The sequence below is a fragment of the Anastrepha ludens genome, chromosome 4 (genome assembly GCF_028408465.1).
Source record: "Anastrepha ludens isolate Willacy chromosome 4, idAnaLude1.1, whole genome shotgun sequence".
Classification (NCBI taxonomy): Eukaryota; Metazoa; Arthropoda; class Insecta; order Diptera; family Tephritidae; genus Anastrepha; species Anastrepha ludens.
The window spans coordinates 77,460,859-77,521,762 of NC_071500.1; the positions used below are offsets into that span (position 1 = coordinate 77,460,859).

The 60,904-nt window shown below is 37.4% G+C and overlaps 1 protein-coding gene across 1 annotated transcript; it reads left to right on the plus strand.

Annotated features, from left to right (window-relative positions):
- Positions 1-23,100: 23,100 nt before the first annotated feature.
- LOC128861722 (Krueppel-like factor luna) lies at positions 23,101-53,850 on the plus strand. The gene is made up of 3 exons (XM_054100068.1): positions 23,101-23,368; positions 32,380-33,524; positions 52,220-53,850. The coding sequence occupies exons 2-3, from the start codon at positions 32,873-32,875 to the stop codon at positions 53,788-53,790; spliced, it is 2,223 nt and encodes a 740-aa protein (XP_053956043.1). The 5' UTR covers positions 23,101-23,368; positions 32,380-32,872; the 3' UTR covers positions 53,791-53,850.
- The last annotated feature ends 7,054 nt before the right edge of the window (positions 53,851-60,904 follow it).

Sequence of the window (60,904 nt, forward strand, 5' to 3'; positions counted from 1 at the left end):
AATTGCATCCTCATCAAATGAATCACAAGAGCTTAAATATAAATTTACTTAATTTTTTAATGGTTTAGGATCAATGGTAAATCTACTATTAAGCAGCAAGCGTTGCATTTTGATTTTAAATTTGTGCCTTTACTTAGTTTTCAAAACTCTCAAGAGTTAATATATTTCACCTCAGCATTAAAGAGTTATATTACCAAAAAACCTAAAAACCAAATCCACATATCCAGAAAAAATGACTGCCAACTAAAACTCTATGGTAATTAAACAGCATAGCTTTATGTCCGGTAGATCTACTACAAGGTGGCGCAAAATTAATAACTTTATCGGAAGATATAATTATAATTTTTCCCAATGGCGTCGTATGTCGATCGCACGAATATTCGATATTTGTGAACATGACAGCTGCAGTATATGTAGAAACAGGCAAGCAATGGAGCGCGTAAAAGTCAAAAGAAAGATTTCCATCACTCAAAATAATTTTCTTTTCATTTAATTGGGTGATTAGTTTTGAACTTCCATATATAGGGTGGGCCAAATAATACCTACTAATGCTATTACTACTACTACTAGCGGTATGCGCAGTTGCTCCATCTTGTTGAAACCACAAAAATGTTTAATCAATGTTCTGTAAGAAGCTCCTGAAATCGACTCCGGCGTTTCATCCTCATTTACGAAGAAATATGGACCGATAACTCTAGTGGGCATAACACCGCACCAAACATTACATTTAGATGGGTGCAACTGATGTGGGTGTGTTGCCCTTGGATTTTCAGAGCTCCACAATCTACAGTTTTGTTTGTTGACATAACCATTTAAATGGAAATGCGCCTCATCCCGCATCAAAACATTATTTAAAAAATCAATTTGGCTAATTGTATAAAACGAATAGCGTTTTGTAGTCGTTGTTGGTGGTCTTGCGGTAGGGTTCCATAATAAATTTCCAACAATTCAATTATAACCTACAAAAAGAGAAAAATAAATATGTCAAAAAATAAAAAAGTTATTTATGCTTAACATTAGTAGGTCTTATTTGGACCACCCTGTACAATACATCTCGCGGTTTTCTCTGAATTTAATCTGTTCGCCTTAAATAATCAAGATTAAGTAGATGCAGTTTATACTGATTTTTCCAAATTTTTCAAGATTAAATTTTCACTGACTCTTGATGCCCTTACTGGAAAACCAAAATCAACGAAAACTGAAACGCAGTTCCATAGTGCAGGTATTCCTTGTATTAACGCGGTCTTATACAACGCGGTTTCGATATAACGCGATTTGGAAAAATTAGGTTTCAGTACAACGCGAAATTTAGGCTTATATAATGCGAAGGGGAAAATACATAATTATAAAATCTGGTAACACTAATTTGCGTACCACATATTTATAATATGTAATGTATTTTTAATGTAAACCGGGAATTACCCTTTTTTGCCTTAGATAGATAGAATAGATATTAATCTAGCACCTTACGAATTGTTACGAAATTGAAAAGGAGCTTAAAAAAACCACCCACCAAAAACTGATAACAGATTTTGCAATTATGAAACCAGTAGAAGAACCACAAGGTCCCACAACTAGTTTCTTATCCAATAGCGAAAACTATGTTGAAGAAATATCTTCTGATGAAGCTATTGCTCCCCCAAAACGACCACGTGCAAAGATCTTTGAAGACAGTGAAACAGATTAATTACCATATGAAGTTTGAAGAATAACAATAAAGTTTTTAATAAACCTTTAATTTGTTTTAGTTTGTTTTTAAATTTTTTGTTTTGTGTTTTTAAATGTATAAGAAAGTCTGAACTTTAGTATTGAGTTGAAATATATGGGCATCTGTTATTTTGTATGTATTTGATTTAAAAAAAAACCTATTGGAACATAACCCCCAAATTTATATGATAACTATGTTTTAAATAACGCGGAATTACATAACGCGCAATTCTTCTGGAACGTAACTATCGCGTTATACGAGGGATACCTGTATTTAATAAGTATGTAGATATTGCTTTCCGTAGATAACTGTTTAATGTATGTATCTAATTTTTATTTTGTGAATCGGTTGTTTGATTTATATGCTCCGCAAAACAATGCTCCTGCCTGAGATATTTATTGTCAGTAATATTTATATTTATATAGATTTCTGCATTTTCCTTAAATCCAAATAAAGGGTTTTCCAGTAAGAGGTGTTATTCCCGTAAAAGATCAATAGTTTCGTTGCTTGTGTGGCACGTAGCGCCGTCTTCTTGAAAATAAACGTTGTCCAGTTCAATACTATCCAATTCCGGTCATAAAAGTTCGTTAATCATCTCTCGACAGCGCAATCCATTCACGGTAACTGTTGCTCCAGCTTCATTTTCGAAAAAGTAAGGTCCAATGATTCCGCCGGACCATAAACCGCACCAAACAGTCACAAGTTGAGGATAGAGAGGTTTTTCAACAATAACTCTTGGATTTTCTGAGCCCCAGAGCCGACAATTTTGCTCGTTGACGAAGCCACCGAGGTGGAAATGGGCTCATCATTCAAGATGATTTTTCAGTGGAATTACGGATCATTTTCATGCATTTCAACGGCCCAATCAGCAAAGATACGACGTTGTTGATGATCGGCCGGCTTGGGTTCTAGTGTTAACTGGACTTTATAAGCCTTAAGTCCCAAATCTTTATGCAAAATACGGTGTAATGACGGTTGTGGAATGCCTAATTCCAACGAAGGACGAGGAATGGGCAAACCTGGGGTTTCTTCAACACTTTCGGATACAACAGCAATATTTTCGGCTGTTCTTGAGCGACGTACCCGGGTTTAATGCTTCACATCACTAACTTGTCCCAACAGTTCGAACAAGGCAATTTCTGTATTGCGCCATGGTGCTTCACGATGACCCAAAAATGTTCGAGTTTTACGAACCGTCTCTGCCAAATTTTCACAATTTTTGTAGTGAATTTTAATAATTTCAATGCGTTGTTTAAGCGTGTATCGTTCCATTTTTTATTAATGGCGTAGTTTCTACTTGTCAAATATCAAAAAATGACAGCTTCAAAAGTTACATCTACCAAAATAGCGAGCTATTCAAAATAACACCTGTTATTGGAAAACCTTTTAGCAGGGCTGTGGTCCTAAACTTTTTTCATGTTTCATTTTCTTTTCAAATTTCTATTCTGAAATTTATTTCCATCATATAGCTATAATTTAAAAGCTATATCATTTTAATTTTTTTCATTTAAAAGCTATTCATGCTATTCGTGGGAAATAATTTTAAAACTTTTTAAATTTAGTCATTTATTATCAATAGTTCTAGGTATATATATATATATAATTGGCGCGTACACCTTTTTTTTTTTTGGGTGTTTGGCCGAGCTCCTCCTCCTATTTGTGGTGTGGGTCTTGATGTTGTTCCAAAAAAGGAGGGACCTACAGTTTCAAGCCGACTCCGAACGGCAGATATTTTTATGAAGAGCCTTTCCATGGCAGAAATACACTCGGAGGTTTGCCATTTCCTAGTTCTAGGTACGAAAGTATATTTTATACCATAGTCCGAAGCGATATAAAATTGACTTAAATAGACCTAAATAAGTTGCCTAGTTTGTTTTATGTTTTATGTTTATGGCGGCAACCTGGATGAAATCAGAAATAAGGTTAAAAACTATTTTAGATAATATAAAATGCTTTATAACTTTTTATATAGATTTTTACTTACTTTTCATATTTATATTTGTGACATAAAACTCCGTTTGTTATTCTTTTTATCTAAAAGTTATTATTTCTTGTATTTTTGAAAGCATTGTCTCCATTGAATAAATTGAATTTTTTACCTATAGGACATTTTACCTTCTAGGGCGAAAGGACTCTTCTGATGATTCAATAGCCGACAGATCAGTAAGTAGCGATTACATTCGTGTTTGTAAAACTTGCAAACTTTGCAAAAAAATTATCAGCCCGTAAGTTTAAAACAAGTTGCTTAATTTTAAAAAGCAGTATATCGGTGTATAACTGTGGACGCGTATGCTTATATGTACGTAGGTACACAATAAACGCGTGTGCTTGATCGGCAACGAATTGGTTTTCCTTTCTGTATTTTAGTATAGGGTGGGCCATGTAAAATTTGCTTTTTGAATCGGCTATAAAAAAAAAACGAATCAATATTTTTCCAAAGTTTTTTTTTTTTAATTTGAAGATTGAACATTGCCATTTATGAATGAAAAATAATATCGCTCAAATTACTGCCACGACTGGCCATTCGATCAACCCAATCAACCCACATTTTCGATTGTTTGGGCTCCAATTTCATGAATGGCAACTTCGAGTTCGTGTTTTAAAGTATCAATCGTCTCTGGATGGTTCGCATAGCATTTTTCCTTAACGGCTCCCCTCAAAAAATAGTCCAAAGGGCTTAAATCACAGCTCCGAGGCGCCCAATTGATATCGGAATTTCGGCTGATTATTCGGTTTTCGAAAACGATAGCCAAAAGTTCGAGTATAACTTTGGCAGTGTGACAAGTTGCACCGTCCTGTTGAAACCAAGTGTCGTCCATGTCATCCTCTTCAATTTTTGGAAACAACTCGTTGAGCATGTCACGGTAACGCTCGCCATTTACTGTAACCGCGGCTCCTCGCTCATTTTCGAAAAAAAAAATGGCCCGATGATGCCGCCAGACCAAAAACCGCACCAAATAGTGACTCGTTGTGGATGCATTTGCTTCTCTACAGTTACGTGGATTTTCTGAGCCCCAAATCCGACAATTTTGCTTATTGCGTAGCCACCGATGTTAAAAATCAGAAAAGAAGGAGAAGACCTACCACTTTGGAAATAGGTTTTCAATATTTCCCTATTTTATTCAAGCGTATAGCGTCCCATTTCGTAAATGTCAAACCTTTAAGTAAATTATGAACACATTTGGCATGCTATTTGTGTTACCATTCTCAAAAAAATAGGTGGTTCAAAAAGCAAATGCTATATGGCCCACTCTGTATATTAAATTCGCTGAAATATAAACACAAAAGTTACCAGCAGCGGTTCACATAGTGCAATAACATTCCTAACAACTAGCGGGTGTTTTTTTTGAAGTGCATGAGAAATATCGATATCAGTAACTAAATCTTGGCAGCTGAGAATGGCAAACTGTGTTGGCCAGTAAGGTTTGGCAAGTCATCATGAATCGTTTAACGTCAGAACGACGTTTCCGAAATGTGGAAATCTACTTTGAAAAAATAATAAATAAATCTGTGTGCGAAGGTCTTAAAGCACTGGCGGCATCATCGGTCCTCATTTCTTTTGAAAAGAGAAAGTAGCTGTCGTTATGATAAACGGAAGCGCTTTCGAGTCATGTTGACTGAATTTTTGTTTACAAAAATTGTTCAGCTAAACATCGGCGACACTTGGTTTTCAACAAAACGTAGCAACTTGCCGTACAACGCGCTTAATAATCGACCTATTGCCATGTTCAAGCCACCATTGACGTCATACGTCAAAAATTGGACTAATCATATTGAAAGAATAAATACCATGGAATTATCTACCATCGTAATTTCCAGCAAGCACAACGCAATCAGTCCAACGCCGCTCTAACATTTCAGTACCACTTTTATAGAATGATTCATCTTTTGCCTCAAAATATACCTCAGTTTCAGCGATAACCTCTTTATTCGAGCGAAATTTCTTACCGGCGAGCGTTTTTTTAAGTCTGCGAACAACCAGTTGTCGCTGGGAGCCAAATCTGGAGGATAAAGTGCATGTGGGAGCAATTCAAAGTTCAATTCATGTAGTTTTGCCATTGTTTTGATTGACTTGTGACACGATGCGTTGGTTTGTTGAAACAAAACAGTGATAAAACACGGCTCCCCTTTTGTGGATTTTTTTATGGTTTTCTGGTGTTACGACCTCATTTGGACGTCCACTGCTTTGTGCATCATCCGTACCATCGTTTTATTGTTGTTTCAGATGGAGCGGAGTCCCCATAACACTTTTAAAGCCATTGATTCGCTTGAACGGTATTTTTTTATCAATAAGTAGTGTAAAATTAAAACACAAAATTCTTTTTGATCAATTATTTTGGCAGTAACAAAAGTAGCGCCACTTGTAGCACAATAACTCACGAACTAATGAATAGAATATTATGAAATTGTAACAGGTGAATGCAATAAAACTAGTGCCATAAAAACGAGCACAAATTCAAACAGTATCAAAACCTCACGAAAATTAAGAGCACAGCTTTAAACAAATAAAAATACCATATCAAAATACGCGCAATTAACCAAAAGAGGGCATGGCAATAATCTTTTTTTTAATTTGGCTTACGTTGCATTCGGAGCTCATCGTTTGTAAGTATTTTTGGGTTTTTTATAACAGAGATGGCAGATTTTTTTTTTATTTTTGAAAGATTCCGTTATTTAAGAGATGGGCTTCATTCATGATGGATTTGGCTAATTTTCAACACCAACCTAATTTGGACAAAGAGTAATATCTGTAATATTAAGCATACATAAAGGGTGATTTGTGGATCAATATCAAGACGCACCCCACAAATAGGAGAAGGAGCTCGGCGAAACACCAAAGAAGAGGGTACGTGCCAATTATATATATAAAAGGAGGATCAATTTAGATGTATCAAATTTCAATTTGGATTTAGAAAAAAACATTCGACTATTCAACAGATCCATAGAATTACAAAAAAAATCCAATCAGACCTTGAAAACAATCGATACTGTGCCGCAGTATTTTTGGACGTAGCTAAAGCGTTTGACAAAGTGTGGCATGAAGGCTTACTCCACAAAATAAAAAGAATGCTACCTTTTGACTACTATCTCATCATATAAAGCTATCTAACCGACCGAAGCTTCTACATTAAATATGACAATCAATGTTCAGATATTCATCAAATAACTGCTGGAGTTCCGCAAGGAAGCGTTCTTGGCCCTCTACTATATGTTTTATTCACCGCAGATATACCACCTCCTGACGAAACTAATTCTTCAATTGCTACGTTCGCAGACGATACAATACTATTAGCATCAGACAAAAGCTTAATTATCGCTACTGAAAAACTGCAGCGATATACAAACGCAGTTAAGGAATGGTTTGATAACTGGTGCCTAAAAATAAATGAAGACAAAACCGTACAGGTTATATTTACTAACAAAACAAAATTTACCGCAGTTCCAATTAAAATAAATGATAAAGCAATTACAATAGAATCAACTACTAAATATCTGGGAATTCAATTGGACTCCAAACTAAATTGGAGTCACCACATAAAGCAAAAGGTCAAACAAATAAAAGAAAAACTTCGACAACTTCATTGGTTAGTCTGCTCCAAATCCAGACTCACTATACAGAACAAGCTGTTAGTGTACAAAACTATGATTAAACCAATCTGGCTATATGGATTACAAGTGTGGGGAACGGCTAAAAAAACTCATATAGAAAAAATCCAACGACATTCTTCGAATTTTGACCATGTCTGACAGGTACACGAAAAATGATGACATCCACAGGACTTTTAATATAGCAAGAGTAGACGAAGAAATCAAAAAGATAACAACAAGGCACTTTGAAAAAATACACACACACAGTAATGCAGAAATCAACAAACTTCTTGAAAGGGAAAGAAACGGGAAAAGGCGTTTAAAGAGAACCCGACCAAGCGACCTAGTATGATAAATGCTAAAAAACCATAAATATGTAAAAAAAAAAAATAATTAAAAATAATTGTAAAATGTAATCATGTAAAGTGAAACTTGTATTGTATTATTCTATATTATTTAATTGCTATTATTTCGTTTATTTTAATTTTATCTCTTTTTGACACTGGCCATTAAGCGATGTATATAAATCCTGACCAAATTGTTAAACAACATACTTAATGTCAAAGGACAGATGTATAAAATAAATGGGGAATAAAAAAAAAAAAAAATTTCAACGAACAACGAAAGTTCAAATTGGGCAATCTTTATTATTCATTCCATTCATGAAATTTATTTTTTAAAGATAATCCCTCTCAAATGTTGGCTACAACGGCGCCGTAATTTGATCTTCCGTAAGCACTAATTTCGAATGACTCGGTGGAGGACGTCGGTCGGTATCTGCTGAGTATCTTTAGTAATGTTGGCTTCCCATGCCTCAATCGAAGCTGATTTTTCTACAAAGCATTTAGACTTCACTTATCCCCACAAATAAAAGTTCACGATCTTGGTGGCCAATCAAAGGGTGCGAGACGAGAGATAAATTACTCACCGAAACGACGACGCAGTAAATCCATTGTTTTACGGGCTGTATGGCAAGTGGCGCCATCTTGCCGGAATCAAATGTTGTGGAGATCACGGGCTTCAATGTCCTGCATTAAAAAATCGTTTATCAAATACAGCAATTTTGCTTATGGACGTAGCCATTAAGCCAAAAATGGGTATCATCGCTGTACACCATAAGTCGGTCTGAGAGCGCGATGAACACTTCACAAAGGTTGGAAAAACAGAAAAACCTTAAAATTTTTTTTTTCAAAAATACGAGCCTTTGATTTAATATCAAATGACAATTAGTAACTCAAACCGAAAGTATAAATAAATATACATATAAAGGTTATAAAAACTTGATGAAATTTCAGTGCCACTTTTCTTTCGGAGAATCAGAAGAAAACTCTGATAGTTTCTAACGAAAGGTAAAACAGAAAAACATTCGAATCACTGACTCTTCAAACTAGTGAAACTGTCCGAAAGGTGCAATACCAGACAAAAGATGGTGAGCTAAATGCAGTCATGAAAAATACATTCAAAAGAAATTGCGGGAGACAAATGTGCCATTTCATTTTTATTAGATTTCGCCGTAATGCGCCAACGCCGAGTCAATGTTATGCCCCAGCTTAACGCTTACTTTGCGTGCAACACCGCATGGATGTAAATTATATGAGTGTGGAATAACGCTTGTGTTCGCATAAATTTTATTTGTCAATGGTGGAAAACGAGGTAGTGTGGGCGGCGGGAGGTGAAGCTATCCGTTTTGCCACTACCAATTTTTAGCGTTGCAAGTACCAAAATTTAGTTGCAACGACACCTAATAGTATTTGCCACTGAAGCAGCTGGGATGCTGCGCGATAATAAAAATGTCAGCACCGCAAGGTGTTCAGCAGCATATCACACCCTTTTCACTCGAAAATGATGGATGCACTTTGCTACTGAACATGCAAATTCCATTTGGCTCACGTGTGGTAAACGCCCAACTGCTTATTACTTATATATGTATGAAAGTATACGAGTACGGCCATGGATGGCGTTCATACTTTAGTGAGTGCGTTAATATACACGCATACATGCACAAGTGTGTCTGAGAAGATTAAGAATTTACAATTTAAAATATGCTATTGCAATGAACCAGATCAAGTCTTTAACTGCCATCAATATTTTAGAAATATTGAAATACAAAAAGGTGTAAAAACTCAAAATACAAACTGTGTAATGCTCCGGCCCGCTTTAAAGTGATACAATATTGGCGGAAGAGAATAGCAGCAGATTTAAAGGTATTTTTACAAAAAAGTTACAACATTTATTAATAACCGCTTCCATTGACATATTTTTTAACTATATTTGTGTCCGTATTATAACCCCATTTAATTGAAGTACGGATCGCTCACTACGAAAACTTTCATATCAAATAGTATTTTTTTTCAGTGAATAAAAAACGATCCGCTTGGCAAATTATTAAATTTGTATTTGAATATTTTTTTTCTTTCTATTCTTTGGGCAGAATAGGGATTCCAAATTGCATTTACTTAATTTATTTGCTAATATGGAATATGATTTTTATTCTTACAAGTGGAATTAGTTTAATTTTTTCATATTCTCATCGCATCATATGCTAGGTCGGAAATAACTTTTAATAAAGCCAATTGACATCGCCGCGACGTGAGATTATTCGGCCATCAAATTTTTCGAGCAAAAGAGCCATTGTTTCGTTAGCTGTGTGACAAGTGGCACCGTCCTGTTGAAATCACATATCTTCCACATCCATATCTTCCAATTCGGACCATAAAAGGTCGTTATCATCTCACGACCGCGAACACTATTCACAGTAACTGCCTGACTGGCCTCATTTTGGAAAAAATACGCCCGTGATGCCGCCGGCCCATATACCGCACCAAACAGTCACTCTTTGTGGATGCATTGGTTTTTCGGCAATCACTCTTGGATTTTCATTCGCCCAAATGCGGCAATTCTGCTTATTGGCGAATCCACTGAGGTGAAAATGTGCCTCATCACTGAAGATGATTTTCTTCGAAAATTGGTTATTCATTGTTGCTATTTCCTGCCACCATTCTGACCATTGACGACGCTTGAAATGATCAAGAGGTTTTAGTTCTTGAGTCAATTGCACCTTGTAAGCGTGTAAATCCAAGTCTTTATGCATAATGTTCATCAACCACGAGCGTGAGAGGTGCAATTGTTGAGCATGACGACGGGTTGAGGTGGACGGCTCTTCAACTACACTATCGCGAACAGCAGCAATATTTTCTGCAGTACGAGCTGTACGAGCATGCACTGGTGTTTTCACATCTCCTACAGACCCGGTTTGCTCAAACTTTTGCACAATTTTTCCGATTGTACGCACATTTGGACGAAGTGCGCGATATGCATTTTGATTTGAACGCCCGTTTTCATAACAAGCCTGAATAACTTTAACGCGTTGCTCGATTGTGTATCTTTCCATGGTTCAAATTGAGTTAGTCTGAGATGAAAAAATGTCTAATGAAATGCAGAAAAAACTTGACGTTTAGGTGTGGTTTACATTCATCATCGGCCCTTGAAATTTAACCACCCTTTATAAGCCCCTCAATTGTATATGTTGCATACATAATAAGTCAACTATCGGCGTAGAATTATGATGTTCCTTTTAGATATAGTTTTAATGTATTACTTATGTAAATTAAAAAGAGGTTGGTAGTTTTAAATAATCGATGTATTAATTTTTTGTGGCAAACTTTTTGCCCTATACATTTCAACATAGTGCCCCTGATTTAAAAACAAATCTTATTAGACATGTGCAACGCCTGTCTAAGAGAGGGAACTTTCCCAGAAATCCGGAAAAAGCAGCAGCTCGTGCTTATAAACAAGAGAAAAGGCATCCCGAACCTCCCATCAGCATATTGGCTGTTATGCATGCTCGACACAGCAGGAAAGCTCCTTGAAAGATTGATTGATTGATGATTGAAAGCCTCGACTGACCGCAGCCATAGATATCTCCGGAAGACTATCAGCAAGGCAGTACGGCTTTAGATGCGGAAAGTCTACAATAGAGACAATCGAAACGCTTTCAATAGCGTAAGATGGGCGGACATATTGGCCGCCTTAGAGCTAAGGTTCAAAATTCCGGCATACCTACAGCGCATAAAGCGAAATTACTTATGAGACCGCAAACTCGTGTATCAAATTCCCGAGGGTTCTCGTTGTATAGACGCCACATCCGCCACATTGCGGCACATGGTTCAATTCTCGGTCCCCACATGTGGCACATTAGTTATGACGAGATATTCCATATGGAAATGCCCGATAGTATTTTCTAATTGAATACGTAGACGATATCGCAGCAGTCATCACAGCACGAAACCTTGAAGAAGCTCGTAAAAAGCTTAACCAAGTAATGATACAAACACAAACGTGGCTAAATTCACGTGGGTTCAAATTAGCCACAGAGAAAACTGAGGTAATACTTCTAACAAAGAAGCACATCCCGTCAGAAGTTAGCATGCAAACTTGCTCAAATACGCGAACCACAAAAAAGTTAAAAATTACCTAGGCATACGGCTGAAGACTAACCTTCTGGGCCCAAATAAAACACGCAGCAGAGAAACTCGCTAAGATGGCATCCCTACTCAGTAGATTGAAGGCAAACAAAGGGAGACCGCCAACCCGCCTAGAACACAGTAACAGGACCAACTGTTCAAGTAATAAGCGGTTCAATACCGATAGATTTATAGAATAATAAAAGACAGGAACTTCGATGAAGTTAATTTTTATACAACCCAAATGCTTTTGGGGGCACGGGTATTTCCAGAAATACCTGTTCAAAATAAGGAAATGCGAATGCGGAGATGCCACCGATGCCATTCTTCCAATGTATGCGTTGGAAACAAGAATAACCTAGATAACCCTAACATAGACATTTGTACTTAGGAAGATGGAAAACCACTCTGAAGTAATGCGAAACCGGTTGAAGGGTGGGCGACGGTTCCAAACGAGGGGGAGTTTTTTAGTCGCCGGACATACCATAAAACAAACTACAGCAGGTTGCAACCCCAGGGTTTTACCAAAGGCTCTACGGCATTATTGAAAAATCTTTAAAGTGCAATCCACCCTCAGTGAAACAAGGTGTCTTCGAAGTCACTTTCTTATTCAAGCACCCAAGAGATCATATACATTATTTAACAGTACCAGGGTCGGCGATTTACTCTCTTTAGTCATGTTAGTACATACATTAACACCCCGCGCATATATTATATATAAATACATAATTGGCGCGTACTCCCTTTTTGGCTACTTGGCCAAGCTCCTTCCCTTATTTGTGCCGTGCGTTTTGTTGTTGTACCACCAATGGAGGGACCTACAGTTTTAAGCCGACTCCGAACGGCAGATATTTTTTTAATTTTTATGAGAAGCTTTTTCAGGACAGAAATACACTCAGACGTTTGCTATTGCCTGCTGAGGGGCGACCGCTATTAGAAAAAACTTTTTTCTTCATTTTGGTCTTTAACCGAGATTCGAACCTAGGTTCTCTCTGAAATCCGAATGGTAGTACAACAACTCATTTGGCTACGTCGGCCGCCAATGATTGAATATACTTCTCGCAAATTTACGATTGACACAAGGGATGTCAAACGGATATAGAAATTTTTAGTGACGACAAGTATCGAAACAATTTGTTCAAAAAGGCCAAACAATCACTGCAGACCTTTGTTAGAGTGTCTTGAAACATTTTTTTGAAAAATACGTCTTATTTGGAAGAAGTGTACCATGAATCGCTTCAAGCATTTCAATCCGCTGTGACTACCATCCTCAAGATTCATAAAAAAAGCTGGACAGTTTTATTGATAACTTGTCAAAGGGTCTAATGATCAAAGCACAAAATGAATAGATTGCTTAGTAAATGAATATTTGTCGCAATAAAACTCCCTTGGTTGTCTCTATTTCAAAAAAATCTTTTTCTTTAAAATCGAAAGTTTAAATTTATTTCAATTACTTTTAACTCCAATGTAAAGTATTACGACATCATTTCTAATTTAATTGCTGTCCTACTGATATCCTATTACTAAATCGCAAGTTGCTTTGCTACAATCCTGTGTTAACTAATCACTTCAGTGAAATCTCCGTCACCACCTCGCCTTCGCTTTTCTATTCAGCAGTAACAACAATTTTCCGACATGAGTCGAAGTCCTTCAGTGTTCATTGTTCACCCCTTTATCAAGCCACAACTAGTGTCAACTGCTTTATTTTCCCCACTTTATATTTATTTCTGAGGAGGTCATTTTGCATGCGGCACGTGGTGTCATAACAACAAACAATGGAAATCTAAATTCAAAAACTCTGAGAGTCGGGTAATAGTTTGGTCGTTTGGTTGGTCGAGTAATCAATTTGGAATTTGTCATTGTCAGTCGCTTAAATACTGCACATTTATTTATTTAAATTTTCGAACAACACCAGCGTACATATTTGCATACATATAGCAGTGGAAGCAAAAGCAACAAACCGCAAGAACTGCAAATGCCACAGGTCTTTGATGCGATATACCCTCGCCCATAACACTGTCAGATCCATGCTTAGTGGAGCAGCCACTTGCCTAATTTCCAAATACTAAGCATACTACATTTACTCGCTGGAGTCTCGAGTTGCCTAATATCGCTGGTAATTACAGCAATTAGTTGAAAGTGGGGAGCTCAAATGTGTGTGGGAGTATGATAGTATAAGTGTCGGCATTATGCAATAATAGTTGTGCGATGCCTTCAGTAAATGTTGCCATCATTGTTGTAATTGTTTTTATTACAATATTAATGTCCACGGCCATCAGAGGCATGTAGGCAATGGGGTATCGCGCCGTCTTCGTGTTTAGTTGTAAAACTACTTCAATACCTAAATACAAACCTGCATGCCACTCTCCCCAATCTAATCGTTATTAATTTGCGTGCAGTGAACACGAGCTGTATGAAATGTTAGCAACGTCTAACGACCAAGGCACCTCAGCTCCGAATATATTTTCTTATCACCGCCATAGTTTCTACGACGTTCGCCTTCGAAAACTTACGTATGTTTGTCCTTGTATACATCTTCGAATATATGTTCACATATGTATGTGTGTATATACGAGTATGTTAAGGGTAGTCAATTTTTTCGGCACGAAAAACTTTCCTAAACTTGTTTGTTATGCAGAACCCATGTTTATCATTTTCACAGGTAATTTGAAATCACTTGCTTTCTTAAAAAAAGTAAGTCTTAAATATTTCGTTTTTGTTTTTAATGAATCACACAAGTATTAATACGAGTAATTGTCACGAGCCATAGTGTGTTGAAAAAAGGTTTACTCGAAAAACGACAGTACATACTTTTATGACTGCGAATCAGGATTGAGTTGTAGGTAAGGCATCATTCCTATTTGCTCGTTTTATAATACTCCTCTTCTTTATTTGCAAATTCTTAATACAGAATGTAAGCGATCACAGTAATAAATTATTCATTAATTTTAACACAAATGTGATAAATAATTCTTTCTTCTTGTTTACATTTAACAAAACTAAAAAATATTAGATGTAGTATTATGGTAATTGTCTCTGCTTCGGGCTGCTTCAACCAACTGCCCAATAGTCCCTAATCCTGTCCACTCTCTTATGTTACGAAACCAAGACATTTGCTTCCCTCCAATTCCTTGTTTGCCTTCGATTTTACCTTTCACAATCAGTTGCACCAACTCATATTTAGGACCACGCATAATGTGACCAAACGATTGCAACGATTTATCGTTAATAACAGCTCTCTATCCTTTCCTAGTTTCATTAAGACTTCTTTGTTACTAACTTTGCCTGGCCACGATATTTTCATCATCCGCCAATAGCACCACATCTCAAACCCCTCTCATTTATTCATAACGCCTCTCATTTATTATTTATAAGACTTAAATACAAATGGATTTATGGTTCACGTGTTGAGATCTGAGGAAGTTATTTAATCCTTGCAGGTCGTTATAAATTGATAAAACTAAAAAAATCGCGGAGTTTTATTTATAAGGTTTCATTATGAGATTTTTAGCGAGAAAATGTTCCAAGTCATAAGCCACAATGAATTATTGCCATTCAAATGGGATCTTTGGAATCCAAGCTGTTCCGCAAATACAAGTTAATACTAAACATTAGGAAGCCTGTTTTGTAGAATTAAATCTAATCAATTACAATCTTCACCGATTTCTTCTCACACTTGCACAACTTACCAAGAAAAAGAATTTTTAAGGGACTTTCCTGATTTGATTAGGGAGATGCAATTAAGATTCGCTGGTCGATCATAAGAAATAAAGTCTGGGCCAAATACGAGTAAAGCTTTACGAGCTATACGCGGCTCTTTTTCAGTTAGCTTACACAATTCAAAACTCGCTGTACCCATATTTAAAAACTATTTTATTACTCCATATTACCACACCTAGTAAGCTAAATGTGGATACATACTTGTATTTCCAAAACACATAAAAAATATTAAAATATTAATCCTTGCAAGGAAGGGAAATTAAGACCTCAAATTGACTTTAATTTTGACCGGAGGTTATTCAATAGGTTTTTCCGTTCGATAAGAGCTTCGTTGCTAATAGCCTAATTTTTTTCTTTGTTATGTTGGTACATACTTCATTTCAATCTGTCAATTCATTCTTTGTCTAAAAGCAATTTAGTATCGACATGTCACAGTACTTTCACCAATGGGAAAATTCAAGTGTCGTGCAGTGAAGGCATTTGTTGTTTGGAAGATTTCAAAGCAAAGAGAATTTATGAACGAGAATTTTTGAACGTGGTCGTACAATCCTTGAAGATGATCCACGTCAAGGGCGTCCAAAAAAAGCAACAACACCAAAAATCGTAGAAAAAATACAGGATATTGTAACTGTAAATGATTTAGTAAAAGCCCTAGGCATCTCATTGGGCAGTCTAAGCAATGTTTTGACTGAAATATTGGATTTCAGAAAGATGTGTGCAAATATGCTACATTCGAATGCGATTTTTTCAGCGTAATTAGAACGTTTTCGAAAGGATAAAATGGATTTTGTGCTTCTATTCATCACTATCGAGAAAACATGATCCTAAATCATAACAAGAGGCTACAGAGCGGGACTTCCGCTCGAGTTCGTGTCCAGAAATCGGCCACGAAGGTGTGATGAAGGGGTCCGATAGGAATTTTGTTTGTGGATTACTGGCTAACTGGTAAAACAATAAATACTGAATATTATTGAAACCTTTTAGACCAGCCGAAGGAAAAAACTCGTGAAAAAGACCCAGTTTGCGAAAGAAAAATATTATTTAATCAGGTCACAACAGCATCCACCGTATTCACATAGACACTAGCGACTTCCATATGTTTCAAGATTTAAAAAAATGTATGCATGAGAAGCATTTGTCATAAAATGATGAGGTCGAAACAGCTGTGGAAGCATATTTTGCAACCTTTCCAGATTCTCACTTTAGGGATGGAATTCATAAATTAGAATCTGGTTGGAGCAAGTACATTGATGTTCAGGGAGACTATACTTAATAATAAAGTGTATTTTCAACCATAAAATTGTGTATTTCTTATCGAACAACCTAGTATTTGCATGTACCATAGCCAATGATAAATTAAAATTTGTTTATTAACTAAAAAGGTTTCTCCTGGAAAATCTGAGCAATTATACAAACTATGTACAATAGTTAATTATATTAATTATTAATTATTAATATAAACAAGGAATCGACCAATATTCTATTTGTATGGCAGGTATATGTTCCTGAATCGGCGTTGAGAAAGTTGCTTCGCTAGTTCCGAAAATTTATGGCATTTCTATTTTTATATCTGAACTTTTGAGATTGAAAATCCTTGCTTTACACAAAGTAGGAAACGTGGATGCCTCATAAAAGACTTTGCCGCTCGGAGGCGACATGAAATTGTAGGTTCTTCCATTTGTGGAACAACATCAAGACGCAAACCACAAATAGGAGGAGGAGCTCGGCCAAACACCCAAAAAGGGTGTACGCACTTAAATATGTACTAATTGGTTGGTGTAAATACATTTAAAGTAATTCATTGATTTACCGTAATCCCGCTTAATTGGTCAACCTAATCAATTAAAAGAAACATTTTTCTAATAGCGGTCGCTCCTCGGCAGGCAATGGCAAACCTTCGAGTGCATTTCTGCCATGAAAAATCTGCCGTTCGGAGTCGGCTTAAAACTGTAGGTCCCTCCATTTGTGGAACAACATCAAGACGCACACCACAAATAGGAGGAGGAGCTCGGCCAAACACCCAAAAAGGGTGTACGCGCCAACTATATATATACATATATAACCAATTAAAAGAAAATTACTTACGCTTTCTTCCTGCATCACCAGCAAACTTAGGTTTCAGTAGTTTAGCAGAGATGCCAAACACTATTTATCTGAATGCTAAATTGTTGACCAATTACGCGGAGAAGCCAATTAACCGGGTTTAATATTTGTTTTACCTTTACCAATATGTTTTTACCTTCTTTAGGATGTTGTGGAGGTGAAGCCGAGAACGTCCATTATACGTAAAACAATAGGAATCTTTAAACATAGCGTATTTTTATAATAATATAGAAACTAAGCTGTTGAAATATGGGGACGAGGAGCTGTTAGATGCATAAATCAATTCCTATGGAGAATATGGTAGGAAGAATGCATACCTACCGATTGAAATTTAATTGTTCCCTGAGAAGTCAGCGAATTTATTATTGCATATAAAGGTTCTCTCGATCGCACGTGGGTAGCCCTCTATGTTTTGCGCCTTTGCAATACTATGTTACATATGATGAGATAGTAATTCGATATTTCTACCGAAAAATTTGGTATTTTTCAACATAAACTTACATATAACATTTTTATTTATTTGCTTTATTTGTTCTTTTTTCAATGACTTAAAAAATTCAACCCACCCAAAAGCATGTTTATATTTCTTGGAGAACTTAATGAATAAGTGAGTGTTGAATACAGTGGACAGTGATATTTACTATTTCACTTGGGGACGAAGAAAATTAAAGGCGCGCTGCAAAAGTTGCAAAGCCACCACGAAATCAAAGGAAATAATACAATATAATTAGTTTCAATTTAAGGTTCTTAAAAAATAAGTATTTATTTAAGCAAAATGCATTTACATACATATATACTTGGAAGAAGCAACCCCCACTTGTATTTTAAAAATTCATTTTAGCCTACCAACTTACCTACCAATTTTGCTATGAGAGGACGAAAAATGCCAACTCTAACCTGAATCACTGCTAATAGGTCTAATTTTGAAAGCAGCATCAGCACTGACAACAAAATCAGCTTTTAACTCCAGCAGTCTTGCTTTGAACCGAATGAACAAGTGAGCAGTAAAGTCTTCTGGTCCCATTAATTAGCGCAGTAGTATAGACAATGAAAACATTCAATAGCGCCCCTCGGAGGGCTCGAGAGTTAGATTCTGGAAAAGATATATGAATCATTGCACATTAGCAACGGCGAGTATCGAAGACGATGGAAAGATTATAACTTGTTTTGTTTTTTTAATTAATGAGTTCTTCTACATATCTAAGACTTGGTATGTGATTTGTTCATGTGAACTGATAAATTTTGAATTTAAATCAATTGAACATCTTTTAAAAATTCTTTATGTATTCGTTTTTCGGTGGCCTCGTAAAACTCATCTTTTTGATGGAGTTGCTCTTGGCGAAGTTCTTTAGCCGCTAAAAAGCTGCGACGATTTACTCGCTTCTCCCTCATTAAATTCGTTGGCGAATGATTTACAAAATCGATAAATAATTTATTGTATAAAAAAGCTGTGTAGATTGAATAATCTAACTACTTACGCGGAACAATTTTAATTAATTTTGGCCCAAAATGTTTTGAAACAACACCTCAAACATCTTTCAAGTAAATTCTTTCGACATAAATCTTGAAGTTCTGACTCTACACACTTTTAGACTGGATCTGGTGGTGGTGATGTTGTCTGAGTGACACAGCCCAGCCCCATTAGCACAAATGTTGCCACTTTGATGCAGCACTTGTAGAAATGTTGCTTTTTATTAGTCGAACGATCTTGATTTGACTATGAATCTGCTTATGCCACCTATTTTTTTTCTGCAATTTCTTAACCAACGAAAATTCTTCATCATTCTATGTCGTAGAGCACCCAGACTTGAGAACTAACACATATAGTGAAAGACTGTTTCTTTTGATTCTTCTTGATTGCAGCTTCTACATCTAGCGTTGTACGGCCAACCCATCTGCTTCGCAGGGTCTTCCAAAGGCCAGTGGCCGATTATTGTTGACGCAATTCTTAATATGTTTACTGGTGAATTTCTTAACAACTCGTCAGTTCTGGATTTGTTGAAATTGGGTAACGTTTGTTTAGTTAATTTGCAGGTTTGCCTGCTTCTCCTTTTTGTGCACGGTTTGGGGAAAGCCTATTTCTACTGCTTCGGATTCGTTATAGGATACCTGCTGTCTTGCCAGCTCAACAGCTTTCTAATGTCCTTCTATGTCCCTATGGATAGGTACCCAGATGAGAGTGATGTCTGTCGTGCGTGCTAAAGCATAAATTTTTCCTTCCATTGTCGGACGATTTTTGAGTTTGTTGTAGGTGGCTGTAGAGCTAAGATCACTACTTAACTACCCGAAAAAAAAATACTTCCGATAGTGGTTGTGGATAGTTTTTAATTATCCTGCACACTTCCCTTATATTGAGAACTTCTACTTGAAAAATACTATTGCAATTCACCCAACAAAGCACTTGGAAGTTTCGAGGTCTTTCGAATATACACCGGTGCTTTCGAATCTAGTGGTGCAGGTGTTCTTCAGAAGCTTTATCTATTCGGCTAGAGTTCGATGTTCACATGGTAGTTCTATTTGGAGTCATAGACGACTACAGCGCCAATATAGGAAAAAACAAGAGTTCAAGTTCATCGAGATTAGAAAAATGATGAGGTCAATAATGAGTACCAAGAGGTTTTTAGGTGCTTTTCACTGTCTTAATTAGAATTACCATTATTCATTTTCATTACCGTTACCGTCTCTGTCGTGGTTGCAGGTACGCACACTTGAAGGTATCATACTTACGTAAGTTTCGTGCCGTCAACCACCTGGTAAAAAAAAAACAATAAATCGTTTGAATACCAAAGCTTTTCACTTACATTTTTAACTAGCACATATTGAAGCAACACGTCGCCTCTCGTCTCGTTGCACCAGCCGTCAGGAACTTAGTTGTTCACTTCACCCCGTTTCACATTTCATGCGAACCGCGCTTGATGATACTCGTACAGGAAGGAAAAGCCGGGAGCAGACGACAGTGTACGAAACAATCCACAAGTGTGTGTGCAAGTCTTTGGCAAAGTGAGGGCTACGATCCCACACTTTCAACATATATTGCTTATTATTCGCTTGTTGTTCGTCACCCACCACCTGTTCAACGTCCCTCTTCCCGTTGTCATCATTCTTCACTACCCGGAAGCACACAGGTCGCCATTTTTGTGCGCAGAAGCAGGCATTTGTCAATATTGCACGAGAGCTTGCCTTTTATTTACTGTCGGAGAGAGAGTTTGAGACAAGTGAGAAAATAAATACTAAGGGAAAATAATAAAAGCATAATGGCACGAATAACCACTTGTGAGCGCGACAAAGTGTTGCTCCTCGGCTACTTGTTGTGTCAGCAACTATAACACCAGCATTGTGTTCGCGAGACCGCTCGGAGGGTTGCTATGGGTGAGTCGACTCGAAAAGTACACTGAAAAATTAAATATATTTTAATTTTATATAACACCACAACTAAGGACTTACCCTTGCACAAAATCTTTGGAGAGTAGATTGCATTGGTTCACAATTTTATTTCCCAATTTTTTCTATTAATTAAATTTCAAAATAAAAGAGAAAAAAATAGTCTTATAAATTTTTTGTTTTAGAAAATCTTAAAAAATTCCCTCTCAAATAAAGAGCACTAAAACATACTTGTATATGAATATAATTCTCATGTCCACCCGTATTTAGGGGTTTGGTGGAGCTTATCTCCAATTTGCAGTGTGCGCCTTAATTTTATTGCACAAAATGGAAGTACCACCTTAATGCGGCCTCCGATTGACAGATATTTTTTGAGTCAAACCACGTCAAGTGGGCCCCGAATTTTCCATCAAATTCCCGATTTTAAAATCAATTGCATTTTTGGATAGAGAATTTGTCACATAATAATTGCTGTGAATAGTTTTTTTTCGCTTTTTGTTTATATTATTAACAATTCAATTTTTTCGCATGATATTCTTGTAAAATCAATATCTCAGAAACTACAATTGATAATTTGATGAAATTTATTTCGGTTACCGAAAAATGTTTACTCTATCGATTTAACGTTCATAGACTGTGTATTTGTCGAAACAATAATTTTTAACAATAATTTTTTATAAACAATCGCAATTCTTTTTGCGTTCTTCACGCTCTAAATGGACAATATTACCGACAGATTAAGCGCACAATGCTCACCTTTAATAATCTGTAAACAAAACTTTGTTCATCCAATCCGTTCAGAAGATATCGAATTTTTTGTCAAACTGTGTAAAGTTTTGATGCGCAGTATAGTCTGGTGCAACGCAACGCGCTTCGCAGTTGGCCTTGCATTGTCCCATGGGATCATACGCTAAAACGTATAGCACTTAAAAAAAACATAAACACGGATTAAAGATTCAAAAATGAGGTGTTTCATTACTAGAATTTTTATTACATACATCCATATCTACATGAAAACATACAAAATTGAATTAGTAATAATACTCTCGAAACAAGATGTGTCCTCGGAGACAGACGTTTTTCAAAATTAAGTGATAGAAATGTCAAAGAGATAATAGCAGAAATCATTAACGAAAAAAAAAATGAATATTCAGCTACGGCGGCCAAATATAGTCTGGATTTTTTGCAGTGTTACTTACTGTGAAACACTAGTGTTTTCGCCAACACCATTTACCGCCATTTTATTACCTCACCATACAACACCCATTACCCATCACGTATCGAGAAACCCTCACAACATTATAAATTAGTGTGCATATAAGTATGTAGAGGTATATTTGTGCCTGTAACTGAGAAAATCTGAATTTCGCTTCACATGCGAGAGAATCAGTGAAAATATTCACTTTACTGGCGCTGCTCCTTTTAAGAGTACAGAAAGTGGCACAAATGGCATTCGCTCACAATTTTCAACTCGAAATCAGTTCCATACAAATCTAAGTTTTATGCAAATTACTCGGAGAGCAAAAGAGCGCTTCTTGCGCCCGGTGGTAGGCAAAGAATTGCCGAAGGAATAATTCGAATGTTTTTAGTTTCGAGTTTGGCGAGCGTTAGCAACTGGATAACGCGCCAGTAGAAGGGAGTGGTACGTCAAAAACTGACGCACATCAGCAGTGTATTGTGCTCCACAGGAAAAAGTATTATTATTCAATTTTAAATTTTTTCTTTCACCACCTAATTTTGTGAACTATAATCAACTGAACTACTCAACTCAAGTTAAGCTATACTATATTCATCTTAAATTTACTGTCAACTTTATATTATAATCGAACTCTATGTGAATCGTGATTCTTCCCTAATCGGAAAGTGGCAATTCTAATTTTGATCCTGACCTGCGAGCTCCTACAAAAATCGTTAAATTACATGATGATGAACTTTTCTACGCCGTCTCATCTCTCCTCTGATCTTCTTTCAAAAACTATTTGCTACCTTAGCCTACCCTAAATCGACAACTTATTTGATTAAATGTAGTTACGAAATATAAAAAACTATGGTAGCATAGACTTTCAATTGTTTTACTGTTGCTATCCAACCATTTTACACATTTTTCGCTAAAGAAAAATAAAGTGACGTGCAGAATCTATGCATATTAACAATTGTGAATAATGAAAAAAGAGAGTGGAAACCAGAAAGCTATAAGTAGATGAAAGAGACAGGCACAAAACGAAGAACAAAATGGCATATTTAAAATTAAGAATACGTAAAAGTGGAGGAGACTGTGGAAATGTTTCTAGTGCTGGCGATAGTAAAGTCGATGTTATATTCTCAAAGTTAAATCAGTGGCCAACTTTTTGATGGATTTAAGACCAAAGTGACTAATAGTAAACGTGACCGCATAAGCAAACAAGTAAGAAACAATTTTTTCCCAAATAGAAGTCAACAGAAATATATAGTATGTTACACCTAATGATTACTTAATACCTTTTTTATTGTTGTTGTTTACTTTAGCTATTTGATAATTTGTTGATTTGGGTGTATAAGTGCATTCCTGTTGCCGCAATTTAGGCGCAAAACCGCAGGCGGGCTGTGAGAAGCAAGATAATCGTTTTGAGAAATAGAGTATTTCGTGACTATTCGGCACACGAAGTCGGTCGGCACGGTATTGCCATTCATTCAATTGGTTTGGCAGTAAGCCAACTCGGTTCGAAATGATGTTTGAAGTGAATAAAAACCAGAAAGACAGAGAATAATAATGAATTTCAAATGTTTCTTGGAATACGTTTATCCAAAATAAAATTAGAAAACACAAAACAAAACAAAGAGGCAATAATCAAATACAAGTGCAAGTATTTCTTAAACCATGAAAAAGACCGAGGCATCCCTTTTGCAGTGATGCAATGCTCACTATTATTCATTCGTTCTATGCTGATTTACAACTACACTAAAATATTATTATATGAAAAGTGTTCTAGCGCAAGCAATAATCTTTGTATTTCGTGTTGCCAATCAACAGTCGCATTTGTATAAAAATTAAAACAATGTTAGGAAGTTTACAGGTTTACAAGTGTAAGCTTGTGTATGTATGTCAGCAAATCTATAGTGGTTTGCTAACTAATTGCAACGCTAAGATTGCTCGAGCACTTTGAACTACACGCGATGTCTTTACATACATAATTTTTTTTCCTTTTAAGCCACTTTCAGGTGAATACCGCACTTTTGCTCTTCCCTCACCCCACAACCACCTGAAGAGTAATGACGAAAATTGCTGGTTTCACTCATACCGAATATTTTTGTAACTAAGACACACATATACTTAAACATACAGGGTGGTCCTTCTCATGTTTGAAACTTGAACTACTGATTTCGTGTAATGTGTCAACTAAAGTGCATTGATATTGAAACAGAAAGTTGGGTTAACGTCTGCGGCTTACGAAATTTATCGATTTACGCTTGAACAACGTTGGGAAATGTTAATGGAATTAAATCTCCAAACTTGTTTTCGAATAACTTTTTTACTAAATAAAAAATGATTTTGAGTGATGGAAATTTTTATTTTGCCTTTTATGTGCCTCGCCTGTTTATATACTGCAACTTCTTAGTTCAGAAAGGTCAAATATGATTGGCATAAAACGCCACTGGCAAAAATTATAAATCTTCCGATAGGGTGATTAATTTTGCGCCCCACAAGTATATACAATGGGGACTCGCCTGCCAAAACTACAAGAAAATTACGTTCTAAATTTGAAGCTGGATTTGAATTCTTTAAATTACTGAATAAATATAAATCTTACGCGAATCATCCAGCAGTGACTAACGCTCTCAACAACGAAATTGCTGCAACTATCGGTCAAATACAATTCCATACAGTCGAAAATGTGCTGAGAAATTAGGTTCATCGTACCGGCTACTCCCAGAGCTGTCGTGGAAGTCTTTTGAATTAAATATTGTCCATTATACTTTCAAATGGAAAAGCCCCACACTGAAAAAAATCATTCGTTTCTTATTTAAAGCTATTCAGTTTCAAACCCTAGGTGGCCCACCCTTTATGTACTTCTATAATAATACTAATGAGCAAAACAAAATCAACCAATATCGATAAATAGCCACAAATAAGAAAAAACACAAGAAAAGGCGGAGACATTACGTATGCAGCCTAATAAGAACGAAAACCAGGAGTAGTATTTATTTTGTGTCATGACCACAAATTTTCCGACTGTAGGTACATTTACTGTATTAATATATAAGGTATATGTGTGTGTATATGGTGGTTTTGGCACATGTGGATTCTAGATCACGACATATGTGTGTTGTTGTGTGAATACAAGGATGCACGAAAGTAACGGAACTTGTAGCTTCACTCATAAAATACAACCGCATGTATAAAACGGCACTGAAGCAATGATGAATCACATCACGAAAGTATTTAATTTTTTTCTAGCGCATTAGTAAAGATTACGCAAAAATAACTCGTTGACAATTTTTTTTGGAAATTGTTAACTTTACGTATAGCTTCGGACCACACTCTTTTCAAAAGTGCTTGCCAACATCTACGTTTGTTATTAGTTGACATGGCGCCGGCTTTGGGCGCATAGAGGTGAACAAATGTTTATCAATGCTGTCTACTTCTCGGTTTCGTCTCAATTACAGTCCATCGATTTTTAAAAATTCCTCATTAAGGCTACGCCACCAAGATCCTTCAGGGTATCCCCTGGGGTGCGATCCTTGTGTGTTCCATCCCAATGCCATTTGACTTATGTTGGTCGCTGGCTTGCGCATTGTATGGTCAATCCATTTCTATTTCCATGACATCTTTCAATGTCTATTGGTTTTTGTCTGCTTGGATCAAGGAGTTGTTCGTTTGAAATCCTGTTCTCAGGCCACTAGATACGGAGGATAGTTTTAAGACAAGGGTTCGCAACTTCTGCGTCGCAAATACAGACGCCAACCAGGTTTCTTATCCATATAGTAGGGCGGATTTAACATTCGAATTAAAAGTTCGTAACTTCGTGCGCGTTGTCACCGGTTTGGAAAACCAGATCTATTTCAGGCTTGCAAAGGCTGTCTTGGTTTTTTTGAGTCTAACATCAATATCTTCTTTTACTCTACCATCCGGTGTGATTTGGCTCCCTAGAAAGGTGAAATTCTTGACGTTTCGAATGGGTTCTCCATAAATTGCGAACCTGTTTTAGAGCAAGACGTTGATTGTCATGGACATAGTTTTTCTGACATTGATTCGCATTGCTATCTTTTTTGGTGTGAAGCCAAAGTTATCATGTTTTCTCTGCATGTGTGCATCGCCATAGTCATGGTCATCTGGATTTTCCATACTCACTATGCCGTCAATGATTATTAAAAATAGTAGAGGCAATAGTATATCGCCTTGTTTGACACCAGCTACAGGTTCAATAAGCTTGTAAAGGGCACCATCGTGTAGCTCTCGGCTTTTGAATTTCACTGCTGCTTCTGGAGAATATTCCTGCTGAAGGCAATAGCTTTCGTCCATTTGCCCATACTGTTCATTAAGGGCTCACAACCAAAGTACTTTTCAACTTTATCGTGCCTCCCTCTGGAAGTTTAATTAAGCAGTTAAATCAGTCAGTCCTTCGATCTCGTCCATTTAAATCAAATTTAGTCTCTCCATCTGACTGTTAAGAAAAAACTTTTTCCTCTTATTGTTGGCAATTAAACACGTAAGCAAGTTTTTCAGAACTCATTTAATATAGTTAGTGCTGGTTGGTTGGTTGGTTTAAGTAATGATTCTTCCAAAATCCCACTAGCGCTTCGCACCATTTTGTTGCCACATCCTCGTTACCAACTTGTTTACCAGTTATTTATAGCATAAGGATATCCAATCTGTGCGGTTCAGGGACCTTATCAGGTTGTTGACATCTAAGCCAGACAGCTGTTCCAGACTCTCGAACAGCGGTTTACCCAGGGTTAACATGCTGTCCTTCCATAGGGCACGGCATTCGCAGAGGAAATGGAAGATTGTTTCCTTTTTCTCCGGTTGTTTACAACTGTGACAGTATGTGTTGTCAGGGATGCCCATTTTAGCTGCTTGTTCTCCCTCAGACCAAAAGCCAGTTATGACTGCCGTTAGTCTCCGAGCGTCCCGGCGTTTCATGTTTCTCAATGTTGACGATTGCTTAAGGTTGTAGGTGGGCCACAACGTTCTGCTAATTTTGCATTTCGTCTGATCTCTCCAACTACAATCTGCGATTCGGAGGTATTTTAGGGAAATTGCACCCTTGACTGCGCCTAATGGTGTGAATACCGATTCTGTAAGACCGTTATTCATAGCAGATCTCCTTCTTGCCAGTTCATCCGCTTTTTCATTACCTTCAATGCTCCGATGTCCCGGGACCCAGATTAAGGTAACTTTAGGGTTTTCACTTAGGGTGGTAAGGCTGGTCCTGCTTTGTTCCACTACTTTAGAGGTTGTTGTAGCTGAACCAAGTGCCTGGATTGCAGCTTGGCTATCCGAAAGAATAGCGAAATTGCCCTTAAAAGAGGGATCTGCAATTAGTAGCCTACAAGCTTTCCCAATTGCCAGTACTTCCGCCTGAAAGACACAGCAAGCATTAGGGAGACGCACAGATCTTTTAATTTTAAGTCTATGAGAATATATTCCAGCTTCCACACCACAATCCATTTTACTGCCATCTGTATAGACTGTAGTGTCGAACTTGTTTAATGAGAATCCCTTATTCCATTCTTTCCGAGATGGAAAGAGAGTGACAAAATTTCTACTGAATGTTACCGTCGGGACGATGTAGTCAGTCCTCTTCGAGGTATACTGGGTTTGTCGCAATAATAGCCTGGCAATGCCCTGAGCATTTTCCTTCCAGTGACCCGCTTCATTTAATCTAAATGCACTCATTGTTGCCATCTTCTTGATATGTAGATCTACCGGAATAACGTGTGTCAGAGCGTTCAGGGCTTCCTAGGACATGGTCTGATTGCACCGACTGTTATTGCACAGGCAGATCTTTGTATTCTGCTAAATAATTTGATGTTGTATTCTCTCTCTAGAGCTTTCCACCAAACTACCGAGCCATACGTTAAAATTGGTCGTATAACCGCCTTATACAACCATAATGTATACTTGGGTTGAAGACCCCATCTTCTTCCTAGCATACGTTTACATTCATATATCGCGATTTCTGCTTTCTTTACCCGTTCTTCAATGTTTAATTTCCAGCTAAGTTTGGAGTCCAGACTTACCCCTAAGTACTTTGCACTGGGTGAAAGTGAGAGGGTTTGTCCGTTAATTTTTGGTAGAGTAAAAATTTCTACCTTATATCTGGTCGTAAATAGCATGAGTTCTATTTTACGCGCGTTTAAGCTTAGGCCACAGCCTGTAGCCCAAGGGTTAAGCTCGCTTAGCGCCCTTTCAATGATCCCACTGATCGTATTGGGACGCAGTCCTGATGCCATTAACACCACATCATCAGCGTAAGCGACCATTAAGTTGTATTAAGATTTTACTAATAACACATAACCAGAGGAGTGGAGATAGTACTCCCCCCTGTGGAGTGCCCCTGTGGACTCTTTTTGTTATGTTGATATTACCCATATTAGCTCAAATTATCCTGGTTTCTAGCATAGAGATGATCCAATTGCTGATACAATTTTTCACCCCTAAGTCTATTAACGCCCGTTGGATAGCAACAGTGCTAACGTTATTAAATGGGCCTTCTATGTCAACAAAAGCTGCCATGGTGTAGTGTTTGCTTGCCAGAGACCCCTCTATTGTTCGGATTACCTCGTAAAGCGCTGTCTCCGTCGATTTGCCTTTGAGGTAAGCATGTTGTGCAATTGATATACTAGAGCTCTCCAGCGAGCTTCTAATGTGTACGTCTAAAAGTCGTTCAAATGTTTTTAAAAGGAAGGACGACAGCCTAATTGGCCAAAATTCCTTCGCTGATTCATGTCCCCTTCTGCCTACCTTTGGTATGAAAATGACTCTAACAGGTTTCCAGCTATTTGGAATATAACCTAGGTTTAGACGCGCTTTGAAAATTTCCATTAGCCATGGCAGAATATTATCAAGAGTTTCTTGGGAAAAATCCCCTCAAGGCCTGGAGATTTGAAAGGTGAAAACGATTTGATTGCCCATGCAACCTTCTCTTTTGTAACTATTACATCCGCAAGATGCTGTGGGTCATAACGGCTTTGCCGAATTCTCCCAACATCGCTATTGTGATTGAGTATTTAAGAGAAGTTCTAGAGACTCTTCTACCGTAGAAGTCCGAGTGCCATCTGGCTTCTTGACCCAAGAAGCCATTGAATGATCTTTGGACAAGATACGGCTGAGGCTCGCAGAATCTCTGGCAGATTCGATTGAAGAACAAAAATCTCTCCAGCTCTCCTTCTTGGCGGCCCTAGTTGCCTTTTTGTACTGTCTCCGACTATATCTGTAAAGTTGCCAATTACCTGTTGAGTAGCTGAGATTCAAATTTGATCTGGCTTCTTCCCTTAATTTCGAGAGCTCATTGCTCTACCAGGGAAGATATGTTTTTTTGCTATATTTAATTGAACACGACGTCTTGTAGGCCCTACTGAGTGTCTTCTCCAATGTTGTAACCCTACTCTCAAGGTTTTCCGTGACAGTGATTTGGCTGATCGGAATTCCTCCCAACCTATTGTTCACTACATTTTTGAACTTTTTCCAATTAGTTCTTAGTGGGTTTCGATACGGTAAGGGTATATCCACCCCCAGATCGAGCTCGTAAAGGATCAAGCTGTGATCCGAGAAAGAATTTTTGTTGAAAACCCTCCATCTGTCTACCCTTACTGAACTGTTTTCGGACAGTAACGTAACATCAATCACTTCCGCCCATCCCCTAAAGTACTCCGTACTAGGAAAGGTGAAAGTGGGGGTGTTACCTCTAGAATGTCGTAAAAAAACTCACCTCGTTCGTTCGTTTCCGAGCTGCCCCATAGAGAGCGCCTTGCGTTGGCATCGCATCCGAGTAGCAGGTTCTTATTTCTAGCTTCACGCACAAGCCGACGAGCCTACTCGGGTGGTGCTGGCCGATCATGTGCCATGTAGATGGAAGCCAGTATGATGCCGACACCGTCAGTGGCTTCTACCTCCACAGCCGTCACATTCTGTGAACAATATGATGGGATTAAAATATGTTCAAATATTTCTTAGCTACAATACAATACTTACCTTCAGTCCGTTTGTAGAAAAGGTTATGGTTGTTTCCAGTAAACCCCTTCACCTCGGTGCTCCGCACCCAGGGTTCCTGGATTAATGCGATGAGAACAGTTAGGTTGTCCGTTGCAGTCCGCGAGCGCTGCAGGTTTATTTGCACAACTTTGAGACCCATGCTGGCCGTTTTACAATTTGACGGCGTCGCCAAGCTGCACTCCCGGGTGCTGCTCGTTAGCGCCATCGTTTTTGGTAGATGCGGCGTCGTCAAGTTGCATGCCCGTGAGTAACTCGTTGGCGCCGTCAACTTCGTCCTGTTCATTCTCCAGAATTGCAGAGCGGAATATCTTCAGTTGCGTTTTCCTGACGCCGAACCGAAGTTTGTTGTCCACTTTTTCCAGTGGCTTGTTGCTCTCCTCCGATATTTGGAGAAGGAAGGGCACACTGTTCTTTTGCGGGGCCTACGCTTTGATGATGCTCCAGTCATCCATTGGAACAGTGCGGTTGTGTGCTTGTAAGTATGGAATTAGTTGCTTAGCTTCGAACTCCGTTTTCGGTATCCAGATGCGAGCCCTTGGCCGTCGAGGGATTTCGCTGCCCGGGATTAGTTTGAGCCTCAAACCTTTCCAGTCGTTCTGGATCTTGCCCACAACTGTTTGCAGGAAGTTAAGAGAGAGTTGATCATCGTACTTGATCACCCTGTATCTGCGTTTGGCTGTGGCACTTTGGTATTGAAGCGGTGTGAACCGACACTTTGTGCTTCTTCGTTTGTCGCTTTCGTCCTGCGAACGATTGCGTTTCACGGCTTCTGCCTTCTGGGTGGCCTGGAACGCCCGGTACTCATCGACCACCTTTTGGCACCTTGCCTTATCAGCCGCGTCCTTTGGATGAGTTTTCCCTTCAGCCTCATTATTGCTTATTCTGCCAAGAATAGCCAGAGACCTCTGGTAAAGCCTATACCTGCACGGGCCTTTTTTAACGTTTTGACGCTTTTGCCTTCCGCTGATGCGGATGTAGATGGTTGATTTAAGGTTGATGGCGGGCTGGGGGCCAGAGCTTTCCCAACTTCCTCAGTTCGTTAGTGTCGGTCCGTATTGTCCATTTGTCCATCTGTTGTGTCAATGGGTGCGTCCGCTTGTCCGTCCGTTTTGGGTTTGTGTCCGTCCGTTTGTCCGTCTTCTTGGTAGCGTTATCCGATTTTTTTTGTTTTTTGTGGTTTGTTCATTTTTCTGTTTCTTACGGTCACCTTCCCTTCCTGCCCATGTCGCCATGTGCGGTGACCAATAAGGATATAGGGGAAATAAACGGTCCGCCATGGCAGCTCCCCAAACCATGGTAAGGCCACCGTTACAAACTGAGGCGGCCTGATATCAGGAGGGCTCCGTTAAGAGACAGCCTAATTTTATCCCCCGGCTGCCAAACCCACCCAATAGACACGGGTCACGTTACACCTTGGGTAGAGGGAGTTTTTTTTAACGAAATTTACGTATTCGACTTGTGTGGTTCGCGGGAGTCCTATTCTCTTGCCTTCCATACCTGGGAGGCGTTCCCCTATTCACCACCGGGGGACGCGCCCTATAGGGATAAGAGGTTCCCCCAAGGGATTGTTAGTGCTAGTACATTTCAATTAAAACACCAGGCTGAGTCAAAGTTTCCTATATTTGGTATTTTCAAAAGAAAAGTCCCTCTAACTCAATATATTTGTACTACTCACACAGTTCATCGTTCAGTTACATGTTGCATTCCTTGCCGCAAATAAGCGCAGTTCCCTTCGATTCCTTGGAACCGTTCAAACAACATTTTTAGATCCATCTTAGCCAAAGTTGCCAAATCGCAAGCTTCTACGCCATACAACAAAGCAAAAGTGGTTTGGGCACGACGAGGTAGGGCATTAATGTCTAAAAGGACAAAAAGGACATTAAAAAAAACAAAAAAGTACTCCATTGCTCGAGTTCTTATTTTCATTTCCGAATAATTTCTTCAGAAATCATTTTATTTTACTTCTTGCGCTAACCCTGACGTTCAAACGCACAATTTTCACTCTCTGCGGAAGCTTTTGTTTCTCGAGAATCATGTGCAGGTTTTCCAATACCTTCAGGTTGTGAGCGGAAAAAAGCTGTCAGTGTCAAATCACAAATAATTATGTATTTTTTGAAGTAGAGTGCTCTCACATTTTTTTATTTATTTATTTATTTTTTTTTTAGAAGACATGTTTTTCATCAATAACTACATGAAGACATCTATTTTAATACTTTCAGATCCATTGGCCATCACATTACGTACTTGCAAACGTGTCAACTAATTAACCACTCTGCATACCTTCCACTGATCCTATTAATTACCAAAAATTATGGGAACATCAATTTTAAGAACAATTAACTCATTTAATGAAAAACAAAACCTAATAAAAAGCAATATTAATAAAACATAAAATAGCAACGACAACAATTCAGAGAGAAAAAAATATTTAGTCAACGATACAACGAAGCAATACTCAACTGTGAGCAAAAAGAAAATTTTAAAAATTTATATTTAGCATGAAAAGTTTAATTGAAGCATTAGAGACGTTAAAAACGTTTGAAAATTATAAATTAAACATTAAGAGTAAGTTCACATATAAAAAATAAAAATCCGGCTACTACCATACGAACACAAGCAAACAGATCTAAAAACAACAAACAATTGTATGTGTGCAGAAGTGAGTTGTGACCTCTGCTGAAGCGTCTGAAGCAAGTAAGCTTTGTCAACAAAATGTCCGTCGATTGCATGCGACCTTCAAGCAACAAAATCATAATCACACCAGGTGTCACACTCTGCTATGCTCAAAATACATCAGGATGGCCGCCGCATCAGCAGACTCGATCAACTAGTCGCCAACTGGCGCCTGTGAGATCACAACGACCACCAGTAAGCGCAACGAGTAAAGGAAGGCATATAGTAACGCCGAAAATACCCCCAACGCTTCCAAAGCAACAGCCCACGATTTTAGTGGTTCGAAAAACAGGTGCAGTGAAGCCTTCACCAATACCATCATTACAATCAAAATCTAAATTGGCATCACTTCCGCCATTGTCGCGGAGCACACCAAAGCGAAGCAATTCTATCAGGGGAGGGAGTGGTAGCAATCAGAAACCGAGAAATGGCCCAGTTAATGGTGATCGCATTAATTTGGAATTGGACGGTGCAACAAGTGATTTAGAAGTCTGTAAACGACTCGAATGGTCGGCCGCACAATCTTTAGTCGAAATGAATGCGAAAGATAAACAAAGACGCAGTGCCGCTACAGCACAATCGGCCACAGAAAGAAAACCATTGACTACAATGGAAGTTCCGGAGACAGTATTAGTGGAAGCGCCAATTTCTGGAACTGTATTGAATGGTCTAAATTCACATGACAGCGGAGGTAAGTACGGAAATAGAAATGCAGTAAACTTTAAAGAAACTCTTCAATTACTACGTTTAGTAAAAAAATTACCGCTAGATTTTGCGTGTGACACTAGTTAGCATAATTTATAAAATAATCACCATATAGAAATTATGCAGTGTGTTTTCTTAAGCCATTCCTATACCCTTTCCCATATGTTTGGCTGAGCTTCTCCTCGAATTTAAGATAGGCGTTTTGGTAAGTTCCACAACTGGAGAGACTTGCAGTTTTTTTTCGATTCAGAGCGGCAGATAAGTTTTTATTCTGACATGATGGCAATAACCGCCATTTGTTCCCTACCGCTTTTAATGCGTCATTGTTTACTTATGAGAAAGCAAATACTTATCTTTCTCCTCAAATGTGCGGAGAAAAATTAGTTGAATGATAGACTTCTCAGAGAAAAAAAGAAACTGAAAGAAGTAGTGCAGAAAGTAAAGGAAAGTAAAGTGGGACTGGCAGGGATGTTACCGCGTTACATGGCTGCATTAGGTAAATCAGAATAGGGAAATGTTAGCAATCGAGCACTTCTTTAATTCCTCAGAGTTCATATCACGCGAAACCATCAAAGAAATGTTCGGTAAAAAGAGTACCTCCAGAAATCTAAAAGAACACACAACCTAATGGTCATGTATTTTGATGTTTGTGATAAATTTCTTAGGGGCACTTTATGATTATTTTTCTCATCCGACAAGCTTAAAATGTCAGTGTAATGTCTAAAATGAATAAATGTCTGAAATCATTTTTCTAATGCCCAGTTTCGTCAATCAATTTTGAATTTTTAAAATCAGACAATTAAAATTTGTGCCGTAGTAAACTTAGTGGTTTGTACAATAACATTGCAAGATACGTCTACTGTAAAAAACGTTATGACCACATTTCTGATTGCGAAAAAAATTGCTTTCGCATCTTTTGAAGATTTGCTTAGATTTAAATGTTTAGTGTTACTCCAGAAGATTATAAATACTCAGATACCTCAAAAATCGACTTATGTTTTCAAAATCTTGCCATTCGTTAAACTTGTAATGTTATGGCTGTACAGGTTGGGCTAAGGCCTTTATGATCTATTGTGCGCCCCTAAGTGCTTAATTAGGATTATTTAGTACACAAAGGAATCCAAGCAGCTCCTTAGGAGCGAGCAATTGTAGGCCTAGGAGTTCCAGGATTCTGTGTTCTCCTGTGGCCTAATACTTCACAGTTGAGGATTAAGTGGTTATTACAAGCAAAGTGGCCTGTAAGTGCTCCACAGAGTAATCTGAGGCCCTTTTTATCTAGGGTTAGAGCAGATTTTGCTCTGTTAGTATTGAAGTTCAAAAACATTTCAGAGTGATTAAGACCGCTTGTGCCGTTCCAGTGTTCCCTGATTTTTGTATGGGCCCATGTTTGGGTTTACTGTTTTATATTATTTTTGTTACAGCCGAAATATGGGGTTGGCCCAATAAATAGCCTTTCTGCCCCCTTTTTTGACATAAAAGTCTCCATTCTCGTTTCCTTCTTGTCTCCCATCTCCTGGTACCCAAATCAGTGAGACCTGATTATGTGTGGTCAGTTTGTTAAGTGCATTATTACACTCTATTACGACTTTTGACTTAAATGTAAAGCTATTCAAAGCTTTGAGAATCGATTGGCTGTCCGAAAGTATTTTAATTTTTACTTTGTCGAACCTTCTTTTGGATAGGATTCCCACTGTTTCCATTATAGCGAAGAGCTCCGCATGGAAAATCGTGATATCTGTACTTGGTGTTAGGGATTTGTTTGCTCTAGGCCCCACTATTCTTGCTCCTATTCCCTGCATCGTTTTGAAACCATCTGTATGCCATTTTTGTGAGTCATCATTTAGCGAAGTTGGGCTAGTGTTCCACTCCTACCTAGACGGGAAGAGTACGGATGTGGTCATTCGTCTGGGTCATATATACTGCACGTTGAACCCAGTTCAAGATATTGAGGTGTCCAGTATGATCTCCTGATTTAAGTTTTTCTTTCATATGAAAAAAAAGTGCCTGCATAGTAGCTTCCTCTTGTATTGCTTAATGTAGCGGTGGTAAATTTAAAAGCGCTTCCATGCCAGCAGTTGCGGTAATTCTCATGGCCCATGTTGAATTAGACAGCTGCAGTATACAAACAGACAAGCAATGGAGCAGGTGAAGGTCAAAATAATTTGCATCACCCAAATTCATTTGATTTTTTATTTAGTAAACAAGTTATTCGAAACCAAACTTGGGTGATTCATTTTGTGCCACCTTGTAAAAGTAAAAGTATGACTATTTGGTGAAAAATTTGGGTCGACTGAATGAACAATACTGGGTTGTTCAATAAGTTTTTTGGTTCGAATTTGGCTCGAAAGAGAGGGCGTTGCTACTAGGCTACATATTTGTTTTGTGAAGTTAGTGCACTCTTCATACAAACGTATGTGAAGCTTCAATGCAATATGTCTATTCATTCTTTGGTTACAGGCCATTTAGTATCGACGCATCACAGTTTGGAAAAATTCAAGTATCGTGCAGTGATTGAATTTTTATTTTTGGAAGGTTTCAAAGCAAAAGCTTTTCATCATCAATTAGAGCATTAGATGGAAAGATGGATTGCTGAATTTAAACGTGGTTGTACAAGCCTTAAAGACGATGCACGTCAAGGACGTCTAAAAACAGCAACAACACCAGAAATCGTAAAAAAAATAAAGGAGATCGTATTGGGAAATCGTCGCGTAACTGAAAGAGAATTAGTAAAAGCCCTAGGCATCTCATTGGGTAGTGTAAGCAATATTTTCACATTCGAATGCGACTTTCTCAGAGGAATTTTATTCGAAAGAATAAAGTTGATTTTGTGCATCCATTCATCACTATCAATGAAACTTTGGTCTATCACCATGATCTTAAAACAAAACAAGAGACTAACTTCGTGAAAAAAAACCCAGTTTGCAAAAGAAAAAAATTATTTTTCATCTAGGTAATTGTTCCGTCTCAAAAGCATTTTGGCAATGGCTAAAATCCATTAATTAAATTTCGAATTGTTGGAGCATCCACTATATGCCACAGATTTGGACCGTAGTGTCGTCCATCTGTTACCACACCTAAAAAAATGCTTGCGAGGAAAGCATTTTTCATCAAATGACGAGATCAAAATAGCTGTGGAAGCGTTTTTTGCAGCCCTTCCAAATTCTCACTCGTTGAAACAAGCGCATTGATGTTCAGACAGACCTGAATACTAAAATCTATTTCAAACCATAAAATTGTGTTTTTCTTATCGAATCGCAAATCTTATTGCACAACCTAGTAATGGCCTATTTTGAATATTAGTTGAAATGCGAAAGCTGCATACCATATTTATGAAAAATGAAGCATTTTTTCCACGAAAATTACTCCTTATTTAAGTTTTCAAGAACTTTTTAGCCCATCCTTTCCCTTGCTGTATCAGTATTCGTTTTGTTTTTGCAGCAACAAGATTTCAAAGTTATATCGAAACCTACTCAAACGCATAAAAATTTTAAATTCTTTAAAAAATTAAATTTAGTATCATAAGTTTAAATCTTATTCACATAAAAATATAAAGCGACTCTACTTAAGAATATTGAAAAGTCTTAATTTTAAGAGAGACATTCTACGAAGTGATGCAAAACTGCCTCTATCTCAATATGTTGCCTTTTATACCATATTAAACGTGTGTTTATTGCCACTAGTCCTCTAAATTTCACTCCTATAATGGCACTGGCTTTTATTGTCGTGATTGCGTTGTTGGTGTTGTAACTGCATAGAACAGCCTCCAAAATTTGTTGAGAATTCTATTGGACTAGCAATCTTAGCCTAACAAAGAGTATTCATATGTACATAAATGTATGTACACATACATATCTACAAATATATACATACATAAGAATAAGGCGCCCATCGAATTGTAGGAAAAAGTCACATTGAATTTTCGTTTAAAAAAGTTAAACTACCTTTCCCAGTCTTGGTATATTAAAATAAAAAGCTTTTTAATAGCAGTTTTCAAATTTTTGCATTTCCAACATCTTTTTAATCCATAAGCACTTCAACTTTTAATTGCTTTCAAATACTACTGAGCAATTACATTTATGACCAATTTCGGCAGGGTAGTTATCATAAAATGAAGCTGAACCAAATGAATACGAATGGACACTCATTCAGATATCTCAACCGCATACTCATGTTTTTATTCTAGCATACCATTTAAGGACTTAATACACATAAATACAAAATTTAATTCCAGATATGCAATGCAATTACCAGTGGTCATTGAAGCGACTACTACACATACACTCCCCTCTTACACATTGCTTAATCTTAACATGTGCAGCGGTTCATTTATGTATCCAAACTCGTATCATCTGTTATGAGATACTAACACCTTTTAGTTTAAAACAATAAGGAATTCAGTGTGGATAAAAATATTCACATACTCGAGAATTATTATATACACATGTACACAAATATGTGCATACTCAACTACGCTATTTTCAAAGGCATTTCATACTATCAAATCGAGGTTGATAGAACACAAGAACGCACCTTCCTATGTGCCATGACGTCAGAGCAGGAAATAAACAAACAAAAAGAAGAGGAAGAATAAACGTAAGTGCGTTCAGAACAAAGAATTGCCTTGCCCAAAATTCAAAATGCAAGTTTATTCCGCAAAAGTGATATTATCGCCTTCAAAGTACTCCGTAGTCCCCATCAACTGCAATACCCTTATTCCAACGTTTGATCCGGCTCTCTAAACATTTCTGGAACCCTATTGTCGGTATAGCCAACAGAGCCTTCTTCGATTTTTCCATTACTTTTTCCGGCTGCTAAAACACGTTCCCCGTACTGGCTTTTTTACCTGATCAAACAGAAAAAATCGCTAGGAGTGAAGAAGACTTAGGTGAAATACTCGGCATAAATAGGGATCTGTCCTTATCAATACAAGATAAGGCAGCTAACAGCTCATACGAGTACTTTGGCCATATCAAACTTAAGAAGTCTGCATTGATATCAAAGGAACAAAAACTCCAGATGTGCAAAACTATAATAAGACCGCTTCTCACCTACGGCTGTGAAACATTCGTCCTTAAAATTAATGACATGAATTTACTGATGCGATTTAAAAGAAAAATGTTCGGCCCTATATCATAAGAGACGGTACATACCGCATACGGTATAATTATGAGCATATTGTTTTAATCGCGGGACGAAATATAACGCGATTTATAAAGTCGCAAAGATTGCGATGGTATGGAGACGTCCTAAGAATGAGCAGTGAGAGAGCGACCAAAAAAGTTTTTGAAGCAAGTCCTGAAGGAGCAAGAAGGAGAGGCCGGAAAACGCGACGATGGTTGCGAAACGTAGAGGACGACATGCGTAAGATGAGAGTCTCAATCTGTCGAGAAGAATGGAGACGTATTGTAGAGGAGGCAATGGGTCACCCCGGACTGTAATGCCAATATGATGATGATGATGCCTAAAACTTCTTATAGGAAAAACTGTTCGTCCAACGGAAGTATCCATCTAATAAAGGTGTCCGTTAAGAAAGGTTTCACTATATTATCATATATATATGTATATACCTATAATTATGATACATGCGCATGTATCTATCTGCCATGTGCTAATTGCCGTTGAGGCAAATTGTGAGCAACACAATTACAAATCAGCACATAAAGAAATCAGGAAGCATACAAACAGCAATATTTTGAAAAATAGTAATAGGAAATATTAGCGGCTGAGGCGTTAAGGCAAATTGTGAGCAACACGATTACAAATCAGCACATAAAGAAATCAGGAAGCATACAAACAGCAATATTTTGAAAAATAGTAATAGGAAATATTAGCGGCTGAGTTATTTCTAGCAGTTTCAAAATTATTTTTATGATTTTTCAATACATTTCGCTTATACTGCTTAATTTATGCAGAACGCTCGAGAATTCACGGCACTGTTAGTACGGTCAACAAGTAAACATGGTAATTGATAAAAAAAAAAAACAATTTTATAAAGAGATGGAATGTAGTGAAACTTATTTAGCTCTTAAGAGCAATTAAAATAAATGTCTTCGTAGGTTTGATTGTAGGTCTACCCATATCTAAAAAGGGTCCGATAAATAAATAAAGTTGGATTTCGTTACATGCTTACCTATCGGCAAGTTAAAAATATAAATTTAAAATAGTTTATGAAAGCACTAACTGTAATAGCCAAAGACCCAAATACACGCTCGTGGTTTAATCCGAACTGATCTTCAGCCGTTGAGACCTGACTGTTAAGTACTTCTTCTTAACAGATACTGCCGCTTCACAAAATGCGAAATAATATACAGGGTCCGGCACTCGAAGTGTAACAAACTTCAGACCGCTCCGCAACTTATGCACGGGCAACAGCTGTCTATTGTTGGCTAAATGACTGTCCAGCATATCGTTTACAAGCGCGCGTAAGCATTTTGCCAAGAGTAAACGCGGAAAAAGAAATTCAGTAATGGATTTCAAACTTAATAGTGTGATTGCGTTATAGTTGGTTGGAAAATCACAACCAGCGACTCCTCGTGAGCTCGAGCTTCTGGTAGAATCTTTGGAAATATTAAGTGCTGGCAAACATCTGGTTTTCAAACTCCGGCATTTCGTACTTTCCTTTAGCCCACAGGAGGCTCCGTCAATGCATATATATTTTAAAGCCATACCATTACCAAGTTTATACTGCTGGGAGTGTGATTGCATTGTGAATTTAGTTCTCCACAAAGTCTAATAATTGGATAGTTTTAAATTTGCCCACCTCTATCCTACACTGGGTGTTGTTTCATTCATGAATATATCCAACATCCACATTCAATAGTTACATGTGGAATGGGGGAAAGTTCCAAACGGTGCGAAAGGAGTATTTGCTTTCACACGAAGCGCGTGTGTGCAGAGATTAGGCCACTCCAAGGCACGCTCACCGGGCTTCGCACGGCACAATTATGTATGGGCTGAACGCAGTTTTAATCACCTCCAAAATTATGCGGAATATTCGCATACACTTAAAATTTTCACAGCTGCATAGTAAATAATCGCAACTAAGTATTCGTACATTAGCCTTAACTGCATGCAAATGCTCGCGGACGCTCTACTCTCCCATACACATATACATATGTACATATACTCGTATGTACTTACGTATGTATATATTGATATATTTTTGTACACCTTCATTTTTGCCCGTGAATGCAAGCTTTTGGTTATTTTGATCTCGTTGAGGGTGATAGTTACAGATGGTCTCTGCCGAGGGCGGCAGCCGAGCTCACAACGCCAAGGGGATGCAACAGTAATATCTCTGCTGACACAAGAACGTGGTTATCTGCACCTATCATAGCAATCGCGTCACGCACCAAATTGACTTTGAACGCCCCGAGCGCCCAGTTCTGCACAAAATCAACAATAAAACATTTACCGAGAGTGAATTGTGGCAAAATTTCAGCTGCTTTCGCTTATTTCTATCAGCCACCATAGAGTAACAGCCTACCAACAGTATTTGTTGCTTTATTGTGCAAAGGAGTGATTATAGTTCTTTGCATGTGCATATAGTACATACATATATAACTGTCTAGTATACATATAAGTATGTATATTCAAATAAATGCATGCATGTGTGTATGTATATTTTCTAGTATAGGGGCATGGTATATTCACGAGATGAAGAACCACCCGCATACGAATTGCTTTATTAACCAAATTTAGCACCGATTCTAATCAAAATGGTACGGGTGCAGAAACCCAACAATAGCTGAATGAAAATTGCGTACTAGAGAGCGAACCACCCACAACTTTAATTTAGTTATGTGCTCGTATATACGTATTTAGGTTGAGCATATATGTATATGTATGTGCACGCGCATGTTGCTGAGTGACACCCGCGAGGGTGTCAGTATAAACAGTAAAAAATATAAATTGGGGTGTGACTTTGTGTGCCATCTTACTTTATAAGGTCTACTAAATTCAAAGAAGAACTTCCAGAGATGTATGCTGTAATACAGTATTATAGCAAAAAGTTTCATATGCATACATACATATATCATTGAAAGAAATGTCAAATGGAATTATAAGGTTTTTTAAAATCGATCTAATTGAGCTCTACTCAATGCTTATATAAATAAGTGGTAAACGAGATATTTTAGAATTCGGAAGTGAATAGATACGCCAAGATTTTGCAAAAATGTATTTCCAAAGAATTTTAGAAACAAGCCACTTCAAATAGATCCAAAAATATGCAAATGATTAAATTCAATTAAATTTGATTTCTGATTCATCATTGCCCTTAATCTTCAAAAATTGTAACAAATAAATGCGTTGAATAAATGAAATAAAAACTAGCAACATGCTTAACCCCCCAATTAGGGATTAGAATTTGGGAAAAACTTTTGGTTGCTGAAGTCTACAACCATGTTGTGCTTGGAACATAATTTAGTATGAAAAAAGGCGCATGAATATATTTCATTGTAATAATTTTTAGTGGAAAGAGTTAACCTGGCCAATAAACGTGACATATATTTTAATCTATATCACTTCTATTGACTTAGTTGCACTGGTTTTATTGTAGCCGTTATGCCAATTTGCAGTGCATTTTCAGGTAGTTTTAGTAAATATTTCACCAATATTAACTTCGATTTCGTGTTTCAACAATTGAATCATCTCTCGCAAATCGCTGCTGATAGGCTGTCAATTGGCATTTCCGTTTCGGTTGATTATTTGATTTTCAAGGACAGTTGACAAAATATTAAATGTGACGCCGTAGACTATACCGACGGTCCAATATGCCAGTCGACCAAAATCAGCACCAAACAGTCACTCTCTCTGGATGCATCGGCTGCTTCATAGCGACATGTGGATTTTCCGATCCCGAATGCGACAATTTTATGGGCTCATCTTCAACTAAACACGTTGGAATGTGTTTTTTTATTGAGTATTTTCCAACTCTAGCCATAAGCAAAAGTTCTGGTACACAGCGGGTATTATTGGGTTGTACGAACGATTCGTTTGCACACGGTATCGCCTCTGCTTGCAACTTTGTTATTCTATCGTTCGTCCTTGGCTAGCCTTTAAGTCGATTACGTTGCAATTGAATATTTCTGGTGCATGCATTTTCGAAAATTTTGTATAGATTTCCAATATTTTTAGTTTATTTTAACACTTTTTACTCTAAATAGGAAATCTTTCGAATACAACTGCCGTTATTAGAATGAGAAGAGCACAGCATTTGTAATAAACGCAATTTCATTATAAAATATGTTTTCGCTTAGATTTCAGGTACACTAACTAACAAGTGCACTAACTAACATTTACATAAAAATTCAAAAAAATATCTTTTCAATCTTAGATCTAGTAAATTTAAAAAAATACCAAAATATTAATTTACCTTTAAATCTAAAACTATGTTTACAAAACAAAATATCACTTCAGTTTTAAATCTTAGTTCTACAAAAATATTTTCCTAGGTCCTAGGTGAGGTTAGGAACATAATAAATAGTTTAGAAAGTAGTCCAAATTCCAGAGTGGCACGAACAAAATCTATAGACAACTAAATTTTGAAATGTCACAGAGACCACAGAGACAAAGATCGATAATTTTTTGATTTAGCTCGTACCTTGCACCGTTTCGCCTCTTCAAGCGAGCCTGTTCATAGAGCGTCCCTACTCATAAAAGAGTGATCAGACCCATATAAGGGGTCAATATGGATGACTGATATGGAACTGTGGGATTAAGTCTGCACTCATACGCTAAAGACATTGACGGAGAACCATAGTCCATCAGCGGCGAAAATATTCAAAGAGACCTTAAACTTCAGCTACTATATACACATACATATATGTATGCATATTCAACGACTGTTTGTTTTTTGTTTGTCGATTTTTGCCAATATTAACAACAACAAGCAAATTGCCTTCTATGTGCAATAGGATTGGAATGAAATTGTTTAGGATTACAATATAATTTGTGCTTACAAACGTATGTACCTTCCATACATGCATATGTGTGTGTTGCTCATAACAACGATGACAATTTGCAGTTAGGCATTGCATTGAAGCTGTTGATTACATCGCCGCAATGTGGCGCAGGAATGGTTGGAATGTCAGGCCGTCATACATAGTACAGCTTCTTGAGTTAGCAATCTGGCATTTTATTGTACGTCCAGATAGTTTATGACTCGCTGATGAATTATTACGGTCACGTCCAAATCTCATATGTATGGATGTATTGTATTTTCCTGCGGAATGGCCAATTGTAAATTTAAATCAGTTTGACATCCGGGACAGCATCAGAAAATAAGAATTTAGCCACCGTTTTTTTTAAATTTTGCTTTCGTTTTGATGGGGGCTTAAGCCACAAAGTTAGCTTTGGGTGATTTCTACAAAATTTTGCTTTATATCAACAAGAAAGTGTTGTGTATTTTGGTTTATAGATAGAAAATGTTGCTTCTTATGTGCATCTTTGTTAAGCAGACAAATTTTTCATTCATATTTCATAATAAGGAGGATACGAGTATAATGCCAACGGTATTGGCTGCAATGAGATACTGTTGTACAGCGTATACCTCCATTTGACTTAAATTTTGTTAAAGTGTTTATTTTTCTTTATTCCTTGATAACATATATAATACTTATAGATGACATTTTCGAGAAGAAGAACTAAAGAACTACTGTAAAAAATTTATTTCTGCACTCCAAGCACAGGGCGCATTATGTAATGCGCTTCAATTATATTTTCAAGGTTTCTCGTTAATTTCTCCTTTTCCCCTTCCTCCCACACTACCCAATTGCCAATTTTTATATTTTTAAACTCACAGGCGGCGACTGGTAGGGAAAAGGCTTAGCAAGTTTGATAATTGTACCTTTTCTTAGTATAGGGTTTCCCCATGATGTGCAACTTACTCTTATTTTACTAACTAAATTTTTACCAACCTGCTAGATGCAAAACTGTGCCAGCGATTTGACAGACACTATTGAGATCCTCTAAATTGACACTTCTTTCAAAATATGCTAACCTATTTCATTGTAAAATATACTTTATACAATATCCTCAACGAAAGACGAGAATTAAGTGTGGGCTAACACCTTAAATATTTAGCTCACAAATTTTAACTAATAATAATAAAAAGGAAAGAACAAGAACAAGAAGGAGAGCTGCTAAAGTGAATTACAAATGCGTATTTGATATTATTCCATAAACAAATCAACTTAACCAAAAAACAACAAAATAGGAAGATGTCAAGTAGGTGAAACGGTTGAATTACCACTCTGGCACTCCCCAAATATCACTAAAGCTCCGTTTTGATACCATTATGGAACCTCCAATAGGAAGATATAAACAGCCAACCAAATCTGTTGAATGAATGGAGAATGTTGTTGGGCTTTAGGTCGACGCAATGTCCCAGGCTGTCGAAGAAAGAAGCACCCAGCGACCTTAATCGTGTAACTGCCAAACCCGGATTTTACAGAAAAAGTGCTCAGCAGTCCCCTTCTCTGAAAGCTCCACACAGCCTCTGCAATGGGCGTTAAATGGTAAACCTAGCTTTTTCGCGTGCTATTAACCAATGACCGGTAAACACAGCTACTAGTTTGGAAATTGAAGGGCGTGGAGTCCCCAAGACTTTCTGAGCTCTGCGCTTTCCTGAGAAATAAGATGTGCAATTCCTCTTTAATAACAATCTGGGGGATGCCAATGATCGGGTAGGTGGTCTCTGAAACCTCCTCAGTCCCCTTCCTGGTAAGCTCATCATTTCCCTCTGTGTCCATTTCCATGTAGATTTAATCTCCTCCTTACGGGAGTTGACTAGTTGCACACGTTCCCTAAGCATAATGCATACCAGCAGGATCGCAAAAACTTCTGTCTGAGAAACACGAGCTTTATTCGGCAGTTTCAAGCCGCCAGTGAAGACAGAAGTGCCAGCTTCGGTGCAGATTTTATCCTCGTCCCAATCCTGCCAACTTCGAAAGATTACCCTGGCACCACCCTCAAACTCCAGTTTGCGGTTAAAGAGATCTGTCCGAAGTGCAGAGAAATACAGTGTGAACTGGCAAAAATTTACCCATGTCTCTTGAGACATTTCCTCCAGGGGCCAACCTCCTTTAACCTGATTCGCCGTTGCCATAGTGCAAAGGTCCAAAAATCTAGCGCAGAATCTTTCTCTCGAACACTCCAAGCGTCGCTTCATCGGATGTGTCATCATCCAAGCTTCTGCGCCATACGTTAGGACGGGCATGATGAGCGTCTTGTAGAGTGTTAGTTTTGTTCGTCGAGAGAGAACTTTACTGCTCAGTTGCCTACTTAGTCCAAAGTAGCACTTGTTGGGAAGAGAGATTCTACGTTGGATTTCAAGGCTGACATTGATATCGGTTTTAATGCTGGTTCCTAAATAAACGAAGTCTTTTACAACCTCGAAATTATAACTGTCTACAGTGACGTGGTGCCGATACGCGAGTGCGCCGACTGTTTGTTTGAAGACAGGAGGTACTTCGTTTTGTTCTCGTTCACCACCAAACCCATTCGCTTTGCCTCTTTATCCAGTTTGGAGAAGGCAGAACTACGAGCGCGGTTGTTAAGGCCGATGATATCGATATCATCGGCATACGACAACAATTGTACGCTCTTATAAAATATTGTGCCTGAGCGATTAAGTTCTGCGGCTCGTGCCATGCTCTCCAACATCAGGTTAAAGATGTCACACGACAGGGAGTCACCCTGTCTGAAACCTCGTTTGGTATCAAACGGCTCGGAGAGGTCCTTACCAATTCTGACGGCGCTGCTGGTGTTGAGCAACGTCATCTTGCAAAGCCGTATTAGTTTTGTGGGGATACCAAATTCAGACATAGCGGTATACAGGTAACTTCTTTTCGTACTGTCGAATGCAGCTTTGAAATCGACGAAAGCATGGTGTGTGTCGATTCTCCTTTTGTGGGTATTTTCCAAGATTTGGCGTATTGTGAATATTTGGTCGATGGTAGACTTTCCAGGTCTAAAGCCACACTGATAAGGTCCAATCAGTTGGTTGATGGTGGGCTTCAGCCTTTTACACAATACGCTCGCTAGAACCTTATAGGCGATATTTAGAACACTAATCCCGCGGTAATTGGCACAGATTGCAGGATCGCCCTTCTTATGGATTGGGCAGAGCACACTTAAATTCCAATCGGCAGGCATGCTTTCATCCGACCATATTCTGCATAGGAGCTGATGCATGCACCTTACCAGCTCCTCGCCCCCATGTTTGAATAGCTCAGCCGGCAGTCCGTCGGCGCCCGCGGCTTTGTTGTTCTTTAGCCGTGATATTGCTATTCTCACCTCGTCATGATCGGGTAGCGGAACGACAATTCCGTCGTCAACGATTGGGGTATCGGGATCTTCACCGTTCCCTTCATAATTTAAGATTGCTCTGTACGTCAGTCACCAGTTCGCCGTCTTTGTTCTTACAGGAAAACGCCCCGGTCTTTAAACCTTCTGTAAGCCGCCGAACTTTCTGGTAAAATTTTCGGGCGTTGTTCCTGTTGGCCAACATCTCAAGCTCCTCGCACTCACGTATTCGGCCTCTCGTTTCTTCTTTCAGATAATACGTCTCTCTTCCTTTTTTAGCTCTCTGTAGCGATCCCACATGGCTCTCTTTGCGCCCGATCGCAGCGTGGCTCCATAGGCGACATCCTTTCTTTTAGCGGCAGCATGACATTCCTCGTCGTACCAACTAGTTCACCTAATTTAATAATTAACTATATGTATTAAACTTCTCTTTTTGCAAGACAAACACAAAATTAGTCAAGATCGGTGGTCTGTGTGATATATCTCTAATACCTCTGATTGATGAAATATCGTAGAGCACTTAACAAGTAGTTTTTTCTCTGCCAATTCAATGTTAGTAAGTAAGCCCCCAACTTCACTAATTGAGGTGACGTAATGAAGCATTTAGAATAATAGAAGTTACTTCGGAGGTTTAGATATGTTAATGATCTTTTCTTAAACTTTACCCCAGGAGTAGGAAATTTAAAATGTTTTATGGCTGTACCCTGACAGCTATTCCCCGTGTTGCAACATGCACGCAAGCTTCAGGGTTTTTTTTCTTAAATTTTTTTTCTATAACAAAAATGATTCAGAGTTTTTTTAAATTGTTTTTAAAACGGTGAACTATCGCCCGCCACGTTCCTTGTGCATTTCACTTAAAAAGTCCGCCAGACACAAGTGCGCGATTACAAATGTAGTCGATAAAACGATCACAGAAGAAGAACACGTGCTCCGCGCCTTCTATTGCATTGTTGCAGCTTGAACATAACACATCGTCCTCCATGTGAAAGCGATGGAGGTACTCCAAGAAACATCCGTGACCGCTCACGTATACTTATGTATGTACTTATGGTATATATGTACATAACTATAAGAAACTCTAATATTATTAAATTATGACTGACCTTCGGTCAAAATCAGTCAACAGTCCACCGTTTCGGATCTAATACGATTAAAAATTACTGTGAGAGAACAGTCCAAGTAGCATTGGATCTGTATAAGGCTCTCAAAATAGTTAGCCATTACATGCTACTTGTTAACATCGAAAAATCTACTCTCCAACAGAGGCTAAAGAGGTGGTCCTCACATTACCTGCGTTATCGGCACTTGTTAGTAATATTTCAAGATCAAACTCCAAAAAGAAGAGGATAAAACAAGGCTAGTGTCCTCTCTCACTAAGGGTGGCGATTTTTTAAGTCATTTTGAATAATTTTATTTATTTATGTATAACAGAGATATACGGTTTTTATTTTTTGAAAATCGCTGTTTTATGGCAGGTGGGCGCAGTTATTGACCGATTTCGTCCATTTTTAATACCAACTCATCTTGGATAAAGAGTAAAATGTGTAAATGTGTACATTTATTAATTTTGTATCATTATCTTGCTCACGAAAGGATGGGCAGGCGGACGCACAGACAAACATGGCTATATCGACTTTTCCCACCATTGTAAAAATTTTCATATAAATATGCCTATATCTTTCTCGATTACTTTATGAGGTTACATTCATTCATTGCAAGAACAAAAAAAATAATGCCCTTGTACAGAGGTGCGCGGGAGTATAAAAAGTGAAAAAAATAGTAAAAGTAATAGGATGGTAGTAGATAGTAGATAATATAGTATTAGAAGAAGTACTTTTTATAAAATGTATTTAAAATACAAACACAAAGTCAAAAACTATTTAAATACAATACAAAATAATAACTTTTTTTTTGTGTATAAAATATTTAATATCTCTGATAATAACTAATGCTTGGAGTAGGTAAATATTTGCAATTTAATTAAATTTTCACCCACGTCAAAAATGTTCGGTATAATTTTATTTTCCAACAATCTGCTAATTCTCAGCACTCGTGAAAAGATTACAGTTGCCTAACTTTACGCATTGCTTTGGCTTTAGCGGTGCTCAAATTTTGGTATGTGAATGCCTTATATATAAATGTGTGTATGTATTCATAGGCAGTTGTGTGTAGATGGGTGGTAATTCTCAGTATTACAACAATGCCTCAAATGTAACCCTGACATAGAATAAATTCAGACAGTTACATGGAAACATTCATGCTAAGACACTAGAGCCTGCATTACTAAGTGTACGAGTAGAGTTGACTTTAATGGTGAGAGGGATATCATCAAAAATGAAAATTTTAGATTTCCTGTATACGATTATAAAGATGCATGAAAAACTCATTTCCACTTCTGGGAAAAGGAAGCCGAATTTTTAATAGTTATATACTGGTATTAGAGGCCAACTACAGTTGGATTCAATTTATTATTCATTCATGGCTAAGGCAAGCCATAAACAAAACACTAAGCCTTGTCCATTCAATAAAGAATTGAACCACCATATTCTACTACCTATCATGTTCTGGTAAGGTAACCTTGGAAAATAGTTACACAATCATAGAAATCGTGGAGTCCGACGAATATGTGATTCAATTGCCCAAAAACTGAAACCTTCAAGTTTCGAGAATAAGCTCCATATGTGCGTGTCACAAAACTGGGCACGAAGAAATATTTTCAGACCGAATTGACACCTAAATCGACTTATTGTTTCGGTAACTGGTGTTGAAAAATTGGTCAATCAAGAAGATTTTGCAAATAGCGCGATGGAATTCGAAGAGGATAATTCCACTACAAGCTACTGTTATTGGACTTAACTCTACACTCGGACCTCTACTGCTGACCAGAAGCATCCATTTGTGAATGGGAAAAGTATTAAAAATCATCTATCCGCTTCGTGTAAAATAATCGTTTAAGGAAAAAGAACTGAATCCCAATAGAGCACTCCACTTCGGAACTCCCTCGCGGCACGTTAAATATTCTTTGGTACTTCAACCTATGCATTTAATTTGCTTACTTAAGCTGCTGTCGCATTTTCCCAGAACCAAATTTTTGTTATCCCTTGCACAAGCGTTGGTTGTCATTATGTAGTGACTTTTTTTATCACGTCGACATGGCGTATACACAACTTATTATTCTAACACTTTCAAATCGCTAGCAACTTAGGCAAATGAAGTGTATCACAAGACTATTAATTTTTCCTTAATGTTTCTTTTGGAAGGTCTGATTAGTTCGTTAATTTGGATTTCGATTTTGTATCAGTTTTTAATTTTGTTATTTTATTTCGAATGATATGTTAGCATAATTAGGAATTTAAACACATAGGTATACTAATACAATATTTACGTAAAAGTTCTTGGTGAGGTGGGACTCCAATTATAGCTTACGGTCATGTACAATAGATCATCAGAGGTTGCATTATGGCCGAATAATAATAATCTAAGGTATTAACCGGAGTAAATGTTAACCTTCTTGACCTTATAGTACAATAATTTGATTTCTGACTAATGAAGAGTTCTAGCACATTCCGTCTTAAACCTTTAACCACATTGCATACCATCTGTAAATAAGTTCAAGTTTGGTTCCAGATAATACACCTTTCCCACTATTTCCTTTAAGATGATGTTGATGACGAATCCGTTTGATGCGAAGTGGCCCGTTCTAGTTGGTGTGTATTCAAAAAAATATTCAAGAACCAGTACGGGTATTTCATATGTGTTGTTAATAACTATTACGCCATATACTCAGGTGGTATTCCTATAATGGGTTTTCCAATAACAGGTGTTACAGGTGAATGGTTTGCGCTATCGAGAGATGATTAACGATTTTTTATGGCCGAAATTGGATGGTATTAATCTGGGCCACGTTTATTTTCAACAAGACGGCGCTACATGCCACACAAGTAACGAAACCATTGATCTTTTACGGGAAAAGTTTCCGGACCATGTTATCTCTCGAAAAGATGATCACAGTTGGCCAGCGAGATCTTGTAATTTAACACCGTGTGACTTTTTCTTTGGGGTCACGTGAAAGAGAAGGTCTACGCCAACAGCCCAGGGTCGATTCAATACCTCAAAGATGGAATTCGTGAGGCTATTGAGGACATAGGGCATAAGGAAAATTTCATGAAAAGGATGTTGTCCTGTAAGCGTGGTCGTGGTGGTTATTTTCCACTATTAACGGCATACCTTCCTCTTTATAATGAAATAACCATCCGATCATTTATATTAAAAAATAGCATTTTTCTTTGAGTATCAAAAAAACACCTCTTATTATAAAACCCTTTATATGATCCGATGAAAGTCCCTTTCGTATTTTTTAGTTTACTCTATGGTGAATTCGAGTGGATTTGAAATTGAGATAGAAACTAGAATCAGCAAGGTGAGAGTACAAGTGAAAGCTACCGTAGTCGAATGCGTTGGTGTGTGACTACGATTCAGTGGTACTCAGGTTCAAACCCCCAAGCATGAAACACCATTGCCGCTCGGCAGGCAATGGCAAACCTCCCATGAAAAAGCTGCTCTTAAAAACTTTTCTGGCGTTTGAACGTGGCATAGTACTGTACATTGTTTGTTTTATTTTGTTGTGGAAAGCAAAATTCTTGTTGAAAAAGATAATAAATAAAGGCACTAATGTATGTGGGATCTAAATGAGGTGAAGAGCAATACATGTAGCAAAGTTCGGACGAGTTCTATTAAGCCGCTCTTGTAGTAGGTGTGGCACGGTTTATTTTTCACAATTTTATTTGCCTTGCATTTGTACCTAATGTGATGAATTTTGCATCTTTATAACATAGATAGCACTTTTTCTTACTTTTTGGAAAATTATTGATATATGGCGGGTAAACGCTATTGTTGACCGATTTCGGCCATTTTTAATACCAATTCACCTTGGACGAGAGTAATATTTGACAGAAGTTTCTTTGAAATTCATTGATATTTACTCAAGTTATCGAACGGACGGAATGACAGACGTTCTGATCCTTCTGGAGTACATATTCCCATATCTCTCCCGATTCTTTCTACTATTGCATAGAACCGTTACGTGAACAAAATTGCAATACTTACACTAAGTAATACTGTATACCCTAAGTACCTCCCTTTGGCACACACATGACGATGATAAAAACAGATGGGTTCTTATAGGTGGGAGGGGTTCACCCTTAAGTCATATAATCGACCATACAGTTTGTTCCCTCTATACAGCGATTAAAAACCTGTTGAATAGTCTTATAATATGTGAAAATAATTCATCAGTTACTTTTATTAATCATGACTTACTAATACTGTATCGTGGCAAACTTAAAACTTATTGGTATCCACTTTTAATTATAGATATTGCAAAGCTGGAACAACGTCGTAACGTAGTTAATTGGAATGCCAGGCATAACAACTCCAACACCTCTAATACCAGCAACATCTCATCCGGTAAATGTGCAACTCCTCTATCAGCCCCTGGCGGTCGTTCGCCCACAGAAGATGGAAAAGTTATATTCTATGCACCACCTGCAGGCGGCCTCAATACCAGTCAACCTTCGAGTCACACGCCATCGTTTATGATCAAACAGGAACCAACATTGCCGGCATTTTATCGCGAACGCAGTATCGAGGAGACCGAAGCAGCCCACGATCTACTTTCACTATCGCAAAGTCTACCGCCATTAACCCCGCCTTGCGTCGTCACCATCCTGCATCAGGAGTCGTCAACTAACCACAACCCCAACAGCACAACGCACCATCAAAATCAACTCCAACACCAAACACAACAAAAACCCATCATGCATGAGATATCCAGTGCTTCCAAACAGCAGAGAGTCGTTCCCCCACCACTCTGTGCTGCCACAATTGCCGCGGATAATTTTACCATATTCACCGTACAAGAGGTCCCAACGCCGCCACACACGGCAGCGTCCCTTGATCAAGGTCCGTCAAAAATACGTTATATAACCAGTGGCAACAGCAACTCATACGACAGTCACACAGGCGCAAACACGCCTGATCACTCAGAAAACTGCTCGCCGTTAACTCCACCAAATTCAGATCATTCATCTGATATTGACATAGATATGTCATCCTCCTCGGACTCGGGCCATTCTAACTCGAATTATCAACCAACACTTAAGTTATGGATCGATGAGCCAGGTGCATACAAGACACGACGTTCTTCGACAATGCCAACTGAAGAAGCATCCGATGCAAAAATAAGTCATTCCGTCAAACTCGGCCTTAATATATTGGATGGTCGCACCAAAGCGAGCCGCTGTGGCAAAGAACCAATAGAATCACATACAGTTGGTACTTTTGACTCCAACGTCACAAACACCGACTCCTATGTGAAAAAGAAACGTGGCAGCTACAAATGCTCTGAGTGCGGCAAACAGTACGCGACTTCTAGCAATCTTTCACGCCATAAGCAAACGCACCGCTCGCTCGATTCTCAATCGGCAAAAAAATGCAATACTTGCGGCAAAGCATATGTTTCCATGCCAGCTCTTGCCATGCATCTACTGACCCACAAACTTTCGCACAGTTGCGACATTTGCGGGAAACTATTTTCACGACCATGGCTGCTACAAGGTCATCTGCGCTCACACACCGGGGAGAAACCGTATGCTTGCTCGCACTGTGGCAAAGCCTTCGCTGACCGTTCGAATTTGCGAGCCCACATGCAAACGCATTCGATCGACAAAAATTTTGAATGCAAACGTTGCCACAAAACATTCGCTCTGAAGTCTTACCTAAACAAGCATCTGGAGTCATCATGTCTGAAGGATGTCATGGGTATCGAAGACGCAGCAGATTTGTACGGGGGTAATAGCACAGGCGATAGAGGCAAAGGCGAAGAAGGCGAGTCACCAACCGTTCAAAGCAGTGATGACAACGACGAAGATATTGTCGTAGCATAGCCGCCGAGAGCTGAGAAAAAGAAATAAAACGAATAACGGTAATTTGAAGGGTTATGCCCAAAAGAGCACAGTAAGATAATTTCAAAAGCAAAACTCATGAATTTTTTTTTTTTTTTTGTAAAACATTAAAAAAGCAAGAAGCATTCAAAACTTTAACATTCGATATGGTAATTAAGATTAAAACACGTAAAAGTAGTTTTTCTATAGAAAAAGTTCGATAGTTAAAGGAAAACGTAAAGGAAGAAAAAATAAGCAGAAGCTGTAAATTTTGCGAAAAGCAATTAAGCAACAATACAAAACCTACCAACTTTAAGTAAAAATCCCATGCAACGAATATTATGGAACATAAGTAGAAATTCTATATATCTATATATATATATAATATATATAGACATATATATACAAAATTATTAATATTGAAATTATTATCAACAAAATATTATTAGGATTTATTAATAAGAGATTTAAATTAGAAAGTGTGTTATGTTGGCACTTAAGGTAGGTGAGCATTTGATATATTCATAGTGAAAATTTAACAACCACAAAGTTATTAAAAACCCAGTGAGTAGTGCAATGTATTAAAAGCGAAAAGTATAGTTAATTCACAAATCAACAAACAGAAACACTTTAAGTAGGCTCAATTAGCTGAGTGGAATTCAAAGCGCCGATTATTTGAGATTATAGAGATCTTCGGTTAAGATCAAAGCCAATTTTCACGCATGTTTTATATATACATACATATATATACTTAGGTACTTATGTACATTTGCATACATACATGATTATACAATTTACATATATATGTATATACAATATACTCGTATATAATGTAATAGAAGGCATGAGAAGCAGTTGATATTTTTTTAGAGTATTTCATATACATATATTTTAAAAGTAAAGCAAAATGCATGCTAGTACCAAGGAGGCAAATAAACTTGATATTAAATGCATAAACTTTAACTAAACTATTATCAAAATAATATACCTAGAATAGCAATTTAACAAAATAATACATACATACATTCAACTTCAAATAACTTACAAAATTAAAACCGATAAAATTCGAAGAAAACCTGGCTTATAAAGAAAATTACAAAGACGATTGGAAAATTGGGAAAAGTCGGAATCTGGCATTTTTACTACCTACTTTATTTTTATAATTCATGTACTTTAAATACGTATCGAATGGCTAGCGGATATTAGGATTTTGTTTCAAGTTCTCTACACACATTGCTTTTTTTCGGTTGATTAAGTAGCTGCCGTCCATAGCAACATCAATTTTATGTTACACAGCAGCGCTGGAAAATGTCTATGTACCTATGTACGCACCACATATGTGTAGGCACAAGGAGTGCATTTTTCAATTTGGCCACTAAGGCAAGTTTTTCAACTCACGGAATAATATTCACTTTGCCACGGCGCTTTGACCGAATTTGCGTGAACGTCAAGTGTAATCTTATTGAAATAAATAAAATATCATGCACATCATGCGATCATCAAAATAATATAAATAAAGAAAGCAGGTGTTAGTGTTGCATGTGTTTCTAGCAAGGTGGCAAAAGCCGTGCAAAATGTAGATTTTTCATTCACTACCAATGTTTGCTCCGAAACCTTTTTTTCGTGTAACGAAGAAAGTGTTAGAAATGGATATGGCTGTTTAGGTTATTACTTTCTCTGTAGAGTGTTTAGTTTGCTCGCTCTATAGTTTAATAGACAGAGAAAGTAATAGCCTAAACAGTCGGCAGCGTTAATCGCGACTACCGCGCCGTTAATTCCGATTAAAATTGTAGTGTGGCAAACGGTTGTTACGCGGGTTAGTGAACAGCTGATTTGCTTATTGGATAGTTTGTCAGAAAAAGATGGACTTCAGGCAACAATTACAGGTATTAGCTGCCCTGACACTAAGAAATAATAATTTATTTAAGAAATTTTAAATTGCAATTTCTCAAACTGCTCCGAAATATTAAAACAATTAATGTAATTTCAGAAATGTTAGTGCAAACTAGCAATGCATCCAGTTTTTCTTATTTTTAAAAGTTTCATTATTTTTCATTCACAATAGATATTAACTGTCATTTTTCGGCAATGTTGATATCGAAAATTCCTCTAATCCGCTTAAATTATGAGAATTACGTCTAGTTGTCAATCCGCACTTAGTTCCTGAGATAATTCCGAATTAAGACGTTAATCCCGATTAACGCAACCGTCTTTCTAGACCAAAAACGCCATTTATTTTAACACCTAAACGATATTCGGTTTTTGTATTCCATATTACAGAAGACAAATAGGCGCTCTAGTAAATGCATGAAAATGCTTATTACATATAATAAATGTTGGAGCAGGAGTTCAATAATTTCATTTTCTGTGAATGATTTTGTACTGCATTTGGGTGTAATTTAAGAAATAAATACAAACATTTTTGATACATCCAACGGTCATTTGAGCCCTCGCCATGTCTTAAAATATCAAAATCTCGATTATAAAGGGTGGTTATGTTTCAAGGGCCGGTGTTGATTTTGAATAAAATACAATTTTTTTAGGAAATTATTGTTATTTCTCTTATGATAATATTGGTATGGCTCAATTAGGTATGGAACAAAATATCGGTCAAATGGCCGCCGCCTCGGCAGCACACCTCCATCCGATGGTCCAAATTTTCGATGACGCTGAGGCATAATTGAGGTTCTAGGCCGTTAATGTGCCGAATTGTCTAATCCTTTAGCTCTTGAATTGTTGCTGGCTTATCGACGTACACCTTTTCTTTCAAATAACCCCAAAGAAAGAAGTCCAACGGTGTCTTTGACGTTTAGGTGTGGTTCACATTCAACATCGGCCCTTGAAATTTAACCCCACTTTAGTTCGGTTTCCGCTCTTTCAAAAGCAGATAAAAGTTGTAGTGTGTCAGAGTTATTTTAATTTAGTTTCCAATGTTATTCAGCACAATTGAAATATAACCAGCCACTATTTTTATTTTGCTCATTTGCGTTTTAGTGGTCAGCAAACGATTTGAAAAGTCACGATTTTTCAAGAAAGTAAGAATTCGTTAAGCCTTTAGATATTAATTTTTGGTAGATATCCAAAACTCCACCAATTCGAAAAAAGAAAATCTATTTTTGAAATTAGTCCTGCAAGAGAGTTTAATCAGGTTATCTTAAAGTGGTTTTTGTTGCAGCTGAAACATTAAAAGGATCTTCGATCCAAGCACAATGTAGAGAGGTTGTCCATGAAAAGAGCCTGGAATTGCTGTGAAAATATTCGCAATAGAGACTGAGTAATTATGTGATTCAAAGAAACAATCTTAGCAACTATTCGCATCATTTTTTCTAAACTTCAGTTTTTTCCGATGTGCTGTAGTCTTCTTTAAAATTTGCGAGATGTGAATGATATTGTTTTCACTGCTTTATTCAAACGTTTAATTTGTCAAACACATCACGCAAGTTGTTCTGCTTTAGCAATAAATACTTAGAGTTTTCATTACTTTGATCTTGTAGGCTCCCTATAGGTAATACCACATGGCATACGGAGTATTGCTACGAATAAGCTCCTTTAGCGGCCAGACATTGGTCGAGCACAAAATTTTTTACTTTTCATTTTCTATATTAATTGATCACTAAGTCTACAGCGGTATTATAGATTTATCAACTATGTAATAGTGTTGTTAGACGAAAAGGCCATACTTTTCTCGGTGATGCATCTGCAATAACGTTAGCCATGTCAAAAGCAACTGGTATAGGAAGCTCTCCTCAAAGATATGGGGTTTTGTCACTTCGTCAGATATTATAAGTGGGTTGCAAGATACTGGGATTTATTCATTTAACACATTTTTCCGCTTTTGTAATGAGCTATACAGTAACATAATGCAGTGAATAAAGATTCAGGGCCTTCTCTGGCTAGGTCATGTCGTACGAATAAATGCAAACGCTCCAGCCCTAAAAGTATTCGCCAATGTGAGCAGAGTAAGAAGAAGTTCTTCTTTGCGTTGAAAATATGAAATGGATAAGAGCTTGGTTTGGCATGGTGAGATCAACTGATGTTGGCAGGCGCGAGGAAGAAACAACTGACACACTTTGTTAAACTCAGATAAAATTGCTTAGACGATTAACACTCAAACAAAAAGAGGAAACTTTGCAACTTTCTGTTAAAAAAATCGAAACTCTTGAAGCACTGTGACATGAAAGTCCTCGAGATATGATTTGAACTTACTTGTGAAAAGCTATCCGTTTTCATAAATGAATTACTCCTTATTTATCGAATATATCAAATAATTTTTTAATACTTCAATGAGTTCAAGCAGTCTCAATTAAACAGACCAAAGTTAAATGTCGCAAGCAATAAAAAGGTTCTTTAAAACCTGGACATTCGTGAGCATACCACTTCCGCTGCTCAACTTCTAGTCACTCGACTAGAGCAGACGTATCATATGTATTCTCAAGATGAAGCCCCTGCGACTATTGTATGTTTCCAAAAATTAAGAAATGGCTGGACGGTAAAACATAAGGTCTAATGAAGGAAATTGATGAAACAAGTTACTATTTTGGAGATCGCGTACAGTTTGGAGAGTTTGAAAAATTTAGGAATACAAGCGTATTGATCTAAGAAGAGGTTATGTTTCAAAATAAAACCCTTTCTGTCAAAGAAAGAGCTCCTTATTTTAATTTACAGACACACTAATTTATCCTCGTACTTCTTTTTTAGTTTTGTTTCTTCCTCAATTGTTTAGAATCCTATCCACGACCTTTCAGTTTATTTTCTTAATACAAATGATCTGGCATCATAAGATTTGTCGGCAAATTTATGGATTTTGTTGTTGCGTTGTCATGATTATTTGCAAATGCTTTTCACATAGTAGCGAACTGCATTTACCGCACGAAAACTGATGAATCTCTTGGTAGTTTGGAAAATGTTCTATACATTTGCGTTCACTTGCGGACTTCCAAAGGTGGTTTGAATATAATTTTCTAGTTTTTTACATCAAGCGATTAGATTTGGGATAATAAGCTTTGAATTACACATGTGGATACATACTTTGTATGGGGCTCATGTTTTAAAAATTGTATAGTCCTCTTTTCTTCTGTGGTGTCAAGCTTTGAACAAAATTTGAGCAAGGTTTCTTTATTAGCTGTAAAATATAAACCTTCTGGCATTTTTGAAAATGATTTATATAATATATATTATTATTATAATTTCAATGTCCAAAAGTTAATAAGGCGCTTTTAAAACTTTAGTAATTCTCATGCACTCAAAAGTTTTTACTTTTTGTCTTAAGAGATTTTGAACGGGACTCGCTATATAGTCTTCCCCCGTACAATAGTTGATAGTCTAAATCTTATCAATCTTACCAATCTTGGTAGTCGTAGAAAAACGCTGAGAATAATATTTATGTGTGACGGAAGTAAATCTTAATATGCACTTTGGGGTATCAAGGCACTTTAGGCCTCTTTTAAACCATGTAAAGCAAATTACGATCTTAATGGAACATTCCAATCCTTATGCCAAGATTTTAGCTCTCATACCAGTACTTTTGATACGACGGACTCGCTTTTTACCGTCAAGAAAACGATACTATCCCTTCTCCATAAACGATTGACGATGATCTAACTCGTAACTTATTATTCAACTGATGATTTTTTCTGTAGCAGAACAGTTTTGGATCCTGCCACTTAACGATCTCCCGCCTTTCTTATTATGCAACAGGTGTAACAAAAATTATCCATATATCATGCGGATTGCGCCCCTCGTGCCGATTGGACGGCGGGACTACAACTCGTTGGATTTATTATTAATGAGCGTTTTCGATTCGTCATTTCTCTGCTCGATTTGCGAAACGAAATTGCCGAGCGAGAAGTGCCGCTATAGTCAGTACGGTTTGTTACTTCATAAAACTGTTATAACTCACTATATTCAGTGCTGCCAACTCTCTTTTCTGATATCAGGCAAGCTAGGTAAGCAAGGTATAATTACCGCGTTCATACAGGGCAACTTTTTTTGATTCAACTCGTAACTTTTGGAAGAGGAGGAGGCGAGGAAAGGAGAAGGAGAAGGACACTAATTCCCTGTAGGAACGCGGTCTTATTAATACACTTTATGTGCTTCCAAAGAAATGTAAATTTTGGAAGTTCTTTTGCCATTGATTAAAGGGCCGTTTATTTTATTTTTTTTTTTTTTTTCTTGTAGAATCTGTTGTTTTTAAGTTGCGCATTGTTTTAAAGGAAGATAATTGTAAATGAGAAACATTCATACATAACTTAACCTAAGCCGGTTTTCTTGCCGAAAAACTATCAATTGTAGTCTAAGTAATTTTCACGGATTCAACTTCTTAACTCTACTATGTATGTATTTACATTCAATTACTCGAAAATAAGAAAATTGAGAGCAAATATTTAGAAACATATCACAAGGACAATACTTAAGCGTAAATAAAGTATATAATAAAAACTAAATATATGAATATAATATTAATTAAACAGCTATTAATATGCATACATATTTACATTGATTTACAAAGAAATCACAAGCTGCGTTTTTAATTTATAACTTAAGCAAATTTCAATTAATAACAACGTGAGAAAAAAGTCACTTTTATGCAATTTCAAAAAAACGTATACAAGTAATTTTGAGCAATAGAGGAACTTGGTTCAATATATATGCACGTACGTATGTGCATATATACTTACATATATATACAGAAGTAAGCTGAAATATTATTTTATTTGCAAATTAAAAACAAATTGAAACTGGAAGCAATTGGAAATATAGAAAACACTGGCATGAAACAAACAAAACCACGCAAATACAAACCAAAATATTCTTACATATATACATAGATGCGAGCAATGATATTTAGAGCAATAAAAGACAATTTTGAAAGCATTAAGGAAAACAGTTATTATTACTAAAACTATTATAAATCTTATATAAGATATACTAGTCGAGTAAAGGAAATGCTGAAAAATAAATAAATACAATTGCACGCATTTCAACAGTTTGGATGATTAATTGTCAATTAAGTTAGTAAAAAGTAATTAATTAGCGAAGTGAAATAGGCGATACAATTTTAAAGTATGTAAGAAAGTTTGTAAATAACCAAGTTATAAATCATAATTTATTGCCTGAA

Coding starts and splice junctions, on each gene's coding strand:
- LOC128861722 (XM_054100068.1), top strand. CDS start 32,873: ATGTCCGTCGATTGCATGCGACCTTCAAGCAACAAAATCATAATCACA. Junction 33,525..52,219: donor AAATTCACATGACAGCGGAG/GTAAGTACGGAA, acceptor TTTTAATTATAG/ATATTGCAAAGCTGGAACAA.